The 72,089-nt window shown below is 39.8% G+C and overlaps 1 pseudogene; it reads left to right on the top strand.

Moving 5' to 3' along the window:
* The first annotated feature begins 32,067 nt into the window (after positions 1-32,067).
* LOC109258010 (protein SET-like) lies at positions 32,068-48,583 on the top strand (annotated as a pseudogene).
* Positions 48,584-72,089: the final 23,506 nt, after the last annotated feature.

Genomic DNA, 72,089 nt, shown 5'->3' on the forward strand with positions numbered 1-72,089 from the left:
GGTTAGTGTTTTCTGTGTCCTGTTTGAGAAATCTGGCCTATTTTTAAGGTCATGAAGATACTCTCTTATGTTTTTCCTAAAAGTCATATATATACGTATATATATATACGTATATATATACGTATATATATGTATATATATATACGTATATATATACATGTATATATATATTAATTTTATTTATTTATTTTGAGAAAGAGAGAGAGAGAGCATATACACACAAGTGGGGAGGAGGGGTAGAGAGAGAGGGAGAGAGAATCCCAAGCAGGGCTCAGGGCCCACACTGTAAGCACAGAGCCCAATGAGGGGCTCAAACCCACAAACTGTGAAATCATGACCTGATCTGAAACCAAGAGTCAGATGCTCAACTGACTGAGCCACCCAGGCACCCTTAAAAGTCATATATTTCACCTTTCACATCTAGATCTACAATATAATAAAAGTTGATTTTTACATATTGCTTGTTGTAGATGATCAAAATTTTTTTCATATATCTATCTAATTGACCCACTATCATTTATTAAAAAGACTTCTCCCCATACAATGTGACTTTTACATGAATCTGTGATATTCCATCATATGGATGTGGATGTATCATTTAACTAGTCGAGAAAGCATTTTAATTGAGTATTTTCTTGTATACATTCTTCCTTAATATTAGGCCTGCATGACTTCCAAAAAATAGAAAAATGACCTCAATGAGTGCTAAAGCATTTTCTTCTATAAAGAATGAATGCTGAGATGCTAAAAACAGCCACAGATTTGTTAAAATGTGATAAAAATTCTTCGTTATAATTTTGAATTGATTTTTACAAGGCAAACAAAAGGTAGACTTTAAAAAGTGAATTTTGGGGGTGCCTGGTGGCTCAGTCAGTTAAGTGTGAATTTTGACTAAAGGCTTATATAAAGCAATAATTTGAAGGGCTTAGGTTAATTCTAGTTAACAATGATATTGTTCTCATTTTATTAGCTGTACAAAAATTAACTGAATAATTAAGGTACCATTTTATATTTTGATGACCAGTTTGGAAGTATAACAAATTATTTGATATTTACCAGAGGAAACTTGGTCTGAGAATACATTGTACCACTACCATTTTTTGTTATTACACTATTAGCATTCGTTTCCTCAGTAACTTATTTTGAGATCTTCATTCTATTTGACATGACTCATAATTGTAAACGTATTAGAAAAATGGAAACTTGTGAAGAGTTATTTGACAAAGATGGCTATAAATAAAACTTAGTGGGGCACCTGGGTGGCTCAGTCAGTTGAGCCTCCAACTCTTGATTTTCGCTCAGGCTTCTGACTCCTGATTTCAGCTCAGGTCATAATCCCATGGCCATGAGATCAAGCCCTGCACCAGGCTCCACGCTGAACATGGAACTTGCTTAAGATTCTCTCTCTCTCTCTCTCTCTCTCTCTCTCTGTCTCCCATCTCTACCTCTGCTCCTTTCCCACACATGTGCTCACTCACTCTCTCTCTCTCAATCTCTCTCTCTCTAAAAAATAAGAAAAAATGAAAAAAACTAAGCTAGGAAGTGGGTTCTGTATATTCTGATGATATATATGTGAACTCTGATTGTAATTTAACATTCTCATATGGTTAGAACAACCATTTTGAATAGTTTATTAGAATAGACTTAAGCAGGAAACATAATGTCAATTTTCTAATGGACTTTAAATATATTATAATATAAAATAGTATTGGAGGAACTTGCTATTAGTCTTACTTTTAGTTACTGAGAGAGTGTCAGTGGTATTAATTAGCCTTTGACATGGGTTTTTCTCTATTAAGTGTCTATTTTATGAAGTCTAATGTATTTGATTTTTAAAAATTAATCTTAAAGTGTGCTTAATAGCTCTGCCATTTAAAATGGTTGTAATCAAAATAGGCAAGTTGGATTTGTGATGTTAACTTAATTTTTTTGCACTTGGTTGAGCAAAACTTATTAATTTTAATTTAAAAAATCTGACTACTCTGCAGTGCATAAAAATGCATTTGAATTGAATTTTAACCTTTACTAATAGACTTCTTGTTTTTCATAGAACTTAGTTTATATTCACATATATTTATCATTACATGTATCGACCGTTTTTAATTCTGTCGCAATTATTTTAAGGTGAATAAGTTGGTGAAATTAGATTTATTGAGACTCTTGCACTCTTTACTTTTACACTTGCAAACCAAACTATTGTATCTATTCAAAAAATCCCAACTCCTTATTTATTAAATGCTTCCACTGAACAAAATAGAATTGGCAGCTATAAATTACTGTAGCAAGACTTGTGGGTTGTGGAGACTGATTTTAGACCAGAGCTTCCTGAAGTACTGGTTCTCAGGATTTAGGCCTTGCTGCGTTCAAACAAAACAAAACAAAACAAAACAAAACAAAACACATACAATGGCAATGGTCAAACTAATTTGGGAAATTAACGTTAACCAGGTTTTCAAAATGCTGAGTTATTCAGAGGCTTTAATATGCTAATGTACATTATGAGCACCCAGGTGGTTGTAGGGTGGGAGGTGGGGGAGCAGTGTGAGATTATTTCCCAAACTGAAACTTGAGGGTGACTTCGGGGTCTTGTCTACCATTTCTGGAATATTCTTCAGGAAATGGTTTGTAGAAACCTACTTCACTCACCAGTTCATCTTAGCTCCTGACCACTCCTCCAACCCCCAAAGGCCCCAGTCTAAAGTGAACCTGATCATTTTGGTGCTTTCTCTGCCTTATATTCCTGGCCTGAAAAGTTAGTATAATCCTGGTTCCTATGCAGGAGGAGCTTAAGTCTCCTTTACATCCTTGAACTTGATCCCAACCCATCTTTTCCTTCCTTCAACAAGCACTCTGAGCTCTTACTCTTGTCTCAGCCTGGAACAATCTTGCCCTTGGTATGACTGGCCCCTCATCAGTTTTCAACTCAAATGCCATGATTAGGCCACTTTATTTTGTGTTGTCTTTCTCCTCCCTTGCCACTTTTTAGCATATTATGCTACTTTATGATCTTCATAGCTCTTGTCCCTGTCTAGAAATATTTACTTATATACTTAACTTTATGTTAACTGTCTGATTTACCCCACTGGACCATGAACTCTGAGACATCAGGGACTTTATCTCTCTTGCTTTTTTTTTTTTTTTTAATGTTTGAAATTCAAATACCTTTTAATCAAATTGAAAAAAATTAAAACTGCATTTATAGTCAAACCCTTTTGTTATGAAAATCATGAGTGTTTGTAGATTAAGACAGAGGTATTTCTGGGTTAACAAGACTAGATTTGACTTTGGACTTTATTATTTAAATAAATTGTAAAGAATGGAGGAAAAAATAGGTCATTTACAAGAAAATATGTACGGAGAGATACAAATTTGATGACAGGAGAGACTTAAGTACATGCTGGCATCTCAGAAGTAGTTCCCAAAGAGCTTAATTTTATTTTCTTGGATTTTAAGAATGCCTAAGACCCTTATTCATCCTCGAAGAAGATGGCTCCATGGGAGCCCGATAGTACTTTAAATGTCCTATATCAGCAATTTTATACTCTACAAGGGGGTACATCTGTAGACATACTGAGTGTTACTGTAGGAGAGAGTGGTGTGGCTTTTGTAAAGAAGTTCAGGTATCTCAGTGCAAAAGTTAGCTGAACAGGCTCATTCATCTCTATGGTAACATCTTCCGCCTCTGTATCCACATTACTTGTTTGTGACAACTTAATATTTCCATGTCCTCATTCTCCACTTGCAGAAAACTTTGCTCCATCTTTTGCACAGGAAATTACAACAGCGTCTCCAATATGACTGAGATCTCAGCATATATGTGCAAATTCACCAGAAGGCATCTTTACTGCACAGCTATACTCTTGTTCTGGAATTCCAAGTTGTTCACCAGCTAAATCCATTGAACCTATTAACTTCATTTCATAGATATGGGCCAGTGGTTCAGGGAGGGCAGTTGGCAGAGTGGCGGAATTGAGGTTGGCAAGGCCGGTGGGAAGAGGTGGTGGTAGGACTGAAAGACTGTGCTAAGGAGCTAGGACTTTATTCTGAATCTGATGGGAGCAGGAGAATTGGAAGGATTGTAATCATGTTCAAATTAATATTTTATTTCTGGCAGCGGCAGGGATGATGCATAGGAGGACCTGAGACTATAGGTGGGAAAGCCAGTCTGAAACCTTTGAAACCAAGCAAGTAATTCACGTGTGAGAGACCCGCAACATACTTTGCCCTTTCTCTCCTTTGTTCACAGTAGTTTTGATGGAAAACGACTTTTCTTCCATCTCCACATGCTTTAGTCTTACCTATTGTTTGAGGCCCAGCGTGAATGAATGAATATGTGTAGTGCAGGCCAAAGAGAGCCAAGTACGTAACCCTGAATCTGTTGCTGCGGGTATGCGGCAGGTGATTATGCTGATCCTTCATGAATTCACTCTGGGCATTTGGGACAGAACACTTCGATGTCTTGTTGTTTTCCACATGCCAGACCCTGTGTAAAATGCTATGTTTACAAGGGATTATCTATTTCATCCTCACAAGCACCTGTACGCTAGGTGTTATTATTAGCTTTATATTATGGATTAATCAACTGAAGCACAGTTTTGTAAATAAATTGCTCAAAGTCGCACCATCATCAGTGAAGATTAAAAATAGAATCTTGGAAGATTGGCACGAGAGCCACAATAACAGCATTATCTTGTAAAGAGCATTAGACTAAAAGTCAACAGAGCTGGGTTCTAGTTAATAAATAATAATTATCATACATCCAGCTTCATAACCCAGTAAGATAGGTGTTATCCTCGCCATTTTAATAGTAAGGATACTATGGATTAGAGGGCTTAAATTAATTGTACAAGGCCACATAGCTTTGGATTTGAACCCAGGTATATATGATTCCAAAGTTAATGATTTTAATCACTTGGAAATGCCCTTCCCGGTAGTGATTCTCTGGTACTGATTCATTTGAATTGTCCACGATATTAGACTTTGAGGTCCCAGGACTGTCATCTGTATAATGGCAGAATTGGACTGGATGGCACCAAGGATCCCTCTGCTTTATGATCTATGATCTTAGAGCATCCCAGAGCCCCCATTGATCTCTTCCCATTATTCATCTTCACTGCTTTGGGTTGGGCTTACTCTTTTGAACAATAAGAGAAATGTGAAGAAAAAGATGGCCCGAATAGGTAGCTTGCAAGGTGAGCAAGGGGTAGAAGGCAGAGGGCTGGCTCCCAGCCAACTGGAAATTAAAAAAGGAAGTGAGGTGGTGGTAAACCTGAAGTCAAGCTCCATACAGTTGAAGTATCGGAGGAGAACACTGGGGAAACGCTTATGGAGTTTCAAGGTCGCCCAGAGGCCCTGTGAGAATCATGAGGGAATAAAGGATATGCCAGCAACGAGTGCGTGTGGCAAGTGTGGTATCTGGATAGGGCCGAGAATGGAATTCAGTGAAGAAAAACCAGGACTTAGTGGATAGTCTGTTGAGACAACATTGTGTTGAGAATAAAGGTGGAGAAAAGCAGGTCAGTTGGGTGACACCTGATCAAGGCAGCTTGTCTAAAATGGAAAGATCACATGCCATCTGGGGACATTTCCTAGGAAATGTGTTCGTAGAAAACCCAAGTTTAAGTAGATAAATTGCCAGGAAAGCTTTCAGGAGAAGAGATGCAGGTCATGTTTACGAGGCTAATTATATCATACGTAGTTGGGGCTTTGAGGTATACAATAAGCAATTTGCCTTCTTAGAGGTTTTTATGTCACGGAAACAAAAGCATAAAAGATGAGAAAGGGTGAGGTTTTAAGAGAGTGAAGGAAAAAAAGGCATAATTGGCACATGATAAAGAAAAAAAAAAGTAGGAAAATAGAAACCTTTGTTGTGCAATCGATGTGCAATACAACTGCAATAGATCATTAGGAAGGCAGGCCCCATTCCTGAGTCTCTCAGGCCTCCCTACAATTGCTTAACTCCCTCTGTCTGAAATACGGAGGCAAAGTTATAATGAGAACACGTTGTCATGGACCAGAAACATTCCTGCACTGGAATGTTTTGTTTTTTCTTTTTGTTTTTTTGTTTTTTTTGTTTGTTTGCAATATAAATTTCATGGGATTCGGTTCTTTTTAGAAGGATAGGGGCCCCTGGGTGGCTCAGTCGGGTAAGCATCTGACTTCGGCTCAGGTCATGATCGCATGGCTCGTGCGTTTGAGTCCCACGTCAGGCTCTGTGCTGACAGCTCAGAGCCTGGAGCCTGCTTCAGATTCTATGTCTCCCACTCTCTCTGCCCCTCCCCCACTCGTGCTATCTCTCTGTCTCTCAAAAATAAATATACATCAAAACAAATTAAAAAAAAAAACAAGAAGGATAAACCTAGTCACATTTTCCCAACTGGGGCCTGATAATTAGAGATATCCATTTCATTATCCTTATCTCATTTTCTCCATATCGAGTAAGGGTCATTTAAGTAAAGCATGCTTAACATATGTTAGAGAGACTGATTACAAACCCATTGATATAAAAAAATAAAGACTAGAGACATTTTGACATGTAGATGAAGTGATAGAAAAATGTAATTTTCATTCCTAGGGTCCCAAATGCTATGACATGAAGTTCTGAAAATGTGACCTACGATAATGACATAACCAACTGTACTCCTGTGTCACAACTAGGAATCTGTGAAGATGAAAACAGGAAGAAAGAAATTGTTTTAGGATGCATGCTGATATAATGTGAGATAGTTCTCCAGAGGCAAATGCGTTAATAATAAGGTAGAAACTTGAGACTTCACAGATGTTTAAGTGTTTGGGAAAACACAGAGCCTTCCTTAAGCAAGACAACACACATAACGTAGCAGATCTTCCTTCTCCTTCCGTTTGCTACTCCTAACTAGTGAACATGGGAAGAGAGACTGTGGCTTATTTTTCCAAAACTTTTATTGGACTGAAATCAGGTTTAAGGGAAGACACTGCAGGGAAGAGAAATGGTGTCTGTAGAAACAGGATAAATCCTTTTAGGGATGGGGCAAGTAAATCGGGGTATACTATTTATTGAGCACCTATTTTGTTACAGGAGCTTTATTAATTAAGTATCAGTGGCTTCATTTTATGCTCACAACAATCCAGTCTTGTTCTTGAAAATGAGGATTTGGAGAATCGGGAAGTGTAAAGATATGCCCAAAGTCACATAGCTGCTAATGAGGCCAAGTTGGGAATTGTCTTTAACCCCAATTGCATGCTTTCTCAAACTATCCAAGCTTTGCAATCATCGTGTAAGTCATTAAAGGGCAAGTATAATGCAAGAGGTAGGTGCTGTTCTAGGACGATCACTTGGGTGATGTGCTTTAGGGATGATATAGAGACATCTCTTACTCCTACCCCTACGTGCAGTTAAACAAAACAATAATAATATTATCTTTATAAATAACATTATCTATAAAAGTGATCATAATGTACATACTTGATTTGCAAACTGATTTTTGCTCAAACAGATGGCATATGAAAGAAGTCTTTCTACCTTAAAATTATTAAGACCGGGTATTTGAACAATATTTTGACAGGGGTGCCTGGGTGTCTCAGTCCGTTGAGTGTCTGACTTCAGCTCAGGTCATGATCAAGCCCCGCATCAGGCTCACTGCTGTCAGTGTGGAGCTCGCTTCAGATCCTCTGTTCCCTTCTCTCTCTGCTCCTCCTCTGCTTGTGCATGCTCTCTCTCTCTCTCTCTCAAAAATAAATAAAAAATATTTTAAAAAAGAACAATATTTTGACAAATCCATTTACATTAATGAGTGTTGCAATATTTATTAAATTTATTGAGAGTGCCAGAGGAGAAGTAAAACCACTATGTGTTAATACTACTTATATCTAAAATAACATTTATTGGGGCGCCTGGGTGGCGCAGTCGGTTAAGCGTCCGACTTCAGCCAGGTCACGATCTCGCGGTCCGTGAGTTCAAGCCCCGCGTCAGGCTCTGGGCTGATGGCTCGGAGCCTGGAGCCTGTTTCCAATTCTGTGTCTCCCTCTCTCTCTGCCCCTCCCCCGTTCATGCTCTGTCTCTCTCTGTCCCAAAAATAAATAAAAAACGTTGAAAAAAAAATTAAAAAAAATAATAAATAACAGTTATTATGTGAAGCAGAGTAGCTTAATCTCACACAAATTTGATGTCCATTTAATTAATAATTAATTAATATTAACATCAGAGTACTAAAAGGGCTAGGTACACAAGGTCTAACTGTATTTCTTTTGAAACTGGAATTTCTATATCCTCTTAATCAACAACAAAATTACCAGAGGACCTTCTTTTCTGATGTCATGAGATGTCAAATTATGTTATCACATTAGTGTGGCTGAAAGAAAAACTATTCAGAGACACTATGACATAGTATTTGTCTTTTCCTCTAGGGTACTCAGTTCTATGCTTGGATCAAATAAGGCGTTTAAGCTGTAATGTATTTTTATATCTTGAGACCCTTCACTGACCTTAAGGAGGATCCCTGTAAGAAACACAAACATGCAACACACTCCTACATTTGCTATAGAAATGCTATTGAGGACAGCGTCTATCATACCACTTGATGCCCCCACTGTTAAACTCCTTCAGAAAATTTGTTTTAGATCACAGTGCCAGGAAATGATGCCTTGCAGACAGCCCGATAAATAATTCTTCCTTCATCATAATAACAACAAGTTGAATGACTGTGAGTCCTAACCTTTCCATCCCCAACCAGGAAGCTTAGAGACAAATTTGATGCCAAATCAAATACATTATGTTAATAACTTTAACATGTTGGCATTTTCCTTTTTCATAGTATTGTTTTCTATTTCCACCTTATTACCCTCATTTTATATTTGTATATAAAGAACCGTTCTTCCTTGTTTTCTCGCTTAACTTAGCTAAAGCAAGTAACTTTAAAAAAAATTTTTAACATTTATTTATTTTTGAGAGACAGAGCATAGGCAGGGGAGGGCCAGAGACAGAGGGCGACACAGAATCTGAAGTGGGTTCCAGGCTGTGAGCTGTCAGCACAGAGCCCGACACGGGGCTCAAACTCACAAACCATGAGATCATGGCCTGAGCCAAAGTCGGATGCTTAACCGACTGAGCCACCCAGGCGCCCCACAAATATCTTTTCATTAAAGGAATATAGTATTATAAATGTTGTATTTTACCACCTTAATAATTTATTTTGTTCATTTTGTCGTGTGTGTGTCATCTCATAGTTTTCTCTTGATCCTTGGAATTTAGAGTGCGTCGGGATGTAGCTAGCCGTGACTCTCTTTTCAATAATCTTACCTTGCCATTAATGAACTCTTGGCCTAAAGACTAAAACCTCTCTTCAGCTCAGAGAAATTTTCTTCCTTTTTTCTTGATGATTATTTCCCCTTCATGTGATCTATTCTCTCATGAACTAACTTTTTCTTGCAATTAAGTGTTTCTTGCAATTAAGTGCAAAGTGTTCTTACAATTAAACACTTGTAAAGTGGCCAGCTCATCCTGGTTTGCCTGGGACTTTGCCAATTTTAGTGCAAACCAGGACGGTTGGTTACCCTATACTTAGCTAAGCTATTGTGTCCCTGAGGACAATGGTTTTCAAACTATTTATAGTGACAGAGGAGCTTTTAATTTTTAATTTTGAGTCCACTTTGGACTGATTTTTTTTGGAAAATACAATAAAATAAATATAACAAAAGTGAAATGAAAAAGATACACAAAATACAAGTCTAATTTTAAAAGTTAGTTTTCTTTTCTTTTCTTTTCTATCTTTATTTATTTTTAAGACAGAGAGAGAGACAAGAGTGTGAACAGCGGAGGGGCAGAGAGAGAGACACACACACACAGAATCTGAAAACGGGCTCCAGTCTCTGAGCTGTCAGCACAGAGCCCGACATGGGGCTCGAACTCACGAACTGCGAGTTCATGACCTGAGTCGAAGTGGGAATTTAACAGACTGAGCCACCCAAGAGCCCCTAAAAAGTTAGTTTTAGATTCAAAAGACATACAATCACTCTGTCAAAATGTCCCAAAAGTTTTAAATGCTTTCTCTCTGTTTCTGTAGGTAGCTTGTAAGAGCTGGTGTCACCTTGTGAACCGCACGTTGAGTAGCCCTGCTCCAGGATTTTTCTAATCTGCTCTGATAATCCGTTCCATCTCCTCCACTCCACATTCTGTTCTCTCCAGCTGGTGCTAAATGCCTCTTTTGTGTCCAAATACCCCATTACATTAAGCCGTGTGCTTCTTTATTTTTTTTAATTTTATTTTTTAAAATTTACATCCAAATTAGTTAGCATATAATGCAACAATGATTTCAGGAGCAGATTCCTTAGTGCCCCTTACCCATTTAGCCCGTTCCCCCTCCACAACCCCTCCAGTAACCCTCAGTTTGGTCTCCATATTTATGAGTCTCTTCTGTTTTGTCCCCCTCCCTGTTTTTATATTATTTTTGTTTCCCTTCCCTTATGTTCATCTGTTTGTCTCTTAAAGTCCTCATATGAGTGAAGTCATGTGATTTTTGTCTTTGTCTGACTAATTTCACTTAGCATAATACCCTCCAGTTCCATCCACGTCGTTGCAAATGGCAAGATTTCATTCTTTTTGATTAAGCCGTGCACTTCTTAGGGGAGAGAGTTGGAATCTTATTTATCTTTCTATGCCCAGCAATCCATCACACTGCCAGACAAGAGGTTTGTTAGGTTGCTACATTCATTCTTTATTGAAATCTGGAGAAATTGTACAAAGTTTTAGTTACGATCGTTTTGGGGAAGAATGAGATTGTGGGGGCTTTCCTTCTTTTTTGTACTTTTCAATATTTCCTAATTTTTTTCTAACACACGTGTATTACTTTTTAAATAGGAAAATTTAGGCATTATTTTAATAACTGATACTATGGAGTAAGTGAGATCCACCTCGTGGCTTATGGTCAGTAAAAAGCCCCCTTTCACAGTGTAGTTGAATTGTAGGACAGAGGCCAACTTGTGGAAGAAAGAAAAAACAATGCTAAATAATCCCTGTCTTCACTGAGGAACAGGATCCTATTCTCATGCTATTTGGACTTGGAAAATCATCAAGACATTGGAACGACTAATTTGAGGATACAGTCAAGAAAATATTATACAAATTGCCCCTTAAAAATAGAAGATAGAAAGTGTGTCCTTTTCACACTGTGTCCCTTTTCAAGTGGCTTGTGGTGTTATGAAGTTCAATAACCATTTGCATTATTCAGACACTGGAATAACTGGATGTGATCATTTAAACTATGAGTGATAGGGCCCTGCCTTCCTAACTAGACAATAGTGCTGTTTGAACTGGCAGTTAATCAGTTTAAAAGTGACTTATCGGTAATGTACAATATGACTAATTTAGCAGCTAAGCAGTTTCATTGTGATCTTGGTGTCAGTGGAATTTCTGTCACCTATCCAACAGTTAAGTCATATTGCATAATTGTTGGGTGACATCACCATGCTGCAAGATTATTGGCTGAAGAAATGAAAAAAAAGTTTCCTGGACTGTCAGCCTTTCCGGTATCTGAACGAACGACTTGTGCTGTTCCTGCAGTACAGCTGGAGAGGAAAGTAAAAATGCGAGTTGAAGTGGCTGGCTTTTGGTTTGTCATTGAAAACCACAGTCTGTAGCACATGGTATGATTCTCCAACATGCCTAATTATGAGGTCTCTTCCCTTTATGTGGGACTTCACAGTGCCAGTCATTAAGGTAAAGGGTGGGAGAGTTGAGACAATGGCACTCTCGGGTAATGAGGGCATTTAATTTTTCTGAGAACCTTACGGTCTTCTCTTTGGAGAGAATGGTTTTAAGAATGCAGCTCGCCATCTCCTACACACACAGACCCCGAAAAGATGGTCAGCTGGGACCCTGTTGAAAACCTTTTGTGGTTAATAGCCTGGCTTATTTCCAAGGGAACTGGTAGTTCGGGTTAATCAGCACAGAACACATAAACTTTAAGTTCATTTAATTAAATATCAAGCTTTAAAATGACCCACATAAAACGAGAGCTATGGCTGCTTGGACTTTATAATGCTGACGGCTAGCATTTATTGTATACTATGCATCAGCACTGAACACTTTACATATAAGAATTGATTTCATCTTATGAAGTAGATACTATTATTATCCCCAATTTATAGATGAGGGAATGGAGACTCTGGGATCATACAATTGTTAAAGAGTCGAACAAGGATCTGAACCCCGGGTAGTTCAGCACTAGAGCACACAGTCTTAACTGTTGCCCTCCGCTGCATCTTTTTAACAACAACAATAATTACTGCTCCTTCTACCTGCTGAATGCCTTTTAGGTCCAGGCACTGTGCTATAACTCTGAGATACAGGCTAACCTACTATTATCCCCCATTGACAGACCAGGAAAGTGAATCGCAGAGAAAATAAGTTACACAGAGTAGCTAATACAAAGAGGATTCAAACCCAGACAGCACAGATCCAGACTCCATGCTGTTAGCCACCATGCAAGACTGCTTTCCATAGTTACTATTTATTGAATACCTACTAAGGTGTAATCCTTACAACAATCCTGTGATTCCTGTGATCCACAATAACACCTGCGCTGTAGGTATTATTAACCCCAATTTATGGATGAGAAAACTGAGGCTATAAGACATTGGGTAACTTGCCAGCTTCTACGTAGCAGAGCCAGAATTCTTCCAAGTCCATTGGACTCCACCATCCCACACTACCGTCTTCAATTCTGATGCAGGGAGACAAACATGTCAGGTAAAGGGCTGGAATCTCAGGACTCACTGAGTATGAGGAGTAGTATCTTGGTGTGGGCATCTCCAGAGGATGGGGCCTGCTAAAAAGAAGCCAGAAAGGCCCTGAGAATCAGCAGTGTTCTGATGAAGAGGCATCCTTCCCTACGTGCCCTCTCCCCATTTGTGGATTCTGGGTAATCTGAATGTGGTCAGACTCCCCTCTCTCCCTTAAATTCCTTTTCTCTTTTCGTTCTCCTATTTCCAAAACTGCACTTCTCTGCCCTCCTTTGGTTAGTTCAGAACTTTGCACATGCTCAGTTCTCTTGCCTTGTAAGGGTTTCCTCCCCACCCCCAAGCCTCCTTTCCTTTTGTAGCACATATTCACTTCTGTGGAATGTGGCCACCCATAAGCATGACACACATTTTCAAAAGGCTTTAGAAATGAATGTGATTAGTGAATTTAATTTTGTTAAAGGGGAAGTGTATCAACAAGGGACACATGTAACTTATTATTTATACAGTATTGGTGTCCTACCTTCAAGAGTGTAATAATTTAAAAAACCTAAAATCACAACAAAGGCAAAAAGAAACAGACTAAAGAACAAAAGATTGAAAAAAATGGTGTGAATATTACAGAAGTATTTACCCTCAAGTTTTCAAGGGTAAAGAGTTCTTTTTAAATGTTATTCTACAGAAGAAAATCAAATGTATCCATTCATTTAAAGGATATTTACTTTGAAAAAAGAAGAATATTTATTTTGGGGAAGTAGAGATTAAAATATGTATGATATATCCTGCATGTACCTAAATACTTAAAGAAAAAACTCAGATGCTGTAAGAGTGAAACAATTATAAGATAGGGTTGGTCTAATAAGGAAGTGAACTCTCTGGAAGGAATGATCTAGAGAAACTTCTTGAAGGCGCAGATACTCAGCTGGAACTAGAAGAACTGGTAGAATTAGAATAGGTTGGTTTTAGGAGTTAAGGAAAGGACAGTCCATGTAGGGGAGTAGTGTGAGGCAGAAGGACGACGCGAAGGTATAAGGCTGTAAATCCTTCTCTAAGGTACATGGCTATTAAGTAATATGAGACTTTTCAATAAAAATCTACAGGGATGGCCAGATATTTGTTCTGCTTTTCCACCAGAGAGCAGGATGTAATGGAAAAGCATGTCTCATCCCAAAATTAGAAAAGGGAAAAGCTCAACATTTTGATGTGCTATGAGCTGGCCATCCCCTGAACAAATGAATCTCCTTTTAATGAAGATAGGAAAAGACTCAGTGTTCTGAACAGTTTGACAGCACCCAGAAGGTGTGTTCATCTAAAACTCACCCCGATTAATTCTCAGTGGACAGGGAGGCTACTGCTGGGTCACCTGACCTTATTAGTGACCTCAGGTCAAGTATCCTGTCTTCCCTGATCCAAGTCCATATTCCTGAAAAATTATAAGTTCCTTCAATTAGAGAAGGGCGACTAATGCATCGGAAACCTCTCTCAAGTACTTTCCATGTTCCTAATCAGTGTCTGGAGGTGACTTTATTATAGCAAAGACTGCCTTAAGATAAATAAGTTCATTTTGGTTCTTTAATCACTAAGTGCTTTGGGATATGGTCCAGAAGAGGTAAACTCCTTCCTTCCTTCCTTCCTTCCTTCCTTCCTTCCTTCCTTCCTTTTAGACATTGAATACTTGTGCCTACTGTGTCTATCAGCCTCTAAAATGGCTCCCAATGATCCCTGCCTCCTGGTATTCGTGGTCTGTGTGATGCTGTTCCACATTTATCAGGGTAGCTTTCTGTGTGACCAATAGACCACAGCAAAAGTGTTGGTATGTCACTTCTGAGATAGTTTGTTGAAAAAAAAATTGTGGCTTCTGCCATGCTTTCTCTCTTGGACCACTTGCTCTGGAGAAAGCCAGCTGCCATATCATGAGGAGAGTCTGTGACCTATGACGAGGCCCTTGTGGTGAAGCACTGAGGCCCTCTGCAAACAGCTGGACCAGAACTGAGGCCTTTTGTCAATAGTTATGTGAGCAAGCCCTCTTGGAAACAGATTCACCAGCCCCAATCAAGCCATTGGATGACTGCAGCCCTGCCTGACACCTTGATTTGAATCTTATAAGACCCTGAGACAGAATGCTTCCTTCTAAGCTGCTCTTGGGCTTCTGACCTTCAGAAACTATACTAGATAATACATATTTATTGCTTTAAGTGGCTTTTATTTATTTATTTATTTTATTTATTAAGTTTGTATTTATTTAATTGTGTTTTTTTTCACATTGCGATAAATAACTAATATGTCTACCATTTGTTTGTTACTGTGATAGATGCTGGGAATGAATAGAGGTTGATTTGACCCTCTAGAAGCTAAGGGTACTCAGAGTAGCAAGAACAACAACAGATGTCTCAGCACCTATGTACAACATAGTACAACAGATGCGACATACAAAATGCCATAGGAGGCAGGAGACAACAATGAACTCTATTTGGAGAGAAAAGGGTCCCCCAAAAGACAGAAAAACAGACATTTGGAGATTAATCTACAATAAAACATCAGGATTTTTCCAGCAAAGAAGAGGGAATAGCAAATGCAAAGATCCATTGCATGTCTTAGGGAATGTGTTCTATATAGTTATGGCCAAGGATTCATGTGGGGTTCCTTGCTAGGAAAAATGGATTTCTCCTTAGATGTGAGAAGCCCTTGACAGGGTTTCAGCAGAATGACATGATCAGATATATGTTTTAGACAGACAGCTAGTGTGGGTTTCACCAGAAAGGCCAGGTAGGACTAGGAGAGGGGAGAAATGGAGACCATATAGAAAACAGTTGCAATTCTTCTCAGCAGCTACCTCTGTTAGAGACTAGTGAGCTTCTGATGTGACTATATCACTCATATATTTTTTTATTGATCCTTTAATTAAGATAATTATGTTTTTACAATAATTTTTTAGTTTTTTGTTTTCATTTTGAAATTTTAGATTTACCAAAAGGTTACAAAACTAGGACAAGGAATTCCTATATACTGTTCCCCCACTTCCTCAAATGTTAACAGCTTATGTAAATAACCACAGTACAATTATTAAAACCAGGACATTACTATAACACTTTAAACCAGTCTACTAAACTTACTCAAATTTCACCAGTTGTCTGATTAATGTGCTTTTTTCTGGTCCAAGATCACATTTCGTTTTTATATCTCTCTAGTCTCCTCAATCTCCTTTAATCTGGAACAATTTCTCGACCTGTCTTTCTCTTGCATGACCTTGATATTACTGAAGAGTACTACCCAGTTATTTTGTAGAATGTTCGTAAACTCGGGTTTAGCTTATCTGATATTTCCCCATGATTAAATTTAAGTTATGCATTTTTGGCAAGAATACCACAGAAATGATGTTATGTGTCCTCAGTGCATCATATTGGAAGTCACATGATATGTCTCATTATTGTGATGTTAATTTTGATAACTTGGCCAAGGTCGCGTTGCTAAGTTTTTCCACTGTAAAGTTATGATTCTCTTTGTAATTAGTGAGTATCTTGTGGAGAAGATACTTCGTGGTTATGCACATTTTCTGTTTTGTTTTTTTAAATCAAACTTTTGCCCAGGAATTTTGACATCCATTAATGCCCGTAATAACGATTATATTTGGTGCTTGCCAGATGGTGACACTCAAGAGATTTTGAATTGTGTTGTGCGATCGTTTTAAAACATGTACACAAGTTCTTCGATACTCCATTTTTCAAGAAATGAAGCCTAATTCTTCTCTCCTTTTTTTTCAGGCTATATTTAGTGCCTCTCTCCTAATGAATAGAATATGTCAGAAGTGACTTCAAAGACCAGGTCAGAAAGGGCACTGTGATTTCCTCTTTGCCCCTCTCTAAGATCCCTCACTTTGGGAGGAGTCGGCTGCCATGCGTGAAGACGTGGAAGCAGCCCTGTGGAGGCTAGCATGAACTTGCAAGGCACAGGAGTGAGCCACCCTAGAAGTGAATCCTCTGCCCCGAGGGAAGCTTTCAGACTGCAGCCCTGGTGAACACCTTGACTGTAACTTCATGAGAAACCCTGAGCCACAACCACCCAGCTAAGGCACTCCTAGATTCCTGACCTACACTAATGAGAGTGCAAGATAATAAATATTTATTGTTTTAAGCCAGTAATTTTTGGTATAGTTTGCTCCACTGGAATAAATAATGAATTCATGCTGGCAGGTAGAACAGAACTCGTGAGCAAAATGTTAAGGAAGAGCAAATGCTAGGAAAGAAAGTGTTCCCCAAAGAGGGAGGGGGGTAGGAAGGCATACTAAAATGAGGAGGGGGTGCCTGGTTGGCTCAGTTGGTAGAGCAGGTTGAACATGTGACTCTTGAGCTCTGGGTCATAAGTTCAAGCCCCACATTGGGCATGGAGGTCACTTAAAATAAAAAATTAGGGGCGCCTGGGTTCCTCAGTCGGTTAAGCGTCCAACTTCGGCTCAGGTCATGATCTTGCAGTTTGTGAGTTTGAGCCCCGCGTCGGGCTCTGTGCTGACAGCTCAGAGCCTGGAGCCTGTTTCAGATTCTGTGTCTCCCTCTCTCTCTGCCCATCCCATGCTCATGCTCTGTCTGTCTCTGTCTCAAAAATAAATAAACGTTAAAAAAAAAAATTAAACAGTCTGATAATACAACGTATAGAGAATTCTCAAACACTGCTGGTCAGGTTGTAAATTGGTGGTCATTTCAGAAAATAGTTTGACATTATCTAATGAAGGTGAAGATACGCATGCTTCCAGATAAGTTATCAGAATCCTACTCCTAGATATACACGCAGCAGAAATAGGCACACATGTACATCAAGAGACACGTACATGAATGCTCAGAGCAGTTTTACTCATAATATCCTGAAACTGGAAACAATCCAAGTATCCATCAACAGTAGAATGTGTAAAGAAATTGTGGGACATTCATTCACTAGAATACTGTGTCTAAATAAAAATTAACCAACTGCAGCTACAAGCAATAATGTGGATGAATCTTAAGAACAACGTTGAGTGGATGGGATCCAGCGGAAAGAATTATATACTGCATTTATGGAAAGTTCAAAAGCAGACAAAATCAAACAATTTTTTTAGAGATGCATACTTAGGTGTTAAGTCCATTAAGCAAAGCAAAAAAAGTGAATGTCATGAAAGTCAGAAGAATGGTTCCTTTAGAGAGGAATGTAGGGGTTGTGACTGGAAAGGGACCGTGGGTAGGGTCTTTCGGAAGTGTTTACAATATATCATTTCTTTTTGTTTTTCCTAAAAATTATTCCTATGGTGGCTTCACTTACATGCAATAAAATTATTGTAATATTGGATATATGTATAATGTATTATACAGTCAACCTAGAGGTTGACTGTATAATAACCCGTGAGACTATTCATTTGTATTCTATGCACTATATGTGTCATATTTTACAGTTTAAAAAGTTAAAAATAGAGTTGGAATACAGTCGAGGATCCTGGGAATCAGACTGGATCGAAGGTGATCCAGTTCGTGTGAACTAGCCATTAGGGCTCTGTTAAAAAAAAAAAAAAAAAAAAGAACACTTATTGGGAAATAAGAATGAAGGTAGCACGCGGTAGGCAAGAAGCTATCTTCCCATCTATCTCGTATGTGGAAGCATCACTGTGTGGGCCAGTGGTCAGATCCTGACTGCCGAGGCAGGGCTTCATCCTGGGCAGTGGGACTTAAGAGCTTTTTACCTGGAGAGCAGAAAACAGATGGGCCCAAGAGAAAGCAGGCTTGATGCCGCCAAAGTTATGAAGAAGATGAAGCCTTTGTGTTCCTGCTTGTGCCTCACTTGCCCACACCTTCGTCGGACTCTCAGCTGCCTGCATACTCATGCTCCTTCCTTCCTGTCATATACTCACATCCGAAGCCAAAGCAGGTCTACAGGCCAGCTTTGTTGACTCTTGGTCTCGTCAGGGTATCACACTGGTGGAAGGTATTTGAACCTTAACCTTTATCTCTGATTATGAATGGAAGGTTTTGTGTCCTTTGGTGATATTTCTGTCACCAGTGACTCGTTGTATGAGGTGTATTTTGGGTGAAATAGGCCTTCCTGCCTCAGACGTAGCACGCTCTAAGCTCTGGTCTGATACGCCCTGGGGAGAGGAGGTGTCAGGGAACTTAAAAAAAATCACCGCAGGTGATTCAGGCATGACAACCTGTATCCTGTATGACAACCCGCCTTCTCTCCACACCCCATCCTTCATTGCGAACCACCTGTTTACAGGAAGGCACTGAGCAGATATCATATCTATTCATTCATTCATTCATTAAACAATTATATCTTGAGCTCTCACTATGTGTCTGGCCTTCACTAGCACTGGTGATTCAGGGTTGAACAAAAACAGGCATGGGTCTTGCCTTCTTAAAATGGTTTAGTACACAAATTAACAAAACCAAGCAGATAAATGTAAAATCACCAGTCAGATAAGTGTTATGAATCTGAGTTTATTTATCAAGAAGAGAGCTGACCAGAAGAGTAGATTAATAATTAGGATTTTCAAATATAAGATGAGGAAATTACATGGAGGAGAATGGCTAGTTCTTTTATACCGAGAAAAGACATAAAAAAGACATTAAAAAGGAGGTTTGCTCTGTCACAACTAAAACTGACAAAGATTATTATTACTGATATTTAAGAATCCTGTTTAACTGCTCTAGTAGTTCTCTCAAACTACCTTGAAAAATATTAGGCTGTAAAATAAATATTGTTTAATGTCCAAAAAAACCTACAGGAGGTTTGCTGTAGCATAAAGGATTTAATAGCTCTCATTATCAGAAAGTTTGTTCTGTGCCAGGTGCAATGTTAAGTGATATATTTAAATATATATATAAGTATATACATATATATCTACATATACAATAAAAATATGAAATATATATTTATTATATTGTATTCATGATTATGTACATGTATGTACCTATATATCAGTGATTATATATCTAATAGTGATTACGTTTCTATATTAAACATATGTTAGATATGTATGTTAATAGAACCTCACAGCACCCTATAGAAAAAAGAAATTAAGACTCAGCTTAAATAACCTAAGGTTGCACAGCTAATATATGTATTTTAATAACACTTTATCGATATATAATTCACATAGCATAAAATTCACCCTTTCAAAATGCACAATTCAATGGTTTTTAGTACACAGAGTTTTAAATTGCTGCTAATTTTTAGATTATCATCATCACCCCGAAAAGAAACCCTCTGCACCTAAGTTTCATTCCTCATTCTTCCTCCCCCAGCCCTAATAATCACTAATCTCTGGATGTTCTTTCTCTATAGCTTTGCTTATTCTGGATGTTCTGTAATAATGTAATCACAATATGCAGTCTTTTGTGTCTGGCTTCTTAGGGTGATTTTTTTTTTTTAAGATTTTATTTTTAAGTTATCTCTACACCCAACGTGGGGCTTGAACCCACAACCCTGAGATCAAGAGTTGCATGCTTTTTCAACTGAGGCAGCCAGGTGCCCCTAGCGTGATTTTTTTTTTTAATGTTTATTTATTTTTGAGAGAAAGAGAAAGAGAGAGACAGAGTGTGAGTGGGGGAGGGACAGAGAGAGAGACACACACACAGAATCCGAAGTAGGCTCCAGGCTCTGAGCTGTCAGCACAGAGTCTGATGTGAGGCTTGAGTCCACGAACCACAAGATCGTGACCTGAGCAGAAGTTCAAAGCTTAACCCACTGAGCCACCCAGACGCCTCCCACTAGGGTGATTTTTAAATAGCTATTCATGTTGTAGCATATATCAGTACTTCATCTCTCTCTCTTTTTTTACTTTTATTTATTTTTGAGAGAGAGAGACAGAGTGCTAGGGGGGAGGAGCAGAGAGAGGGAGACACAACCCAAACCAGGCTGCAGGCTCTGAGCTGTCAGCACAGAGCCCCATGCAGGGCCTGAACTCACGAGTTGTGAGATCATGACCTGAGCTGAAGTCGGACGCTTAACCGACTGAGCCACCTGGTGCCCCCCAGTACTTCATCTCTTTATATTACCAAATAATATTCCACTACCTGGTATATCACATTTACTTATCCATTTATCAGCTGACGGACATTTGGTTTGTTTCCACCTTTTGGCTATTATGAATAATGCTGCTATGAACATTTGTATACAAGTTTTGTGTGGACATCTGTTTTTCCTTTTTCCTGGGTATAATTTAGGAATGGAATTTCTGGGTCACATGGCAACTGTATTTCAACCTTTTGAGGAATTGCCAGGCTACCACTTTCCATTCCCACCAGCAATGTGTAAGGGTCCTAACTTCTCCGCACCCTCATTAGTACTTGTTATTATCTGTCTTTCTGATGATAACCATTCTAGTAGGTGTGAAATGATATTTCACCGGGATTTTGGTTTGCATTTCCCTAAGGGCTAATAATGTTGAACATCTTTTTGTGTGTTTATTGGCAGAATACTATGTATGATAAGCTAAAAAAAAATATTGTTTAATTTTAATTTTATTTTTTCTATTTTAGAGACAACGTGAGCAGGGGAGAAGGGGAAGAGGGAGGGAGGGAGGAAGAGAGAGAGAGAGAGAGAGAGAGAGAGAATCTTAAGCGGGCTCCACACTCAGTACCGAGCCCGATGTGGGGTTTGATCCCATGACCCTGGGATCATGACCTGAGCCCAGATCAAGAGTTGGATGCTTACCTTACTGAGCTGAGCCACCGGGCGCCCCTATGACAAATTTTTTTAATTTTTTTTTTACATTTATTTATTTTTGAGAGACAGAGTGAGACAGAGCACGAGGAGAGGAGGGGCAGAGAGAGAAGGAGACACAGAATCTGAAGCAGCCTCCAGGCTCTGAGCAAGCAGTCAGCACAGAGCCTGACACGGGGCTTGAACCCACAAACCGTGAGATCATGACCTGAGCTGAAGTCGGACGCTCAACCGACTGAGCCACCCAGGTGCCCCTATGATAAATTTTTTTTAATTCAAGTTACCAACCCTTATAAAAAGGCATAAAAAGACAATGTACCAAACTGTCGACAGTGGGTATTGCTGAATAATAGAATCATGGGTGATGTTGACTTCTTAAATTTTACCTTCTGCATTGTTAATTTTAATAGCAACAGGCATACATTCCTTTTATAATTAGAAAAACAAAGCACAGTTAATTAAACAAACAAACAAACAAACAAAAACAACCCACAGAGACAGATCATCTCTAACCCTGGAGTGTCAGAGCATTCCCCTAGGCACTGCATTGTCTTCTTCTTGTGTCCAAAAGTGCAGGAAAGTATGGTTAAATGATTTCTGAGCCATGTTTTGGAATGCTTTTCCCCAGGGTGACAATGTTATAAATTGTGGTGAATTTGCAAGGCTAGCCCATTCTGCCACAGATTAGGTATAGGCTTCTGAGGCTATCTTGTCAATTTAACGACCAAATTTAAGATTGATTCCAAAGATGTATGTGTTCTATTGCCAAGATGCTCAGATTTTCAAATGTATCCTTATAATTATTAGGCAATTGACTAGACAAGTGAATACAACGAATAAATACAAGAGTTTGAGTGTGAATGCGGCATGTTACGGCAATGCATTCAATATTTTTAATTGTCTTTCATCATGGAATGTTTCTTTGATTTCTCACTTGCTATTTGTATAGCTTATGAAGGCAATTATATTTCTATTTTAGTATTGTGAGAAACAAAATTGATAATGGAATGCATAAACCTTCAGAATGTATAATACTTTCTTGTTTTCAAACAGATTAATTTTTCAGAATATGGAGAAAATAAGCAGTTCTTTGGGAATGGACTTTTTTCACCCCCAGACACTTATCCTGGAGTGAATATTTATGGTCTAGATAGAATCCCCCCAAAATAGAAATGTTGTCATATTTTTGTTTATATGTAACACTTATTTATTACAAATGGCATGAAATGCTAATTTAAAACTAACTCTTAAAAATGAGTTCAGAGAAGCTTAGTTTAGAATTAATTTATAGCTTGAACACTGAGGGAATATTTGGGTCAGTTTGTTATTCACCGAGATTGTTGAAAACTTATATGATGATTATTCTGATTCCATCTCGAGGCAGAAGGTTACTCTCCGTGGAAAAAAACCCCAACAACATCTAAGGTTATTGAAATGCCATGCATATAAGCATCCAAGCTCCATTTGCAATTTGCATATGTATGTGGGGTATGGTGTGTGTACCCACATCACCCTGCTCCCCCACCCCACACACAGTCCTTAAAATTACCTGGAATGTGAATAAATAATATCCTTCCATTCCATGTTAGTCAGTAACATCAGTCAGAGAGATGGTCATTTGTAAGACTCAGTGAGTATCTTGCTAATGATTAGTTTCATACCCTGACTACACCATTCTGGGCCCACAGTGGCTTGCCCACATTCAGACAGTGAGCTAGTGACAGGCTCTATGGAGAACAGAGCACTTCTCTGTCCACAGAATTCCAGGCATCAGGATGAATACATATGCACTGTATACTTTTGAGTATTTTTATATGACTCAGTATAAATGTATACATTCATAGCCTCATGAGCACATGTCTGTAAATATGGGGGTCTCAATAGCTTCATGCATTTTCCTCACTAGCCAGTGAGTTTTTTGGTATATTTTATAAATCCTCTACTATTCCTGGATAGGAAGTACTAAGTTTCTGAGGTTTTAACAAATATCATGTTTCACTTAGCCATGTAGAAATTATCCTAGTATAAGTACTTTAAAAAATGTTTTTGATTTTAAATTTTATTTCAAAATAACATAAGTGATTAATGTTCATAGTGGAAACATATAAAATACAGGTAAGTAAAAAAAAAAAAAAAATCACACCTGCTCCCACCACCTGGAGATAGTAACAGTCATAATAAATTTGATGTATAATTTTTTACATATAATTTGATGTAGGATTTTTTCTATGCACCTTTATGCATGCATATAATTTTTCATAAGAATAGATTATCATATAGATGTCTTAAAAAGTTCAAAACCTGCTTCTAAAATTTAATATACCATCCATACTTTTTCATTTCCAATATAATATTTAATGGCTGTAAGCCAAAGGGATTCTAGTTACATGGTACTGGGAATTCCTTGCCCCAAAGCACTCAGCCTCCTCCAGGGCCTTGCCTCCTAAGAGAGTGGGCTGCACTATTGTGCAATCAAAAGGCAGCCAAGGGGCAGCTATCTTAGGTGGCTAGATGTCCATGTAAGTGTGAGTGAGTGTGTCTGTTGTGTGCGTGGCATTTCACAGTGTGGAACTAAGCTGGGGTAGAAGGAGGGGTAGGCTATAGGCCAGGGGCCATGGACTAAGGGCCAAGGTCTAGGATTGGATATCCCCATACTACCATTGAAAATTCTAAATTTCATTCTAGTTTCCAGATAATTATGAAGATATTTTTCAAGGTAAAAAGATAGAATATATTTAATTGAATAGTTTCTTAGATTACCTTTGTGACTTCAAAATATTTTGTTTATGGTAGGTATGTGATACTCCATTTGTATTCCTAGGTGGGCCCCCAAAATGTTAGGAGCAGGCCTGAATATATATATTCTATGACTTCTACTTTCTAGAATGCATATTTTGTTTTGTCTGTTTAATTTAATTTAAATTTTCCTTATGGATGAAATGGAGTAGAACATAAAAGTGCTCATTTATTGACAAGTTAAAATTCAGCTTAATATATTTATTGAAACTTTACCATACTTCACACTCCACTTAATATAGGGACAAGAGGTAAAAATACACAGCCAGACTGTTACGGAGCTCACAATATCCTAAAGCCACAGAAGGAAAAGAGGGAAAATCTGTAGGTCAGGATTCTGGGATCGGTTGATTAACCTGGTCAACTTGTAACCTCACAGAACTCTTAAAAAGGCTGTAGAAACCCTCTCATCCAAGATAAGTGTTATACACTTTCTAAGTAGTTTAAAGTTTTTAAAGTTTTGATAAATTGGTCCCTTGACAAAGTAAGCATTCAGGAATTCACGTTCAGCAAACGACTTTTCACTAATTGGCTTGCTTCCTTGAGGGGAGCTCCATTCAAGCTGGGATATAAAGAATTCACAGAAGTTTGAATGGGAAGGAATGTGGTGCCTTACTGAAGAAAAATATTCTGTGAAGAAGGAAGAACACATGTGTCACGTTGGAGGCATGGAAAGGAATGGCGTGTTCTGAGAACAGTATTTAGAAGCACTAGAGTAAAAAGAGTGAGAGGGTAAGTAAAGTATTCAAAACTAGAGAGAAAGGCAGAGCCATGGTCTGGAGGGTTTTGTGGTCTTGGGTCCCATGGAGTTTTACCCTGTAGGAAATGAAGGCTAAAGAATTCAAAGCCAGGAAATGAGAACATCAGACTGCATTTTAGACAGATCATTATGGCGAAAGTAGAGGGAGAATTGGAAGGGAGGAGTCCAGAAGGAGAGACTAGACTGCTGAGAAGGCAGAATACTTCAGGGTCATGATGAAGGCAAGTTCTGGATTCACGCTGCCAGGATTCAGCACCTGTTTCTACCACTTAGCACCTGTGTCTTCGGGCATGTTCCTTAGCCCCTCTGTTGACCTGGTTTTCTCATCTGTAAAATGCAAATTATAATAGCTGTGAAGATTAAAGGGAACGATACCTATAAAGTGCTCAGGGCAGGGACTGCCGTATAGAGAGCTCCCAATACATGCTAACTACTACTCCCCCTAGTAGTTGTAGTTGTTGTAGTAGTAGCAGTAGATGTAAAAAAATTGTTATTATTATCTTTCAGTAGTTCAAAAGAAAGATAATGATGGTCTGAACTGGGGTATATGAAGTGGAAATTGTGAGGAGGGATGGGGATAAGAAAGACAAGGAGTGTATTTGACAGGGCTTTGAGTCCATTAAACTCAGGGGTGAGGAAAGAGGAGATCTGTAGCTTTGAATGACTGAGTGGAAGATGTTGGTACCAAAAAGGTTTGGGAAGGCAGGTGCAAGGACAAGCTGGGTGGTAGAATATCAGAATATCATGAATTCTGTTTTGGAGATGTTGAGTTTTAGATACTTGTGGGTCATAAAGGTGGAGATGTCCAGAAGGCAGATAGATATGCAGGCTGGAGCTCAGGAAGAAGTAAAGGCTACAGGAGCCAAGTGCAACATAATAGACTTATCAAGAAAGAGCTGCACTGACATATAAATGATCGTTCATTGATTTGGTCCTTGATGCATGACTTCTGCTAGTATCCAGAAGGGAGGGCACCTTAATGGCTATCTCAGGTTCAACTTTCATCTTTGCTCATCAACCCAATTGGGTAGGGTGTCTTTACCCTGAGACCCTTTGTTAAGTACTGAATATTTATGCCCCTCTCCCAATTCACATATTGAAGTCCTAACCCCTCAACTACCTAAAATACCCTTGTATGCAGCGTTTGCTGTTTTCTCCTGTGGGTTGGCCCTTCTTTCACATTAATAATGTACATCTTCCAGATAGAGGCAGCTGGAGGGCAGGCCCTTCATCGTACTTATGGTAGCATTTCCTGCAGGGCAGTGTTTCACCCAGGTAGATGTTTGGTAAACATTTGATGACCCTGAGGTCAGCTTGGAAAGACTCAAGATCATGCCACACTTTATGTGAAGAGGGTCACAGAGAAGGTGCTTAGTGCAGGGTATGAGGCAGAAACCTGGGGTAAATCAAGACTGGAGTTTAGGTGGAAACAGGATGGTCTCAGCATGAAATTAAGAGATTACCAAGAAAAGACAGTTTCCCAAAGATCAATGGGAAGAATGAAATGGCCAATGTGTCCAACATGAGGCATATTTTTCATGAGCATTTTGCACTATGCAAACCATTGTATAAGATTACACTGTAGCTTATCTATTTCAAACTGATTTGAAAAATCATTATAGTTTTTGAGTTAGGATTTTTCTAAAGCAAATGAATTTAAGGGTTAAGATCAACAATGGCTCACGCCCCTAATAGTTTCATGTTTTTCTGTTTAAAGAACCAACCAACCGAACAAACAATCCAACAATGACAGTTTCCCTCCAAAGAAATGAAAAAAACAAAACAAAACAAAATAGATTTTGTTTACTGCATTTCAAACTCTCATCAACTTTACTGGGAATCATTTAAAGTTGACTGAATGGGGGCGCCTGGGTGGCGCAGTCGGTTAAGCCTCCGACTTCAGCCAGGTTACGATCTCGCGGTCCGTGAGTTCGAGCTCCGCGTCAGGCTCTGGGCTGATGGCTCGGAGCCTGGAGCCTGTTTCCGATTCTGTGTCTCCCTCTCTCTCTGCCCCTCCCCCGTTCATGCTCTGTCTCTCTCTCTGTCCCAAAAATAAATAAAAAACGTTGAAAAAAAAAATTTAAAGTTGACTGAATGTTCTTAAGCCAAGTCTTGGGGGTGATGCTGTGATTCTGTGTATTCTGTGTGGGATGCCAAATGTGTGCTGGCAATCATGATAGGAAATACAGGGAACTTGCCCCAAATGTGTCAAGACACTCCTCTGCTCCTCTGTGAGGAAGAGAGAAGTGGGAATATATATATATATATATATATATATATATATATATATATATATATATATATATACACATATATATATATGTATATATATATATATTTTTAAAATTTATTTATTTATTTTTTTTCCTGGAGCATCTTCCATTACCATCTTGCTAATCTCTTAAGTGCTCCTGGAAGCAGGGACTTTCTAGCAGTGTCCTCTCTGAAGCCAAACAGTATAGAAGATGAGAGTAGAGTATATTTGTGCCGACCTATCCACCTATGAGAAACCAGAGGCACATAGATCATTGGATGACATTTGTAGCCTGGAGTTGAGGGAATTCTTAGCCTTGAACTCTTGATACAGGCACCACTAGCCTTTTTGTGGGTAAGGAGCACTGGACACCTGGCTAGTCCAAATCGGAATATTCTGTGAGTGTAAAACATATACCAGATTTTAATATCTTACTTGTAAAAAAAAGAACATAAGAGAACTCATTAATACTTGCTTATTACAGGTTAAAATGATATTTGGGGTGTACTGGGCTAAATCAAGTATATTATTAAAATTATTTTTACCTGTTTCTTTTTACTTTTTATAATTTGCTTATTTATTTTGAGAGAAAGAGAGAAAGTGGAGGAAGGGCAGAGACAGGGAGAGAAAGAATCTCAAGCAGGTTCATGCTGTCAGGATAAAGCCCAAGCCCAACACAGAGCTCAATCTCACAAACCATGAGATCATGACCTGAGCTGAAATCAAGAGTCAGATGTTTAACCAACTGAGCCACACAGGCACCCCTATTTTTTTTTTAATTTGGCAACTAGAAAACTTAAAATTATATATGTGGCTAATATTATATTTCTGTTGGACACAGTCTAAGACTTATACCATTAAAGGGCAGATATATATTCTGGTCTTGACAGGATGTAGATCTTACAAGAATTTGTCTCTTCTCATGTGAGTCATGCCCAGCTGTGTATAAAAGCAGTTTTATTGTTTGTGTAATAGCCCAGAGAGTCTTTCATCTGAGGATCTCAAACATTAATTAATTCTCACTGAATAGCTGAGGAAGATGGGTATTCTTAGTTCTATTTTACCGATGAGAAAACTGAGGGATGGGGAAATTTAAACAATTTGCCTGGGGCTACCCAGGGTAGAATGGCAGGGCTCAGAATAGAAACTGTGAATCATTATAATTAATCACACATTTAGCCAGCAAACAAAATTTTTTCTTCCTGATGAGGTGAACTCCATCAAGTTAGGGACCATGATTTTAAATTTTTTCTTAATGTTTATTTTTGAGAGAGAGAGACAGAGCGTGAGCAGGGGAGGGGCAGAGAGAGAGGGAGACACAGAATCTGAAACAGGTTCCAGGATCCAAGCTGTCAGCACAGAGCCCAACGTGGGGTTCAAACCCATGAACCACAAGATCATGACCTAAGCCAAAGTTGGACACTCAACTGACTGAGCCACCCAGGCGCTCCTAGGGACCATGATTTTAAAATGCTGTTGCCAACTGGTAAGATACTGAATGCTCAGTGAAAATTACACGACCGTAAGTGTCATTGCTTTCAGATTAACACATTTTGACATTAACAACTAGGTAACATACAAGAAGTAAATAAATGGTCTATTTCCTTCCAGGGAAGGAATTGTTATTATGCCTTACTTTGGAAGCATATAAGCAAATCTTAGCTTTGATTAAGTTCACTTGTTTTTAAAACTAGATTTCTTGGAATTATTTTTGATATTTTGAAAAGACTTTCCAAACCAAAATCATGTTGGTCTCGATTTGGATTGTAGTTTGGCAGAAGAAGGAAATGCCTTTGGATCTGTGTTGTGCCTCTACCAACATTGTTCCATCACTTCTACCTGTGATATAGCTTCCTTTTACAAGCTCAGGCATCACAGCTTATTTTGGAGGGAAGGCCATGAAGAACAGACATCAGGCTTCCTAAGCAAAAGCTACATGAAGCAAATAGTTTTCCCCAGTCTTCATGTTAAATTTCCTTATATTGAATAATAGGGAAAAAAAGAAAAATTTACTACAGACTTGTGATTACATTCCCTTTGATTGAGACTTTCAGTGTTACTCTAAAATATTCGGCCACTAAAGTACATACACATGAGTTTTGTTTCTTTTTTTAAATACAGTACATGACTTTAGGAGTAGATTTAGAGGGGCACCTGGCTGGCTCAGTCAGTAGAGCACACAACACTTGATCTTGGGGGGCGTGAGTTCAAGTCACCTATTGGGTGTAGAGCTTATTTAAAAAAATAAAAATAAATAAAATGTGGGAGTGCCTGGGTAGCTCAGTCTATCGAACTTCTGACTCTTGATGTCGGCTCACGTCACAATCCCAGAGTCATGGAACTGAGTCCCACGTTGGGTTCCATGCTGAGCATGGAGACCGCTTGAGATTCTCTCTCTCCTCCTTCTGTCCCTCTCCCACCCTCATGCTCTCTAAGAAAAATAAATAAATAAATAAATAAATAAATAAATAAATAAATAAAGTTTAAAAATGTGTATAGAAGTAGATTTAAGGAGTTCTAGAAACTATCCACCCACTCATCCATTCTTTTGACAATGCATATCTGCTTTTCTGTATTCCAAAAATATTTATTGTGAATGCATGAGTGAAAGGTTTACTACATGCCTGGATTTTGCTTCTTCTAAAAATTATATGAATAAAATGTACTCTCTTTCAAGATAGTTGAAGATGGTTGAGGGATAGGGCATCTGGATAGCTCAGTTGGTTGAGCTCAGTCAGTTGACTCGTGATTTTGGCTCAGGTCATGATCTCATGGTTCATGAGACTGAGCCCCACGTCAGGTCCTGCACTGAGAATGTGGAGACTGCTTGGGATTCTCTCTCTCCCCCTCTCTTCCTGTCCTCCCCACTCCCTCTTTCTCTCTCTCTCAAAATAAATAAATAAATAAACATTTAAAAAAATGGCTGAAGGATGTTCATTTTTGCCAATGTATACCTACACATACAAGGAAGTATGTTCACATGGTGCCCTCTTTACCTTCACTGCCAACAGTGGTAAGCCTGATCAGTTCTCAGTCCTTGTGACAGGAAATATGCCTAGAGTGCTGAAAGGTTTTTAATTATACGCACACTCAAATAATGATAGCCTACTTGTGGGCACATGTCTTAGAAGAGAATCAGAGTCTGCTTCATGCATCAGACAGATTCCTTCATTTCCTCTGCCTTTTGCTTGAACCAGAAAAATGGCTTAGAGAAATTCATGCACACTTCCCTGCCATCCCCACCCATAGTGGTGAGGCTGAGTCAGTGGGGGAAGAGTTTCAATATCTTTGGTGCCTTTGATATTCCAGGCTCAGAATGGTAGCGGGGTGAGGGGGAGGAGAAGGGGAATGGAAAACACAGCAGACTCCACCCTAGACAATCCTTCTGCATTTGACATTTCTCATTCTTTCAAAGCTGATGAATTCTACTTCTGGAAGGTGAGGGTTGGGGGGAGGAGGAAGGGTGAGGCAGAAGAGATGATATGTGTTTATTGGGTCCTTTACAAAATTTTCCCCAGATGATCTCTGCATATCTTTGGTCACCACTTCCTGCATTCAATTTGCCCGGATGTAGTCATACCGTGCTGTCTCTGCTGCAAAACATCCCACCGCCAGAATCGTAAGACACTAATTCTAGCACATCTCTTTGGCTGATGAATCTGGGAAACTTTTTAGCAGTGGTCCTTTATGAGTTCACGCCAATGAGTAAGCGCAGAGAGCTGAGTCTTCAATACCTGGAGCAAAGAGGGAGTCATTTCATAGATCGATGCCTCAGAACCCTCTAGACCAGAAAAATCTTTGTAGAAACAGACTCCTCATTCTTTTGGTAACTGGGCTAAATCGACAGCAGCTAACCTCCCAGGGGGTGTTACTTCAATGACAATGAAGCAGAAGACGAGGAGAATTATTTCCAACTTGGCTCTTTATGTGATAAAGCTTTATGCAAAGTATACGTGTTCAAGTGACGATACCCTGAAGTAGTGAGAATATAATCGTAATTGAGTGGGGTTAACAGAATGATGTCATTTTGCAGCAGAGGAGGTGGGAAAGGTGGAGGGAAATAATAAACTCATGGAATGGAAGAGAGTTATGAATTCAGGAAACAAATGTTTTCCCCTTGTGATGGGCTCTCTAGGGACAATTTTTGGAACGTGGCCCACAGAAGTTCTGCACAACACAGCCCCCTCTCCTTCCCAGCAGCAGCAAGACACCACCGGGGCAAGAGCATGGCGCCTTCTGCCCAGGCTCTAACGCATGCCTGCAGAATAACAATCTGCTCTCGGTGCGCCAGGCACAATGAAGGCTCTCTCAGCTGCCACTCAAGCGGGGCCTGCTAACACTCCCGCCCCTTGTTTCTGGCTCTTGGCATTGTTGGGGCAGGGAGTGCGGGGAGAGCTGCACACTTCCATGCTGGGAAAGGCAGCCCCCCCCCCCCCCCCCCCCCCCCCCCCCCGCACCGGCGACCCCAGCCAGTCATCGAAGGCCCAGACAACAGCAATAGCCAGACGAGTTAGCAGGGCCCTTAAACCTCGTGGCGAACTCGCTGAACATTCAGGAATTTGAGCATTGTGGTTTCAGAAAATTCTGGCCTCTGCCTCCCTCATCCCCCAACTCCAAACAACAACAACAACCACAACAACAACGACAAAAACCCAAACTCATCTCAAATTCTTTTGGCATGGCAAGACTGTCAACAATGTTTGATTGCAGCTCCGATGTCCTTCCAACACCCTTTAAAGGACAGGGCTGAAAGATCTCCAACAGCACCGGGGCGGCCCTCAAACTATATAATCTGGACCCGGTTGGATAAAAAGTGATGCTATCGAAGAAGACTGATCAGGGATTATGATAAGCAGAGGACATGGTGAATGTTGGAAGTAGCAAGCTTATTGCTGATCTTTACACTGGAGGCAAAAGAAGTGACACGCCAAAAAGAGCACACCCAGAATATATTCATTACAGGAGGGAGCAACACATTCGTAAACTCAAAGTGTGGTTGCACATCAGAGGTAAGCCTCAAAGCTTGTCTTAAAGCAAAGACTGGTGCCGATCCCCAGCCAACTTAAAGGATGAACGGGGCCATGAGACTATTTTAGGATAAAAATAATAACTACTATTTTTTGAGCCCTATGTTTCAGGGATTTTAAATACATTAGCTAATGTAGGCCTAATGGCAGCCTTGTGAGATAGATACCATTGTTCCCAATTTATATACAACCGAGCATTGTGAGGCCTGGGGCAGTTAGGAAAGTTCTGCCTGACCCCAAAGCCACTGTTCTCAGATTCACAGTATTAATATGCCTCTCTGGGGCTCAAAGGAGACACAAAGCTGAGGACATGAACCAAATGTGGTTTGTTTGTTTGTTTGTTTTTTTCCTAAAGAATTCCAGTTTTCCTTGAGCTTGGATTAGAGCTTTATCTTAAAGAAGTAATCATAGTCGCTCTTTCCAGATAAGACGCAACGTCTAATCTTGAGAAAAGCAGTGAGCATTTCCATTTCTGCTGAATGCATCAAAACCAAACCAATAAAGTCTAGCCTTTGTGACAGTTCTTTGTCTCTTCCGAGGCTAAAAATGTCTGGACACACTGAGTCAGTTGGAGTGTCAGCACTCTCTTGACCTGGCACACAACTGAATATGAGTCACTAAAAGGATTCGAAACTCAGGGTCAGGAAAACACTGCCATTAAGTCAGTATAGCCAAAAATATTCGGGCGTCAACCTTGTGCTCCTGGATGTAGCTTGTTCATTCATCTATTTGTTTATTCAGCCAGTAAATATCTATCCTAACACACTCACATATAAAACACAGAGTAAAAAGTCTAATGAATACAAAATAATATAGTGAAAAGCAAGTTCACACCATCGTCCTCCAGATTTTCTGTTTAAGGACAACTCCCGACACCAGTTTCCTGGGGATCCTTCTAGAGATATTCAAGGCATAAATGTAACTTTCCCTTGCTTTTCTTTCTTTCTTTTTTTAAAAATTTTTTTAAAGATTTATTCATTTTTGAGGGACAGAGAGACAGAGCGTGAGCACGGGAGGGGCAGAGAGAGGGGGAGACACAGAATCTGAAGCAGGCTCCAGACTCTAAGCTGTATGCACAGAGCCCAACGTGGGGCTCGAGTTCACGAACCGTAAGATCCTGACCTGAGCCAAAGTCGGACACTTAATTGACTGAGCCACCCAGGCGCCCCTCCCTTGCTTTTCCAAACTGTTATTGAATCCTTGCGATAGCCTGAGCACTGGTTTATATAAAGTGATGGCCAAGACTCGGCCCTGCCCCCCGAGGAAGAGGTGGATACATAAATCAATTGCCACCATATGATTGAGAAGTGCTCTGATGTTTATGGGAATGGTAGTGATCTGAGTAGACTAGGGCTGAAATGCTAATGGATCCGATCAGCTGTTGCAATAAATTGTTGTCACCAGTGTTTGCAAATTATTTTTTTAAAAGGTTATGGCTTATTCCTGTGATAATCATTTATTCAAACTAATATTAATATCAAATTAATATTCTAACTTTCTTTTGTGAGTGATACGGAAAGATGTGGAGGTCAAGCTGGTTCCCTGAGAACTGTGTGTGACCCTGGGCATGCCCATGGTATGTCCTCCCACAAATGTGATCTGATCCACATGTTGGGAGGTTGAAAATTTCAGACATCCAGTGGTTAATGGGGGCCATAATATCCTCATTTTCTGGGATACCACCAGAAAGCTTTCCCCAAATATTATATGCTTCGCATTCAGTTGGGATATCAGTCTCTTGGTTGCCTGGTTTCAAAACATTCATACTTGTAATAGGATGGAAGTCAGGAAGTGGCAAAGCCGCCCATCTGGATTGAATACAGTTCGGGACAGTAGTCTGTGCACCGTGAGGCAGATAACGTTTTGCAGATTTAAGAGACAGTCGAATCTGATGCATGTGGATGCAAGCTACTGGTGGAAAGCCAGGAGCAGACCCTTTGAATGGACCTGGATTTATGGGAACTACTCAGGAGCTTGTAGGCTTTGAGGAGGGACACAGAGTGGTTATTTTGTTCACAAAGAGTTGACTTCAGTGAGCCTGGATTCTCACCCCATATTGAGTTTTATTTCCAGTATGAATGTAAACCAGCTCCAGACACAGATTCTCGGCTCAGATGCTCAGACTCTGCTCAATGACGGATAGAGAGTTAAAGAGAGAAAATAAAAAAGGGCATAAATAAGTTTCACATGATTTCCAATCCAAACTAAGAGTTGGCTCTGTTTCACTCAATCAGCCAGGGGCAGAGAGCATTTTGCAAACTTCAGTGGCTCTTTCAGAAAGCCTGGTCTATATCCTGTTTTCAAAAGGAAACCCAGAACCTGTCAGATGTGCCCTGTTTCTGTTTCTGTGGCAGCTCACCTCGTAGCTGTTCTAAGATAGAAAGTGGCCCAAGTACATTCGTTCTCCTCTAGTTCTTCCAAATGTGCCCACCTGAGGGACAAGACATTTTGCTGGTTGTTTTAACACATGAGGCAGAAATGCATCTAGGAATGAAGCACAGCTGAATTGTCAAAGGTAGGTCCATAAAATACAGTCCTTCCCAAGGATTTCCTTCCTGGGGAGCCCAGGTGGCCCCAGCTTGACAGCAGGGTCTCTGTGCTAACAGAGGTTTTCATATCATGTCAGAAAAATAGAAATATAATTCTCTTCCCTTGCTAGAAAACTCAAATTTGTATACTTTTTTTTAAAAATTTTTTTTAATGTTTATTTATTTTTGAGACAGAGAGAGACAGAGCATGAATGGGGGAGGGGCAGAGAGAGAGGGAGACACAGAATCGGAAGCAGGGTCCAGGCTCTGAGCCATCAGCCCAGAGCCCGACGTGGGGCTCGAACTCACGGACCGCGAGATCGTGACCTGAGCTGAAGTCCGACGCTTAACCGACTGAGCCACCCAGGCGCCCCTCAAATTTGTATAGTTAAAGAACAAATTTTAAAGTCTCTTTTTAATAAATGCTATGATGCAGGGTATGGAGTATGAGAGGGTTTCCCCCCGCCCCCACCTCTATTCCTTCCTTCTTCCTTCCTTCCACATGAGGCCGAAGTAGACCTGAGTGAAATCTTGCTTTTTGCTCAGTTTCTTTTCCCTAGTTGAGTTAAAGCACAAAAAGAGTGTATTTTCCAAGTACCTTATGGGATCCTGACAATTTATTTCTTCCCTTTGCTTTGAAAATGACCCCTAAAGAGATAAAATTGTTTGCATTAGTTCTTAGAGAAAAGCAGCCAAGGTTTTATTAAAAACACTGCCCTTTGTATTCTTGCATATTTTCTTTCCCTGTCTAATATGGGAAGATATCAAATGTAAAAGAAACACAAACATAAGACACTGCTCCTTTCATCTTCACTCAATTTCCAAAATCCTCCAACACATTACCTTATTCTTCTTATTAAACTTTAAAAAGGAGCAAGTGGAATGCTGCATTTAAATTTTGAGGACTGAGGACTTGGGATAGGCAATCTGCATTGTGTCATTTGTTAGATTCTCCTAAGATCTTCTCACTCTGTATTGGGACTGGCAAAACATTTTTATACCTCGGGGAACACATTCATATCAACTGGTTTCGTATGGAACTCAATTCTGGAAATTCCTCTTCTTTGATGTGACTGGATTCTTTAATTTTTAAGAAACAGAGATGAAAAGTGTCACTGATCCCTGGTAGAGTAAATAAACTTTAAAACAGGTTCAAGGTTTCCCTTAAACATATATAATGTATTATTGATAATGCTTGGAACGGCAAAACTCTAAAATACATATAAGAAATAATTCAAAGATGAAATATAATGATGAAAAATAATATAATGAAAAATATATGATGACCTCTGTTTTCCTTTTTTTTTTTTTTAATTCCCAGCCTAATTTTGTTCACTAAAACCTGTCTCTGTCAAAGCCATCTTAACAAAAAAATTTTTTTAATGTTTATTTACTTTTGAAGGAGAGAGAGAGAGTGTGTGAGCAGGGGAGGTACAGAGACAGTGGAAGACACAGAATCTGAAGTAGGCTCCACGCTCTGAGCCATCAGCACAGAGCCCAACGCGGGGCTCGGACCCACGAGCTGTGAGATCATGACCCCAGTTGAAGTCAGACACTTAACTGATTGAGCCACCCAGGCGCCCCCAAAGCCATCTCTAAAAGCCATAGTTATGAAGCAGCAGACTCTGTAGCATAATGGGGACAAAATCTTGTGATAAAATTCTTAATTCTTTTCACTTAACCTGTTATGTTTTTAAAAAAAGACTAAAAGGAAACATACCAAAAGACTATCCTACAATTATTCCTTATATTCTTCTTCTTTCTTTTTTTCTCCTTTTTGTAATTTGGGACAATTACTTTTCGAACAACAATTACAAAAAGACCAGCCATAGTCCTTATATTTTTCATGGGTCCGATTTATCTTGGACCACCCTGTACTTGGAGATGCAGGCCTCTGACTTAAAAAAAAATATGTACTTTAAACTTCGAATAGGTTATCAGAAACCATAATGGTGCCTGATAAAATCTCAGCCCTCAAAGAAAAAATATTTGAGGGGTACAGTGCGTGCTGGGATAAACAGTTTGAAACCAAGTGAATAATGAGGTTACTGAGTCAGTGATGAGCACACCTGAGTTTTGATAAGCATGACCCAATAGCATGTGGTGAAATCCTCCATCCACGGAGAGTGTCTCATCTGTACTGAACTCACCAGAAGGAGCCTTTAGTTCCTATAAAGCAAGGTACAATAAATCAGGGGAAAGCTGCAGATCCTGTCAGACCTGCCTGCATTCCTTTCCCCTCAGTGATTCCTTAGTTCAAGAGGGTTCATCCTTCGGGAATATTTCAACACCCTTTTGGAAGCTATGCCAAAATCCAGGGTTTTGACAGCTTGATAAAGCCTTATATTATCCTGAGATAGAGAAAAACCTGACTCTGGGAAGGGCTAAATTATCAAAGGCAGTACCGAGTAGCAACAGTGAGTTAACTGGCAGATCTTGAGGGGATGAGAGTGCTTTTGAACTTGCTGGGAATTTTAACAGCAAGAGTGCAGATTCCTAGGAGAAAAGCTGTTACTAAAAGAAGACAAAGAACTAGTAAGTAGCTTTCCAGCTGGATAAAAAGACAGGAGTTAGAATCCACCGGCTATAGAGTCCTATGTTCCATTTCCATCATTATACTGGGGGAGAGAGTAGATTCAGAGAAATTTGTGGGATGGTGTTGAAAATAGATGCCCAAAACAAGAAGTTGGGGGGGGGGGCGGTGTTCATTTCTTTTAGTATTATGGACTAGAATTTAAAATATCAGTGTGAAGAGGGAATTAACTGGACTTGGTAGAATGACAAATCAGGAGCCATTGGGGATCTGGTGATTTTATGGATGCTGAGGCTGAGTTCAGCTCTCTTCCTGGGAACTACTCTCTTTGAAGTCAGGGCAAGTTGGGAACAGAGCGGGCAAAGGGAAGAGTGGAAATTAGGATGAGAATGACTTTTGTAGTGTATCATTTCCCTCAAACATTTATTGGTTTTCCCTTCCTTCTTCATTCAGCAAATACTTCCTGACCTTCTCCTTATGCCTAGCATTCTACTGGGCACTGGGGATTTGAAGACAGGAGAATTCCTGGTCTTGAAGAGTCTGCAGTAATGGCAAATACTAACTCCTATTCTCTTTCTGGTTAGGAATAGCTCTGAGGACGTGACGCACTGTCCCATATTTCTATTATCTTACATCGCAAATTTGAAGACATTTCTCATTTCACCTAAGTTTACTCTTATTATTAAAGCCATTGGTTAAATGTATTAAAGTAGGTTGACTTCTGATGTTATTAATTATGCTTTTTCGCCTTAATAAATTAACTCATTTGAAAACAAAATCCCAAGTCAGAGAGACCTTCCATTCTGGCTACTGTTTCTAACAATATGATATGGCTTCTAAGTTGATTTCATGAACCACTTTTTCCTTATGTTGGAATCTGGGGAGAGTATTACAGATTTTACCTGCAGGGGGGAGATGAATTGATTTTTATCAGTTAGACATCTAGCTGGTCTGAAAACAACCACTGAAGGGTATTTGTTTGTTTTTGCCTACAAAAATATTGACAGCCATGCAACCAAAATGTAAAGTTTCTAAAAGAAAAGAAAAATCCCTACTTTGTCCTACCCAATCTTCTCTGAAGACAGGAGGAAGAAACTTCTGTAACTTTCCAAGAAGTGAAACCAATTGACGTTTTAAAAAGCCACATTATACTCATAACCAGTAATATAGTAAGTTTTCAGAAGAGCCATATCTGATCAGTCAGAATATAAAATAGAATTCAAATACCTATTTCCTTTATAGGCTTAAATTATTTTGACTAACAAGCTCAATATTGCTCTAGAAAAATTTCTCTATTTTGCCACTCTTTTGTGTGGCAAATTTTAGTTTCTCAAGGATGCCACGGGGATGGAACATTGAAGGCCCCTCCTGATCCCTGCCTCCAGAAGTTTATGCCCCGCTGTAGTCACTTCCTACAATCCACGGCATCACGACTGGTCCGTGCAACAAAGGATTATGGCAGAAGTGATGGTATGTCCTTTCCTGGGCTAAATCGTGGAAGACATTCTAGCTCCTGCCTCCCAATCTTTCTCTTTGTCTCTTTGATCATTCCCTCTGGGAGGCACCAGCTGTTGGGTTGTGAGGACAGTCAGGCAGCCCTGTGAATCATCATGTGGCAAGGTACTGAGGCCTCCTGCCAGCAGCCATATGAATGAGCCATCTTGGAAGCAGATCCTCCAGTGCTGCATAAGCCTTCAGATGACTGCAGCCCCTGCCAGACAGCTTGACTGCAACTTCGACAGGGACCCTGAGCCAGAACCATTCGGTTAAGTCATACCCAGATTCCTAACCCATAGGAACTGTGTGAAATAATGAATGTTTCCTGGGTTAAGCTGCTAAGTTTTGGAGTAATTTGTTATGCAGCCAGAGATAATGAATACAAGGGTCATTTCAACCCGGGGATTCGTTGCTTTTCTGATCCTCCGATCACGCTCGGAATATCTACCACGTGAAATGTTCTTACCAGGAGTCCTCGGAAGCTTTAAATCTCCTCAGTTCCCGGGGTTCCTGGCTCATTGGGTTAAGCTTTTGACTGGTTCAGGTCATGATCTTGGGGTTCGTGAGTCTGAGCCCTGCGTCGGGCTCTGTGCTGACAATTCAGAGCCTGGAGCCTGCTTCGGATTCTGTGTCTCCCTCTTTCTCTGTCTCTCCCCCACTCATGCTCTGTCTCTTTCTCTCTCAAAAATAGATCAACATAAAATAAAGGTTTTATCTTTTAAAATAAATAAATCTCCTTAGTTCCTTGCATATCTCATGTATTAATACACATATTGTATATGCATACATGTCTAAAGTTAATACCTTTTTTTGTAAATGCTTTTTAAAGTTTATTTTTCCTAAATAATACATGCTTATTAAAGAAAATGTGGAGGGAAAGCTAATAAAAGTTACCCATACTTTTGACACCCAAAGAGAACTATTATTAATATTTGTGTGTACTTCCTTTCATTTTCTTTCTCGTTTACAAAGAAGTTGTGACCATACGCTGTATACCATGCTTTCAACAAGCCAAGTTCATTTTCTTTAATAACAAAACCCAATAATGTGCCTTGCTCATTCTTGTCATTCAGCTCCCTGCTCTGAGTGACAGGTTCCCAGGGAAATCAGATGTGACTGTGCCCTAAGTGTGCAGAAGGCCCCGTGAGGGTGTCGTGGGTTTGGAGCCAGGGCCTGGCAGGGAGTGATCAGTGTCTGGGGGTGCCAGACACATGGGAAATGATTTATACCAACGGCCAGTCGCCTCTGCACACATTCTTTTTATTTTCAGTACTAACATGTGTGTAAAGGGCCACTCCCTGCCCAACAACCCGTATTTATATCCACAAACTTGTTAAGAGAATCTACACTCTTTATTTTTCTGTTCCTCTTCAAATAGGGCTGTGTAGAAATGTGAATTTACTAAATGCTGATGAAAGCATCAGCAGCAGGGCCCTTTCCAAGGCCCTGGGAGGGGTGCTAGCAATGTGTTCACATGGTCGTGTATTATAAAAAAAATTTTTTTTATTGTTTATTATTTTTGAGAGAGAGAGAGAGAGACTGAGAGCAAGCAGCGAAGGGGCAGAGAGAGAAGGAGACACAGAATCGGAAGCAGGCTCCAGGCTCTGAGCGCTCAGGACAGAGCCCGACGCGGGGCTCGAAATCACAAACTTCGAGATCATGACCTGAGCTCTAATCGGCCGCCCAACCAACTGAGCCACCCAGGTGCCCCTCACGTGGTCATGTATTTATATAAAGTTAACAAAAGTGAGAAACTTCAGTCACAATTGTGAAGACGGCCGTCTCTTTCCTCTCTGCCCCTGCCCTGCAGAACGTATACACTTGCCTTTATGCAGGGTGGGATTAAGTGTTTGGGAGCATTTTGTTTTTATAAATTTTTGTCTTCTTCTTCTTCTTCTCCTTTTTTTTTTTTTGACTAGGCATGGAAAAATCATGATTCAGGACCTAGAATGTTAGAGATACGACTTGGTCTCTAAGTGGCAGTTTTGTTTTGTTTTTTCCAATTACTTGTACTGTAAGCAGAATTCATTATTTGTTAGTCTTATTTGTGAAGTCATTGGGAATTTTTGAGCTTTGAGAGTTACAGAATTAGAGGGCTTCTAATGAGCCCAGTCTGTTCTAAATGGCTGTATGTAATTCCAAGATTGTTTCATCAGAATCTATAGGGCCTCAAGCAACCCTCCTCTTTGTTGACTCCATTCTTTGACTCTCTTCCTTTGTTGACTCCTATTCCTTGACTCTATGCATATTTTTTGAAGAAAATGGCTGCCTCTCCAGTTTTTCACTGTAACCCTTCAATTAAGAAAAAAACAAATAAATTTAACCTACTCCATGCAATACCTTTAAACAAAAAAGGAATGCAAAATACACAGTACCAACCAGGTGGGTGATGCACTTTATAAAAGACTGTGCAACAAACAAACAAAGAAACAAACAACACAAAGAAAAAAGGGACAAACAAAAACCCAAACTCTTAACTATAGAGAATAGATGGGTGGTTACCAGAAGGGGTGGTGTAGGAGGCTAAGTGAAATAGGTGATGGACAGTAAGAGTACCCGGGTGGCTCAGTTGGTTAAGGGTACAACTCTTGATTTCCACTCAGATCTTGATCTCATGGTTTGTGAGTTGGAGTCCCGCCTCGAGCTTTGTGCTACAGAGCCCGCTTAGAATTCTCTCTCTGCTCTTCTCTCTCTCTCAAAATAAATTAAAAAAAAAAAAAAAAAAAAAAAAAAAAAGAGTACCCTTATTACGATGAGCACTGAATAATGTATAGAATTGCTGGAAAAAAAAAAAAAAGAAAAAGACTGTGCTACTTGGATGTTTATTCATTTCACCTGTTGATTAGAGGAATTTATTCCTTTTTTTAAAAAAATTTTAATCTTTACCTATTTTTGAGAGACAGAGAACAAGCAGGGGCGAACAGAGAGAGAAGGAGACAGAATCCAAAGCAGGCTCCAGGCTCTGAGTTGTCAGCACAGAGCCTATGCGGGGCTCGGACTCAAGAACTGTGAGATCATGACCTGAGCCGAAGTCAGAGGCCCAACCGACTGAGCCACCAGGGCGCCCCAATTTATTCTTCTCTTAAAACAACTTTTTGAACAACATAAAAATCAATTCAATGCCTGCTGTGGCAGCCACAGAGATACATTGTTCAGATGTCCCCTTTAGAGAAACTGCTGTGGGTGTCTGGCAGAATGGCAAGCCCAGGTGCCACATCTTTGGAGCCTATAGCACTCCCGCGGAGCCCCACCCTTCTGGGCCATTGAGGGAACACTGCTGAGGCACCTGGGTACCAGTGCCGGTCCATCCTGCCTGATACAGGATTCCTCTCATGGGCAACTTTTGTGCAGACCCTCCCCCATCAGCCTGTCGAGGCTTTCTCAGAACTGTGCCAGGTTCTGAGGCTCTTCCTATCCGATCTTTACTTCCCCCTCTCCCTTCACAGGCAGCGGACCTGATCATGGTCTGACCCTCTCTTTGTCTATTCCTACTCTATCTCCCTCTGTCCTTCATAGGCTTCCCCTCAGTAAATCTCTGGCATGTCACATCCCGTCCTAGCATCTGCTTCTCTGTGCATCTGAAATGACACATATGTACATTGTTAAAAATGAACTAATCCGGAAGGGCTTATCCTAAGAAGCAACAGTTCCCCATCCTCCTCTTGAATAACGCCTTTCCCCAATCGCTCACACGGGGAACCACTTTTAACAGTTTTTCTTTTTAGCTCTTTTGGTAGTTACCATATCTGTAAAAAAATATATTTATGACAGGAGCACCTGGGTGGCTCAGTCAGTTAAGCATCTGACTCGATTTTGGCTCACAGTTCATGAGATCAAGCCCCATGTTGGGCTCGGCACTGACAGCGTGGAGTCTGCTTGGGATCTCTCTCTCCCTCTCTCTCAAAATAACTAAATATTTAAAAAGAGCATGTTTATGACATACTGTATATTATTTATTTTGCTATTATTTGTTATATATTTTTATGTACTTGTTAGGTGTTATATGTATAAATATATATTTGTCACGTATTATTGTTTATTGCTGTAATATGTTTATGCAATATCTTTCTTTTCTTTTTTAACCATGGAGGTATAATTTTTTTTTAATTTTTTTTTTAGCATTGATTTATTTTTGAGACAGAGAGAGAGCATGAACAGGGGAGGGTCAGAGAAAGAGGGAGACACAGAATCCGAAACAGGCTCCAGGCTCTGAGCTGTCAGCACAGAGCCCAACGTGGGGCTCGAACCCACAGATTGCGAGATCATGACCTGAGCCGAAGTCGGACGCTTAACGACTGAGCCACCCAGGCGCCCCCTTTTTTTTTTTAAATTTTTTTTAACATTTATTTTTTTTTGAGACAGAGAGAGAGCATGAACAGGGGAGGGTCAGAGAAAGAGGGAGACACAGAATCCGAAACAGGCTCCAGGCTCTGAGCTGTCAGCACAGAGCCCGACCATGGAGGTATAATTGACATAAAATAAACCACTTATATTCAAAGTGAACAATTTGAAAATTTTTGACATTTGTGTACACCATGAAACTATCACCACAATCAAGAGAGTGAACATACCTATCACCCCTGAAACTTGCTTCATGCCTCTTTAAAATCATCCCTCCTATCTCTCTCTACAGTCCTTGATCTGCTTTCTGACACATGGATTAGTTTCCTCTTTCTATAATCTTATATAAATGCGATCTTACGGTAAGTACAACTGGAGGGGCGGCTTCCTTTACTCGGCATAATTAATTTGAGACTCGTCCGTGTAGTTATGTGTATCTGTCGTTTATTCTTTTTTACTGCTATGTGGCACATCCCATTGTATGAATGTAACACAATTTCTTTTTCCATTCATCTTTTGGTGGACAGTGGGGTTGTTTCCACTTTGGGGCTATTACCAATAGAGTTGCTATGAATATTTGTGCACAAGTGTTTGCGTAGACATACATTATATTCTCTCTTTTCTCTTTCAATGATCGTTGTCCTTTATTGCCTAAAGTCCAGTACATTGGGTGCCATTTTTTCATATATTTTGTCTGATGTTTTAGTTGTTTCAGGCAGGATGGTAAATCTCGCCCCTCTTACTCCATTTGACTGGAAGCAGAAATATTTTGTACCTCTTTCATTTATCATAATCTTCCTTTAGGTGATGATATGCCACTACACGTGTGGTATAAGAATCTTCACCACAGCTCTGTTTCTCCTGTCCTGGCCTTTGTGCTATGGTTGTCAGACTATTACACACTCTTCAGCGGATTGTTTTTCTTTTCCTCTTTAACAATTTTAGACAATCTCTGTTGATTTCTTTGATGATAGACATGGACTGAGTTCACGTATCTTCCATCTTCCAAACTCTGCCTTCCTCTCCTCCACTTCAATACGATTACGTCACCATTTTTAGATCCTTTGTTAGTTGCCTTTGTAACTGTATAAAAATATAGTTTTATATAGTGACATCCTTACTTTTAATTCCATCAACTACTGACAATATTTCTTGACGCTTCACTTTGTGAGGTGAACATATGAATGTCTTTATCCTTTCCTTCATCTCTGTATTCCTTTCTACCACATTTAAATGCTTAATTCTTTTGGAAACATTTTAAAAATATTTATTTATTTATTTAGAGAGAGCACAAGTGGAGGAGGGGGGGCAGAAGGAGAGAATCCCAAGCAGGCTCTGCGCTGTCAGTGCAGAGCCCAATGTGGAGCTTGAACTCACAAACTGTGAGATCATGACCTGAGCCAAAACCAACAGTCAGACACTTCACCCACTGAGCCGCCCAGGTGCCCTCCAAATACTTAGTTTTAACTTCTATTGTCAAGAAAGGGAACATGCATCTTGTTCTACCACCAGACCTGAGTGTTCCTTTTTCCTGGTGTGTGCGTTGATTCCAAGAGCTGCAAGTTGGTCAACAGTGTTTACAACCTTTTTCTATATGAAGATTGTTAACAGATCAGCCACGTACTGTACTATAGTTATATATTTTTTTTACATAGTCTTGTGTGTTTCTTGGGATTTCTAATTGTCTCTTTTGCCCCACCCCATATCCTGCATTGCTGCATTTTTTACAACTTGATATTCCAACTTCTTCACGATACTATCAAATCTGAATTCTTTCTCATATACATTTTCTTTCCAGACACCTACCTTTTGGAGACCTTGTTCTACCAGCTCTAAGCTGGATTTTTGGGTTCTACATTTGGAGAAAAGTTGTCACCCTAGGTCTTCCTTCCATTTTCTCCTGACTGGCTTAATTGTTTCTTGAGCTCCACAAATTTTTAGTTTACTCCCCTATTTTTCTGGAACACATCCTTGAGTCATTTCCATAGAATGGGAATATTGGAGGTAAACTTACTGAGTTCTTCCTTGACTTACAATGTCTTTATTCTACTCTCAAATTTAATTAATAATTTGAGTATTGAATAAAATAAAATAATTTTCTCTCAGAACTTTGAAGGCAGAGTTCCATTGTCTTGTAGCATTTGGTATTGCTAAAGAGAAGTTTAATGCCAATCTGATTTTTTAGAAAGGAAGACAATTTACTTTTCCTCTCTGAAAATTTTTGGATTTTAAGAGACCTTTGATATTATGACAGGGATTGCATTACATGTGTACATTGCTTTGGGTAGTAGAGCTGTTTTAACAGTATTTGTTCTTCTGATTCATGAGCATGGACTGTCTTGGTGAAAATGCAAATTGGTGCAGCCACTCTGGAAGGCAGTATGGAGGTTCCTCAAAAAGTTAAAAATAGAACTACCCTATGACCCAGCAATTACACTAGGAGGTATTTACCCAAAGGATACAAAAATACTAATTCAAAGGGATACATGCACCCCTATGTTTATAGCAGCATTATCTACAATAACCAAACTATGGAAACAACCCAAGTGTCCACACACACACACACACACACACACACACACACACACAGAGTAATATTACTCAGCCATAGAAAAAAGTGAACTCTTGCCATTTGCAATGATGCGGATGGAGCTACAGAGTATTATGCTAAATGAAATAAGTCAGAGAAAAACAAATACCATATGATTTCACTCATATGTGGAATTTAAGAAACAAAACAAACCAGCATAGGGAAAGAGAGAGAGGGAGAATGGCAATCCCAAGAAGCAGACTCTTAACTACAGAGAACAAAATGGTGGTTACCAGAGGGGAGTTGGGTGGGGGGTGGTTAAATAGGTAATGGGGATTAAGGAGTGAACTTGCTGCAGTGAGCACTAATTATTGCATGTAAGTGTGGAGTCACTATTGCACACCTGAAACTAATGTTACACTGTATGTTATGTTAACTAACTGGAATTTATTATTTTTTTAATTTTTATTTATTTTTTAATTCTTTTTTAGTGTTTATTTATTTTTGACAGAGAGAGAGACAGAGGATGAGCAGGGGAGGGGCAGAGAGAGAGGGAGACACAGAATCCGAAGCAGGCTCCAGGCTCTGAGCTGTCAGCCCAGAGCCCGACGCGGGCCTCAAACTCACGGACCGCGAGATCGTGACCTGAGCTGAAGTCGGATGCTCAACCGACTGAGCCACCCAGGCGCCCCTAACTAACTGGAATTTAAATAAAACCTTTAAAAAAAATCTTTTCATATTCTGAAATTTCACCATTTTGTGACTGAGTGGGGTTCATTTTTCATTCACTGTGTCTGGCATTATAGCATTTTTTTTCCTTCTCTCTTCAGTCTAGAGACTCGTGTCTTTCAGCTGAGAAATTCTTTTTTATTATTTTTTTGTTTATAGTTTCCTGTCATCTCATCTGTTCTCTCTGGAGCTTCTAGTCATTGAACATTCACCGCTTGGATTTATACTTTACAATTTAGCCTTTCTTTCACATTTTCAATCTACCTGTATTTTCTACTTTCTTTGAGATTTCTTTGATTTTTATTTTTCAATCTGTTTTTAAAATTTCTGCTTAACCTACCATATTTTTAATTTCTAAGAACTCTTTTTTATTCTTGGACCCTACCTTTTTTATTGTATTTATTTCTTGAACTACAACCTTAATTATTTTTTTTTAATATTCTCTTGAGGATACTACTTATAGTTAAAATGTTCTTTTCTAGCAAATGTTCTTAAGATGTGCAAGTTTGTATATATTTTATATGTAAAATGAGTCTGGACATGTCCATGGACATACATTTTCAACTGCAGGCATTTGTAAAATCTACCAAGAGACATTATTTTTCCTCCTGGTAGATATAAATTTCTTCAGCATGAGCTGAGTTTTCAAAATATGGAGTCCACATGTTCAGTGTATGTGCTTCCTCACTGAACTAGCCCAGCCAGTTAGCCTTAGTGAACGTTGTTTTTCTCCTTCAAAAATTTGGGAGGTCTTTTCCTTTTTACTGTATATTTATATTCTACCTGTCAGTTGATGATCTGAGGCCAAGTGGTCAACATTGGAATAATGTTTGACTGGAGACAAATGGGGAGACTTAGCAACCAGGACAGAAACTTTTGCAAGAGTTTGAAAACTGATTGATATGGTCCCTCAGAGTGCTCCTAGACATGGAGTGGGGTGTGTGTGTGTGTGTGTGTGTGTGTGTGTGTGTGTGTGTGGGAGGATGGGGGAGGTCATCAACCTGGTATTTATTCCTCTCAGAATCTGCCTTTCTTCTAGGCAGACTAGTTGGGTGATCTGACTACAGTAATTCAGAGATTTAAAAGTATGTGCAAGTTGACAAACTGCATCAAAATGTTAGTCAGCTATGCTTATTTCTGGGCTTCAGAATGTGGGATGTTATCTTTCCTTGCTAAAAAAAATACGTATCTGGGGCACCTAGCTGGGTCAGTTAGAAGAGCATGCAACTCTTGATCTTGGGGTCATGAGTTTGAGCCCCATGTTAGGTGTAGAGATTACTTAAGTAGATAAAACTTAAAAAATACAATACAATACAATACAATACAATACAATACAATACAATACAATACAATACAATACAATAAATTTGTATCTGGAGTAATCAAAGCTTCTTCCAGACACGCGTCTGCTCTTGTTTCCTGGACTTTTGTCACAGTAGGCCCCCCGACACCAGTCTTCGCTCCCACCTCAAAGAAAAAAAACCTTTTTTGAGGCGTCAACTCCTCAGCACTTTCTGAAGGGAGAAAAAGAACAGCAAGAAACAACTGAACATATTGATGAAGCACAAAATGAAATAGACTTAACGAACAAGCCAGTGAGGAGATTTTGAAAGTAGGACAGAAATATAACAAACTCCATCAACCGTCCTTTAAGCAGAGGTCCAGTTGATGCCCCAAATCCCAAAGTTTTAGTTAAAATATTTGTCAACCACACACAAGTGTCTGCACTGTTTGGGGAGGAGGATGAAGAGGTGCTGCATTTTTCGACAAGAGTTGAAGTGACAGAATTTGAGGGTATTAAATCAGGTTACAAAATAGATTTTTATTTTGATGAAAACCCTTACTTTGAAAAGAAAGTTCCATCCAAAGAATTTTGTCTGAATGAGAGTGGTAATTCATCTTCAAAGTCCACTGAAATCAAATGGAAATCTGGAAAGGATGTGACCACACGTTCAAGTCAAGTGCAAAATGAAGCCAGCAGGAAGAGACATCATGAGGAACCAGAGAGTTTCTTCACCTGGTTTCCTGACCATTCTGATGCAGGTGAAGATGAGTTAGGAGAGGTCATCAAAGATGATATTTGGCCAAATCCATCACAGTACTACTTGGTTCCCAACATGGATGATGAAGAAGGGGAAGGAGAAGAAGAAGATGATGATGATGATGATGAGGGGGAAGAAGAACATGACTAATGCAACACTGATAGATTCGAACCTTTCTTTTTTTATTTTCTCCAGTCCCTGGGAGCAAGTTGCAGTCTTTTTTCCCTTCTCTTGTGCTCATTCACCCTGTTTGTTGAAGTCTCTTGTCTTTCCCTTTATACATGGTGCTCAACTTACTTGGTGACGGGGTGGAGCAGCGAAATACCTAGCACAGAATACAGTGGGAAAAAAAATCTCTACCCATTTCTGTTCCAAATTCATTTTTATCCCTTCCTGTCTTAGCAAAAACTTTATGAGCTCAATACTGCTGTGCTCTTTGGGGAAAAAAGAAAAACTCTTTGCTCCCTCAGCTCTGCTGGAAGCTGGAGAGTGATACACTCTTGTGTAGTAGTGCATAGAATTCTAGTTTTTTCCCTCCTTTCTCTATACTGGCTCAGAGATTACACTGTGTCTTTGTGGAAATATGGACAGTTAGCATTTACCAACATGTATCTGTCTACTTTCTCTTGTTTAAAAAAAAAAAAACAACTTTAGAAACTGAGGTTATAGAAGGTCAGCCAAGGGTGGGTTTCAGATGTTTGGATGGATTAAGTGGGCACTTTGACAACAAGGCTTCTTCTTTGACGTATTTAATTGTGATGTTTAATGGCGATCCTTGCAGTTCAAGATGACACTTTTAAAATAAAATTCTCTCCTTATGAGGACTTGAGCCCTGCCAGTCAATGGGAGAATCAGCAGAACCTGTAGGATCTTATTTGGAATTGAGATTTTCTATCATAATTTTGTTTCTGCTTACTTTAAAGTTTTCTTTTTGTTTCACAGGCAAGGAAAGACGATGCTCAGTTTTAAATGTTAAATGTTTACAAGTTGCTTCCTTGAAATAAAACTAAATGTGTACACACACACAAAATTAAAAAAATACATATCAATATTTCTAAAGTTTTTACAACAAACACGATTACTTCCATAATAAGAAAATAATTTATTTTTAAAGTATGCATAAGGCTTTCTTCTGAATCTTCATTTACCCGCTTAAAAGTAGCAGAAAAAAATCCAAATAAAACAAAATAAAATAAAAAAGCTATTTTTACCCCAGGGCTGATGGCTATACTTCAGGTGAAAAGGCTGAATCTTGCAACTGACTTAGTTCAATGTACCTTAACCAAATAGGTGCTAAAGAAGAGAGAGATGGGGTGTGTGTGGGGGGGGGGAGTGGGGGAGGGTGGGGGGAGGACAATGTTGGGAATATATAGAGAAGGAGATGGGAGCAGAGAAAAGATGCCTCAGGTATACCCTCCTGCCCTTCTCAAAGCTCACAAATGATGGAAGCATGACTTTGGGGAAATAGTCTGGATTTGCAGATTAATATAATCGAAATGGTATACCTGAACTTTGAGGGTTGCCATGGTACATACTTATGAGCTAGGTTTCCTGACCTGGTGTAATAATTCAGAAATCAGCTACACACGTGATTGGGTGGTCCTTGCATCACTGACTGCCATGTAAGCAGGTAATATTCAGATCACACATGCTACCCAAGCAGCCTCTGCTTTGAAGGGGCCTTTTGAGAGGACACTGACTGCTTCCTACTGATGAGCCATTCATTTGTGACACCAACAAATGCAATGGGACCTGTGCTGAAGCTTTTACTGAGAGGCCAGAATTTAAAATGCTGTCAGGACTGAAAGGAATGCATAAACCATATCACCACAGAATTGCATTCATGAATGATTCAGGAGTTGGACTAAAAATTTTGAAATATTCTCAAGAGAATGAGAGCAAAACATTGAGAACTGGCGTTTTGTATTCCCCTTTTGTTAAGCAAGGATAAATAATATCCACTAGAGAGAATCTTCGCTTTTTGTAGGAATTCTCACAAATCAGGGATTTGCATCCCTGGGCATTATTAGGAAATACTTATGTTTGTAAATTTTTGTGGCTCGAATGGATCGTTGGGGTCTATTTTAGGGTTTGAGTCACACAACCATCAACTGGCCTCAGCGACTTAAACATCTTAACTCTAAAATATCTAAGACTTTGAAGCCAATCTCTGTATTTAAAAGAGGTCAAATTCCAGAATTGCAAAATTCAAGCTGTAATCTTTTGTTGTGCTCTTGATTTAGTGATTATTGTTAACCATGAATTAACAATTCCTAATAATAAATCAGAGGACAAATTCTCATTGTGGTGTGCCTCTCCAGTGTATGACATACCCCTCAAACTGAGTCATTTTCAAGCTTGTGGTGAGTGCAAAAACTTGCTGTTTCTTGCCAGACCTTCTACTGTGTTATCAGTGTCAGGAACTGACACTTCCTTTATTTTGCTGTATGCTGAGAGCAAGGACTGAAACCGCCATCACTTTTCTCCAACCATTGCCCCAAACAACTCTACCAAAACAGTATAATTTCCAATGACTTATGTTTAAGGGTCACCTTGGTATAACAAGATTTTAACAAGTATAATAATACCATCCAATATTTTTAAAAGCTTGCAGTGTAACAGACACTGTTCTTCAATGTTTTACACATACTAATTCATTTCATGTTCACAACAGCCTGATTGTGTAATACAGTTACGGGTTGAATTGTGTTCTCTCCCAAAAAGACATGTGGGAGTCCTGAGCCCCAATCTTGCAAATGTGACCTTATTTGGAGATAGAGTCTTTACAAAGGTAATCAAGTTAAAGTAAAGTCATCAGGGTGAGTCCTAATCTCAAATGACTGATGTCCTTTGAAAAAGGGGAAATTTGGACCCAGAGACATACATGTATAGAGAGAAGACACAGGGAGAAGACAGTCATCACCTAAGGAGAGATGCTTAGAATAGACCTCTCCCTCGCAACCCTTAGGAGAAACCCACCCTGCTCACACCTTGATCTGAGACTTCCAGTCTCCAGAGCTGTGAGATCACATAAGCCACCCAATTTGTGGTACTTTACTATAGCAGCCCTAGCAAACCAATACAATAGTACTATTGTTATTACCCCCATTTTACAGTTGAGGAAACCAAGAAGCAGAGAAGTTAAGTAAGTTGCCCAGGGTTGTATGGGTAGTAAATGGGATAGGAACCCAGTCTCCAGAGTCTGGCTCCAGAGTCTACTCCTCTAAATAGCTAAGATACTTGACATTTCTGCATTCAATTATTGCAGACAATGCCCTCAGTTCCACTGCTTCCTGACAACGTCTTGCCACAGAATGGAAGGCACAATTATGATGAACCATGGATTTAGGCACACACCAAGTGAAACAAAACAATAATAATATATGCAACAACAATCACAAAACACCAATACATACAACGAGTCCTTGTATTGAGCACACATTATGAGCTAGAAGTCATCCCAGGAACGGATCCTATGAAGAGGAAAATTTTCTGGTCTCCTTAGGAGATCACTAGTTAGAAGGGGAACATCCTCCTCCAGCTGGATGGAAAAGACCCCATACAGGATATAATCTTTGAGTTGGGCCTTGAGTTGGGAAGAATTTTGGCAGGTGGCCAGAAAGAGAAAAGTTTGTAAATTCAGTAAAACCTTGGATTGTGAGTAGCTTGTTCTGCGAGTGTGCCGCAAGATGAGCAAAAATTTCTAATAAATTTTAGCTCGATAAACAAGCGATGTCTTGCTATACGAGTAGTCTGTGACGCTGAACATCACATGATTGATCACAACTGGGCCAATGGTTCTTGAAATTCGCTTTGATGGGGCACCTGGGGGACTCAGTCTGTTAAGCATCCTACTTTGGCTCAGGTCATGATCTCGCAGTTTGTGGGTTCGAGCCCCACGTCGGGGTCTGTGCCGACAGCTCAAAGCCTGGAGCCTGCTTGGGATTCTGTGTCTCCTTCTCACTCTGCCCCTCCCCTGATCATGCTCTGTCTCTCTCTGTCTCTCAAAAATTAATAAATGTTAAAAAAAAAAAAAAGAAAAGAAAGGAATTCACTTTGATATACAAGTGTTTTAGATTACAAGCATGTTTCCAGAATGAATTATGCTTGCAAACCAAGGTTTGACTGCAGTTTCATTTTGATGAATGTAGTTAGACATGTAGCCATTATTAGGTCCAACTTTAAGAATATATGAATGAAAGAGAAACACTGGAGCTCCAGACAAATGCTTGGAAATATTACTTGTATCAAATGAGAGAATAGGTAATTTCCTGCTTTTCCAGCTATACTCCAAAAACCATTGGCTTAAAGTTTAATAAGGCTGCATAACAAATTGGGGCAAGTCTTGGAACATTAACTGGATTTTGCTGGGCCATTGAATCTGTACCTCAGGAGCCTGGGACTGACAGAGGAAGCTGACTGAAGTCTCAGGGTCAGGGTACATTATATCACAGAGGCAGAGGTGGGAAACATGTAGTCCTTGGGATCTATCTGGATCTTGGTCATGTCTGACCTTTACAGTATTGGTTAACACCGAAAACGAGATGTTTTAACTTTCTGTCTTCTTTAAAAAAGAAAAACAAAACAAAAATACTTCCGTGTTTTTTTTTTTTTTTAACATTCTGTCTTCTTAAAAAAATAAATAAATAAAGGATCTGACAATACTGGGCCTGCCTTCCTACTGGGGCTGCCTTTGTGTATTAGTGAGGATAAGCTATTCTATGCGGTGCTAACAGTAGCCCCAAGCATGTAATGAATCAACTTGGGAAAACTTTGTTTCTTACTCATGTCAAATTTTACATGTTAATGTAATTTAAGCTGCTCTTCTCCAAGTGGTAGCCCAGAAATCCAGTCTTTTTCTATCCTGTGGCCTTGCCATATTCACTGCTTGGCTCCTAAGACTTTCCAGGGCATCTTTTCCACTTCAAGTGAGGGAAAAGAAAGAGTACATTGTTGAGTGAGAAATTTTTTCGCGGGCCAGGCCTGGATGCAGCATTCATTCCTGCTGTCCACATTACGCTGGCCAGACCTCAGTTGCCTGGCCCTAAATAATTATAAGAAAAGCTGAGAAATATAGTCTAGCAGGGAAAAAAGGACCTAGAACTTGGTAACCACATATATGCTCTCCAGTTCACCCTAGTTTCTGCCTAGCCTTCTTCATTAATTTGCTATCCACCCGGCATCTGTAGGCATTTGAGTTCACAAACTCTGATTTAGATATTTGGAGTTGTAGGGGAAATTACCCAAATCTGGAATTGGATCGATATTTGCAAATTGGTTGGCCACGATATTGCTTAATAATGGTGCTTTAAGAGACACCAAAGCACAATGGCTTAAATGAGATAGAAATGTATTACTCTCTCACTTAAAAGCCCAAGTTGATAAGTAATCCCAGGGTATAGGGCAACTTTAATCCATGAGGTCATTCAGGAACCTAGGCTCCTTCTATCTTTTTCTTCTGCCATCTCTTGAGGTGTTAACCTGGACCATGTGATTGCAGATGGTTCACCATCACCACCAATGGGAAGAAGCAAAGAAGAATTGGAGGGCACGACCAGGAAGTTAATCATATTCCTACCTTCCACTCACATTCCATTAACCAAAACATAGTCATATGGCCCACAAGGCCATAAGGAAGTCTGGGAAATGACCATTTTCTGGACCATCTGGACATCCATGTGCCCAGCTATAACCAGGGAAATTAAGTTATTAAGAGAAGCATAGGGGAGAAAATGATCAGTAGGCCACAGTCATTTACTATTTGTGAGCTTTGGAAAAATACTTCATCTCTGTGCCCCTTCATCAGCTTCTTTATCTGTAAGAAGGTAGTAATAGGACCTTCCTGTATAAGTTAGAAATGTGCTTAGCTATAAGTAACAGAAAATCTACCTACAGTGGATTACACAAATAGGATTTCAATATTCTTATGTAATAAGAGATTTGAAGGTAGTTTATTATTTGTCAGGTTGATGACGTCTGGGAAGATATTTCTGATTTCTCCTTTTTTGCCTTTCATTTATGGTCTCATAACAGTTGCTCAAAGGCAAGAGGAAGGAGAAAGAGGACAGCTCTATTTGCATCTTTCACTTTTCGCAGAGAAAGCAAAAATCTTCCTAATCTCCCAGGCATTCAGTGAGTGACAAATACATATTATCTAAAAAAGAATTAATCTCTGAACCTCAGTTTCTCCATCCATTATACGGGATGCTAGTACCTATTTTGTGGGGTTGTGAGATTCAATGAAATAATACTGTTAATATGTTTAGAACACCATTTGACATATGATAGAGGCTCAACAAAGGGAGGGAACTTTTATCTGAGACAGTAGAAAGAGTGCTGGCTTCGACAGTTCAGGTTTGAATCTAACTCCAACCTACAAGACTTTGATTGGGTCGTTTACCTACTTTGAATCTGTTTATTCTTCTTGAAAAATGGAGCTAATAATTACTTCTTTATAGGGTTGTTGTGAAGATTAAGTGGAATTATGGATACTAAGCACTTGGTTTTGGGGAGGAATTCTTTCAAAGTTTAAGCAGGAGCCACTCTGAATTTCCCCAGGCTGAGGAGGACATAGCTGGAGATGTTGGGTGCACATTGCTGAGCTAGCTTCTCCCAGCACACTCGCAGAGGGTTTGGGCTGTGTAACCATGACGAGCAGAGGAGCAAAACCACCAATACAGAGGCATCTTGACAGAATCTTGCAAGCAAAGGGCCCAAGGCAGGGAGGCCAAGCATTCTTGTTAGGACAGGAGGATGTGCCAAGCGGATGTGGCTGAGGTCAGCTTCATGAATTACAAGGAGGCTGGAGGTCATGACTGGCTGTAAAACCTTCATTTTCTGGGGGCAAATTTGACAAAGTAGGAAGAGGAAGAAGATTCCTGGGAGGGGCTTGTTGAGGCAAGAGATATTGAGAGGGTAAGATTAAACTTAGTTCAGTATTTACCCAAACCAGTCTGCTACCCTTCCTTTCTTCTTCCCTAGCCTATTCTTTCCTTTTTCCTTTCCTTCTTCCTTTTCTTTCCTTTCTTCCTTTGTTCTTTATTGACCTATGATCTCTGTACCATAAGATTCACCCATAGAAGTGGGTGAATTCAATAGTTTTTAATATATTTGCAGAGTTGTGCGTGTAATCATTACTATCTAATTCCAGAACATTCTCGTCACTACAAAAAGAAAACCTGTCAGCAGTACCTGTCAGCAGTCATTCTCCAATTCCCCTCCCTTCGGCCTCTAGAAACCATTAATCTACTTTCTATCTCAATGGATTTGCTTACTCTGGACATCTTACATAAATGGAATTATACAATATGTAGACTTTTGTGACTGGCTTCTTTCACTTAGCATGTTTTCAAGTTTCACTTGTGTTGTACATGTATCAGTATCTCATTCCCTCTTTATGGTTGAATAATTTCCCTGTGAATAGATATACCACATTTTACTTATCCATTCGTCAGTTGATGGACAGTTAGGCTTTTTCCACCTTTTTGCTATTATGAAACAGCATTGCTGTGAACATTTGCCCCTCTCTACCTTTTCTGAGTCCACTGACCATTTGCTTCTGGTTTCCTAGATTGGGTTATAGAGATTGTTGTTGTCTCTTGCAGGGATGAAGAATGGTGGGGCACCTGGGTAGCTCAGTCGGTTAAGCGTCTGACTCTTGATTTCAGCTCAGGTCATGATCTTGTGGTTCATGAATTCCAGCCCCGTGTGGGGATCTGTGCTGACAGCACAGAGCCTGTTTGGGATTTTCTATCCCTCTCTCTTTCTGCCCCTCCCCCACTCACCCTCTACCTCTCTCTCAAAATAAGTAAAAAAACTTAAAAAAAAAGAATGGAGGCTCCTGCTCTAAGTGGAAAGTTGCTTTAAAAGGCAAGGTAGTTAATATAGTCAAATATTCAATAGTATTAAGTCTGCTCCATTTGACTTTGATAAAAACAAGGTTTATGAACAAGGTCAAGAATTCATCAGGTACCCTAGCAAGCCTTAGGCAGAAAGAATTTAGCATTTAGAGCTCTGGTTCCCAGCCTCTTGCTGAGTTCTATTCTAGGAGCATGGACTGGTAATTAAAGACCCCAAACTGCTGGAAGTAAGTGAGCAACATTTCATGGCTATCTCCATGGAACTAGATGGAACCGCTCCCTCCTCCAGTACCCAGGCACCAAGGTCCTGAAGAGGCTGCCTCAGGCCCCTGGGGGGAGAAAGAAAATGAGCTATTTTACTACCTGTGCTGTGTGTTTTTTAAGCACTACATTCACTGCTGTCTCCTCCCCCAGAGTTCCCACTTTTCCTCCTTTACAAACATAAAATGAGGTAGGAGATCTTCTGACATTTTGCCTTAAGTGCTCCTCACAAGGAATTATCTTCAGGCTAGTTCAGAGAACTAGGAAGGAGAAAAAATCCTCCCCTCTCTGCCTGGACAGAGTAGGGGAAAATGAAGCCACCTCCTTAGACTTCTGTCCAGGAGAACTCCTCAGGAAGAAACAATAACTCATGGCTCTGCTGTTTGTTCTTTGAAGTGGGAGAAGCTGGTATTTTTTGAAAAACCACCACCATTTCAAACAGCATTCTAATGACCCTCTGATGGGGAGATTTTAGAAAGAGTGGGTGGGGAGGATGGAAGCTGGTTTGCAAAGGGAGCACCAGTTGTCTGAATGATCTGCTCCTTTGAAATGTCTGGAATTTTCTTCTTCAATGAACTACTAAGTGGAATCTTGCTTTCAGGTATTCTGAAAACTCCAGACTCTGAGCAACTTTCATAGCTTATGTGGAGGCCACTCATGTACTTATAAAAATAAAAATCTGTAAGATTTATCACATTCTATGTCTGCTCTGGGTAAATTCCCAGCCATGAAGGGCATGAGTCATGCTCTGTGGTAAAGGGAGTTGGCCGTATTTCTCACTTGTTGGTCAAAGATGAGGAATAAAGGTGGCAGGGATTACCTTAAAAGTCAGGGTAGGAAGTGGACACATGTATAGTTGCAGTTCAGGACCAAGAGATTTCTTGATGTGCTCTTGTATGATTTGGGATGAAAAATGTTTGTGGCAGAAAAAAAAAAGAGAGAGAACAGGAAAAAATTGTTTCTTCTGGAGTGCTCTTGGATTAATGGGAGGTGGAGTGAAGAAAAAGGACAAATGGTATCAGAACATATCGTTATTCTAATGACTGATATTTTCTCTTTTTTTGATGTTTATTTATTTTTGAGAGAGAGACAGACCATGAGTGGGGGAGGACCAGAGAGAGAGGGAGACACAGAACCCGAAGAAGGCTCCAGGCTCTGAGCTGTTAGCACAGAGCCCAATGCGGGGCTGGAACCCATGAACTGTGAGATCATGACCTGAGCCAAAGTCAGACACTCAACCGACTGAGCCACCCAGGTGACCCTTTAATGACTGATAATCTGATGGAGACACAAATGGTTCAATCCCAAAACTAGCTCTAAAGTTATACATTTTCTTAGAACCAAGAATTTATTTTCAATCTACAATTTTTAAACTTCCTGTCATTTTACACTCATATGTGTCCTTCAAATACCAACAGTTGACAATTAACTTCTCTTGTGGGGATAAAGGGATAGAAGGGGAGGGGAAAGAGGCCGTGGAGAAGCTGCAACCAATTTGTAATACTGGTGTGGTCCAGGAATCCAGAAATAAAAGGCATTCCTGGTCATCATTCAATTATAATTAATCCTTTTGAATTCTTAGAAGGATTAAGATAACTTACATGAAAATTTTTCTTCATCAAACTCACCTTGTTAATCTATTTGCTGGAGGGCCTCCACAGTCTCACTGAAAGTTAATGAGTTCTTAGACTAAAAATTGGAGTGTGTGTAACATATTTGTAGCATTTAGCAGGACTATGTGGGAGGTTAGAATGCTGTAAGTATACTGATTTTTTAAAAATAAAACCATTTACATGCCAAAATTGATATAAAAGCATTCCTCCACATTAATAAGAAAATAAACACAATATTCTGCAAGAGGTTGTGTAATTATTTGGTAAAGATTCACTGAGGAGAGACAGTAATGTATACATTGTTTCTTCCATTCAAATACAAGCCATCTTATTTTGCAAGTGAAATTTGGAATTAAAAAAAATTTTTTTTTCATGTTTATTTATTATTGAGAGACAGAGAGACACAGAGCGTGAGCAGGGGAGGGGCAGAGAGACAGGGAGACACAGAATCCAAAGCAAGCTCCAGGCTCTGAGCTGTCAGCACAGACCCCGATGCAGGACTTGAACCCACAAACTGCGAGATCATGACCTGAGCCGAAGTCAGTCGCCTAACCAACTGAGCCACCCAGGTGGCCCTGAAATTTGGAATATTAAATAAACTTATGGAACTGCCAATGTATACTTGAAAATAGTAAAAAAAAAAAAAAAAAAAAAAAAAAAAAAAAAAAAGTTAAATTGTTTGTATATGTTCATTATAGTCAGTAACCATAATTTTAAAACCAAAGCAGGGCACATAGCCTATGAAACAGTATTATACAATCATTCATTTCTCATGCATTGCCTGAATACCTACTGTGTGCCAGGTACTATACCAGTTTCTGGGTATAAAATGACAAACTAGAGAGTCATACAGGGTGATCATAGAGCAAAACATTTAAAATTGAAACTGCCTCAGAAAATATAGATGACTGGTTGTAATTAGACATCATGACTCATTTGATATTACAAATTTTGCTACATGTTTTTGATGGACTTTACTGGTTAATTTTTTTCATGTGACAAAATGTCTGTATTTATACATGGGTTTCCACACATATAAAATAGTGCACGTATGTCGTAGTTTATGGCCTTTTGTTAATGTTAAGTCCCTAAAGCCTACAATTTAGCAATGGCTTACATTCCAGAAGTTTGTTTACAAGTCACTTGTTCAGTGGTTGGTTTCCAAAGCCAATCAGCAAAAACCTATTTAACCTAAAAAAGAGCTGAAACAAAACACCAGTCTTATAATTAAAACTAACCACTAAGTTTAACAATGTGTCTAAGGTTGAGGGCATTCAAAGTTCATTTTGTGGTTCGAGAAGCACATATTTCCTAGAAGCAGCATGGAGATGGGAGGGGGAACATTCCCCTGATTCCAAGATAATAAGGGGGTTATCACCTAAGTAGGAGCAGATCCAGGTTTTGTGGCCTGAACTTCAGACTTTAACACGTGTGGGGCCTTCTTCAGGAAGAATGCACCATTATGAATGCAAAATTAAACATGGGACCTTTGAAGGGACCTGTGAGAGAACCTCTGAAGTTTAAGCTTTATTAACATTCTAGTAAGTCTGTGTCTACACCTATGACAGGGTAGGTTAGGAGTCACAATTGATGGACGGGAGACTTGACAAAAGAAGTGAAGATTAGTGAGGAGTAGTTAAAGGGCAAGAGGGACAGACGCCAGGACCTTCACAAGGTCAATGTATGGGGGTGGGATTTTAATAGTTGGGATTGCTTGTTCCTGTGTCAGGGATGGTTCCTGTGTCAGGGACTATCCTGTGGATAGTCAGGGCGAAGGGCACATTGTTGGAGGGGCAGGGCCTTTGGGATAGCAGGATGGGGCCAGGGAAAGGTTGAGTGGGTGCGGTCCAAAGACCAAAGTGGAAGGATGGGGACAGAATCTACAGTTGAAGTGGGATGGGGTGCAGGGGTTCAGGCTAGCTCCATATTGCTGTGGTTAGGGGGTAGAAGGACTGGGTCAGCTTCAGGGAAGGGGAGTGTGAGGGAGGAAGGGAGGTACATTCCCACCACTAGCAGATGGAGGAAAGAAGTGACAGGTGCAGGGGTGGTGAGGAAGGGTGGGGTCACACCAAGTCCAGAGGAGCAGTGATGTAAGGACCATGCATAAGTCAGAAGCCTCAAGTCAGGCACTGCCTGTAATTATGAAGGATTATAGTGCTCATACCAGGCCAGAATATGTTTGGAAAACTTATGCATTGAGAAAACCCAACCATTTCAGATGAATTAAAACTTAAATTAAAATCTGTTGTCAAACCTTCATGAACCTATAATTCATCTGTATCGGTTAGGCTTAAACTTTTCAGCAAGTACCCTTTGGTTATAAGAGGCCTATGACCTTTAGATAAAGGTCACGGGCTTGGTCAAGAACAATTATCGTTCTGGAGGAACATGTGAAATGGGATTTTGATTTCTAGCACTAGAACAGCTTGAACCAAAGCCAGTTGAGAAACGTAAAGTCTCTATTTGAGCCTCACACAGTCATTTCCCCTTAAAATCTATCAGAGAAAGGCCATGTGGTCTGACTTTTTCACAGCTTAGCCAGAGCCTCACGTGGCCCCAGGCCACTATCCTGAAGAGTCTGACCAGAGGGGTTTCCACATTTAATGTCCTAAGTGCTCTGTCTGGTTCTGAAAAGAATGCAAAGGCAATTATTCCTAAGTATGTATCTACAAATAGCATCCTTCAAAAAGCCATCTGCATCATTGGGCAATGATAAAGAGTGGTAGTTATGAAATATTAGGGGTGGAGCACAAAAAAACCAACCAAATGCTCAGTGTGTTTGGAACTCTGCGATCTGAAACTAAGATCGTACATTATATGAAAGAGTCCTGAGGTGTCTTTCTTATTCATGGGCAAGGATATTTCAAAGCAAGAAATAGAAAATGTATACTTGTGAAGTGTATGGGTCAGGCTCTCTGACCAGAAAAGCAGAGTCATTCCAGCCTTTTCCAACAGAGGAAATTTGATACAAAGAATTGGTTACCTAGGAAATGGAAGACCAGAGAAGGCAAACATGGAATCCAGAAAGAAATTCCAGAGATTAGCAACAATAGGAAGCTCCTCCCACCCTAGAACTGGGTGGAACAGAGAGGAAGTGGCATCATCAGAGCCCAGAAACCAGAGTCACCCAGAGGGAATTAGAATCTTAGTGCAGGCTTCCCAGTTGGAGCTGAGACCACATAACTGGTGCTGGAATACCACAGAAAATAGAGAAAAAAAAAAAAAAAAAAAAAAGAAACCCACAAAAAACAAACAAAAAACCCTGGTAGCTTTTTTTTGTTTGTTTTTTTTTGTTTTTTTTCTCCCTACCCTTCTTTTAAGTGCCCATGCCTGCCATTGGCTAAATCTAGGTGGAAACCAGAGATCAAAGGAGTCTGGGAAATGTAGTTCCCTGTAACCAAAGCAGAGTACTAGATTCAGGTGAGAGCAAAGATGTGGACTGCCCATCACAAAACATTAAATTTTGAATAATGCAGAATGTTACCAAACCACCTTGGAATTAGTCACCCCTTATATGATCAACCCCGCATTATTTCCATAAGGTGACTAGAAAATGTTACGGTATCACCACTGAAATTCCTGAATTTTAATTATTTTTAATATAAAAATTATTTGTGAATAGGTAATAGAGGCACACAAAACAAAATTCAGAAAGTCACGTAAAGATAAGTAGTGAAAATGCCCCCACTCCTCACCACCCCTGGCCCCCTGGGTCTGACCAGTGTTTTTGTGTATCCTTCTATATATCTATATCCATATTGATATCTTTACATCCATCTTTTTCTATAAATGAAAGATATATATTCCCACCCCCTTTTCTTCCTAAATGGGAGCATATTATATGCACTGTTCTACTGACCTACACTTTAGAACCAACTGGGACTTACCAATTTAATACCTAAGATGTTTCTTCTCTTTGGAAATGCAATGGGTGTGCCCATTTGGTCAGACATATGCCTAGATGATGAAGGACTATAAATCATAAGGCTTGCAGACATTCAACATTCAACTAGTCATGCAAAGAATTCTCCAAGGCAGTAATTCAGCAGAAGTTTTTTCAAGTCTGTCAGAGTGATTCAAGGGTTTGGAATGACTCATGGGAGCTTGGGTTAAATAATCTTGGCTTAATCATATCACTTGGAGCAAAGGTAAGTCAAAGATTTAAATCCTGGTGGCTGAGTATCTCATCTGGACACCGGCAGAGTGATTCTTTGCTTAGCCACAGTGTCAGGGTCAGAAAAAAAAAAGTCCCAAATGCCTCATATTGTGCACCTTGATAATGTCCATGTGGGTTCAACAGTCTGTATATACATATATATTTATGTACATGTATATACATACATACAAATGCATACATATATTTATATTACACATACACACTGAAAGGAAGCAAATTTAAAAATTTCCCACATCTCTGGAGCACGGATACCTTTATAAGTTTAGAAATGATAGAAGTGACAAAGAGAAAAACAAATTGAGGGGTGCCTGTGTGGCTCAGTTGGTTGAGCTCTTGATTTCGGCTCAGATCATGATCTCACAGGTTTGTGAATTTGAGCCCGAAGTCGGGGTCTGCACACTGACAGTGTGGAGCCTGCTTAAGATTCTCACTCTCTCCCTCTTTGTACCTCTCCCCAGCTCTCTCTCTTTCTCTAAAATTAAAAACAAACAAACACAAATTGAATTCATTATAAGAAGATGAATATGTTCTGCACATAAAAATGCAAGAACACAAAAAATACAATACACTTAGAAAATACTTTTAAAAAAGTATGACAGACGACGAGATGATATCTTAAGTATTAGGCACATTCACATGAGGCCATATAGTGTGATGAGAGCAAAAGCCTCAGCTCTGAAGTTAGACTTCCTATTATGTGAACACATCTGGATCTCAGTTTCTTTATCTGTAAAATGGTGGCAACAGTAATACTTAAGGAGTTTTGTAAAGTTAATATGTTATATGTCTGTATCATACTTAGAACAATGCTGCTTGATAAACACTCAGTAAGAGTTAGCTATTACTAATAATAAAAATATTGCTAGACAAATTTATGGAAAAAGGACCTTAATAGTCAATTTACCAACTGCAAGTAATAAATTAATAAAAGAGAAATTTTCAGGGGTGCCTGGGTGGCTCAGTTGGTTAAGCATCCGACTCTTGATTTCAGCTCAGGTCATGATTTCATGGGTTTGTGAGTTTGAGCCCCATATCAGGGTCCACACACAGACAGTCCAGAGTCTGTTGGGGATTCTCTTTCTCTCCTTCTGTCCCTCCTGTGCATGGTCTCTCTCTCTCTCTCTCCCTCTCTCTCAAAATAAATAAATAAACTTAAAAGAGAAAATTTCAAATTTGTAACTCATTGGAGAAGTACATTGTTCTCCTTTTCGTAAAATAGTTTTAAAAACTAATATTCAGTGCTAACGAGGATGGAGTAAAACCACTTTTTATGGCAACAACATTAGAACTATTCTTTTTTTTTAAACTATTTTTCTGAAAAGAAATTGCAATGCATATTAAGAACCATAAAATGTTTACATTCTTGATAATTTTAACTTTGATAATTGATAATTGATCATTGATAATCTTGATAATTGATAATTTTACTACTTAGAATTTTCCTTAAAAACATCATCCAAAGAGATAACGTTTTATAAGCTTATTTTTTCTGCATTATTTATGAGAACTGTAAGGTGGTTTCAATTTTTTGCTATTGGACACATTGCTGCTGTCCTTGTACTCTTCATGGTTATGTGTGAGTATATCCTTAGGATTGATTCCTAGAATGAAATTTCTGGCTCAAAGATTTGCACATTCAAATTCCTGATAGTCACTTCCCAACCATAGTTCGAGAAGACTTTATCAATTTACAGTTTTATGGAAAACATTTTAAAGGAAGTAGTCAAAAACAGAAGTTCCAGGAAACCAACAATACAATCAGATGCACCTATACCCAATTGATCTTCACCTTAATCATCTTCATTGATCAGAGGTAGGTTATTTAATTTTGGTTTTACTCTTTCAGATATTCTCACGAATTTGGCTAACTCATGATTCCACCTTATTCCCACCCTCTCTTTATTTTGCGAATACTTGTGATTATTATCTGGTCAGGATCCCCATTTCTGGGCTTGGTCCTAGAAATGTGTATGAACTGGCCAGAGCACACTACAGATCAATAGCTTTAGAAGTTAAGCTAATTTTTATACCCCGTTCCTGGGCATGGTTGTGCAGCTTCCCTGGGCAGATAGGCACTGACATCTAGCGCGCTCCAGTCACCAAAGAACCTGTGCCCTCAGTGCAAGCAGGGGAGGGCAGAATTCTCCCAGAGGAAATGCCTCCTTTTCAAGTTCCTGCAAAGAGGGCTTATGGGGTCTCAGCTGCCCTGATTATTCACAATTAAACATTTCTCTATTTAACTGATTCTTCAGCTCTTTGTTTAACTGACTATATTGATAGAGCTCATCATATGAAAGGGATAATGAAAAAATTACATTAACAATTGGCCTTAGAATTTAAAATATAAGTAAAGTTCAAATATAGTTGAAAATATGGCTCTGATGAGAAAAAGTTTGGTGAGCTAAGGAACCCAGTGAGAGTACAAGCCATTAGGGAAGGAACCATGGTTGAAAATACAGACAGGGAGTGGGGTGGGGAGGATGGATTAAATAAGTGATAGGGGGGTGCCTGGGTGGCTCAGTTGGTTAAGGATCCGACTTTGGCTCAGGTCATGATCTCACAGTTCGTGGGTTTGGGCCCTGTGCCGGTCTCTGTGCTGACAGTTCGGAGCCTGGAGCCTGCTTCAGATTTTGTGTCTCCCTCTCTCTCTCTCTCTGCCCCTCCTCCGCCTACACTCTGTCTCTGGCTCTCTCTCAAAAATAAACATTAAAATTTTTTTATTTAAATAGGTTATAGGGATTAAGGAGGACACTTATGATGAGCACTGGGTGATGTACAGAATTGTTGAATCACTATATTGTACACCTGAAACTAACATACCACTATATGTTAACTAATTGGAATTCAAAAAGAAAAACAAAACTTAAAAAGAAGAAAATACAGACAGTCAGAAAATTTCCTTATCATTGATAGATTTTGGAAAATTATAAAAATTAACTGTTTTATATACTTTCAAGTAATGAAATAAAACAGAGCTAAGATAGAGCTAGCGTATAATTATCATAGCTGTTGAATATGGTTCCACTATTTTTCCTCAAGTCCCAACTGAAATATTGTTAAGCAGATACAATTATTTTTTTTTAATTTTTGAACATTTATTTTTGAGAGCCAGAGAGAGAGCATGAGCAGGGGAGGGGCAGAGAGAGAGAAGGAGACACAGAATCGGAAGCAGGCTGCAGGCTCTGAGCAAGCTGTCAGCGCAGAGCCTGATGTGGGGCTCGAACCCACAAACTGTGAGATCATGACCTGAGCCGAAATTGGATGCTCAACCGACTGAGCCACCCAGGCGCCCCAAGCAGATATAATTATTACTGTGCAATTGAATTGGGCACAAGTGATGATTTCAATGGTTAGCTATCTGATAAGTTGTGATTCATCCTCTAAAATAAGGAGACATCTACATTACACTTTACATTGTTTAAACTAGAACACACACAGCATGTCTACAAACAGTCAATAATGAATGATTAAGAGAAAATACGGAGCACAGAGATAGGAACTGGTGTTTATAGATTGGGTAAGGATCTCACAAAACTCTTAGCATGGGTTAATCCTACAGACCTAAATAACATCAAGAAAGGTTTAGGTTAGACCTAAGGGAAAGAAGGAAAATGGAAAGGAAGGAGGGAGGGAGGGATGGAAGGAGAGAGGGAGGGAAGGAGGGAAGGAAGGAAGGTCTTTGTGACCCACTAAGAGGGAAAATGAGAACTGAATGCATATGAACCACAGCTCTCAGCCTCCTTCTGGGAACTCCAAAATCTTCAGAGTCTGTGAAACCCCTAGTCCTTGGCTGTATGAGGAGTTTGGATATACCAATGGGAAGTGGGCAAGTCACAAAACTGAGCCCAGCTGTTGAGTTCATGAAGGTCCCAGGCAAAACAAGAACGTATAGTGCTGACAGGACCAGAGTGTCAGATGGGCAGGCAACATTAGACATGTGTGCTAGAAAGTAGCTGGAAAAGGAGGTACATGTCAGCAATGACTATTTGCCGGATTCTGTGGTGATGGCAGCACCTTTGGAGCAAAACATTTTGAGTTACCTGAATGGTAAAGGACGGGGCTGGTAAAGCCACAGGTAGTTCTTATATTTTGTGGAAGCCTCAGAACCAAGCATCTCGCTTGTCAAACTACTAAACTGGGTCAGTTTACAAACAACATTGGACTGATCTCAATTACCTCATCAATCCTTTCCTTCTCTTTTTAGCATAAGTACTTACTGTCATAGAAACTAGTCTCTCTGTCTCCCGCTCCATTTCCTAAAAATGGAGGTGCTGTGAGGGCAATAGATCTTTGGGATGATTCTCTGGTTAACTGAGTGTTGTCTACATGTTTTTATCTAGAGCATAGAGATAGACCCTCAGGTTAAGTCCCAGATCATAAGACGCTCATCATTTACCTTTACACAAGACAAGAAGCTCAATCGCAATGACAATAAAAACAGTTAACATTCACGGAGTGATTATGGTGAACTGGGCACTGGGCTAAATGCTTGTACACATTGCATAATGCAATCTGGATGACATCCCCTTTGATATCTTTATTGTACTGTATTTGTTATCCTTATTATACTGATGAGAACCTGAGGAATAGGAAAGTTAAGGAACTTGCACACAGCCATTTAACTAGTAAATGGCGATGACTAAGACATTTTTACTCCCCTGAGGGATAACTATAGTGCATTCCCAAACTTAAGGAAATCCTAACCCTTAATACACTCAAGGAGCAGCCTGGATCCATCTACCTATTGTAGTTTCCTTCTGGCATCTTTATCCAGGAATATAAACTATTTTTGAACATCACCCTGGAACACTAGCTTTGAGCTGCACCACTCCTATGCATACAGCACGCGCGTTAATCCACAGACCTAAAAATGTGATAACATGAAAGACTGAACCCAGCCGGCTGCTTAGCATACAGCAGTCTCTGAGCCCCTTGCAGGACCCCCAAAGCAGATTTAATGCTGCTGGGAAAGAACTGTCCTCCCTCAATCACAGAGGCGAGTGGAAACACTGTGACTCTGTGATCTATGACACATAACGAAGGAGGAAACCACTTTATCTGTAGAGCTTAGGCCCAGTGATAAGGGACAGTTTGAGTGGGTTTTTTTTTTTTCCCTCTCCTCGTGGTTGGCAGAAGCCCAATCAAGCTGCCATCAGCTCCTCTTATGCTAGAGGCTGAAAGGGACTTCTGGGTGCTGGAATAAAGGAGAAGAACAAAAAAAAAAAAAAGGCTGTGTCGCCCAGCAGGTAGAGTGTGACAGGTGACGGACTACACACCCTGCTTCCAGGTACTGTATTCACAGCCTGGATCCAGCAGTTCCTTTTGCTGGGGCTTTGTATTTCCTTCTCTCAGCTTAGTACTTTTGGATGGGACAGACATGTGTTAATGTAGTGCAATGGCAACTCCACAGAGAGGGGCTTAATTCAGCACGGTCTCTTCCCCCTTTCCCTAGGCTAGGACGTCTGTGGGTCAGCATTTGAGATACAGTTAGATCTGACCTAGCTGAACAAGGGAGCACCTTGCAACTAGCTAGTGATCTGGAAAATGTTTGCGACGCCTTGTTAAGTGAAAACAGCAGCTCATAAAACAGGAGTGTGCTCAAAATATGCACAGAAAAAGACTAGAAAGAGAGATACCACAAAGTTAACAGTGGATACCTCTAGCTGGTGGGAATATGAGTGATTTCTTTTTCATTTTATTTTTTTTTATTCAAACATTATTTTATTGAGTGAATGAGGCATAAGTTCTCGTAAACATTTTCTTTTAGATTTTAAAACAACATGTGCTATATGAACATCTGTTTCTTCTGTAATAAGAAAGAAGCTATTTTTCAAAGACCACCTCATCTCTATTAAGACAAGTTTTACCACCTTGGAAGAAAATCCAATGCTCAGAAAACCCCGAACTTAAGTACACATAAACTAGCAAGTGACCATTCATTTTACAGGTGGATTCACCAAACAAGTCTTTTCAATAGAATGTTCTGTAGCACTCGATATCTGATTCTGTTTCCAACAATTTGCCTCAGTAATGAGGGAAATATAAATTCAAACTTTACAAATTGTGCTAAAATTATTTATGGGCCTTCTGGTTTAGCCTTTTGATCCAAGTTAGAACCAATAAATGAGAAAAGTAAACTATGCTAGCGGAATGTTTTTGCCCACGGAATACCGATACACAGATAGTGTGCTTGCACTAGGGGTGCCTTCCTGTCTGTGAACATCTCGAACAGGCTTGGCAAGCTGAGCTGGCTGGAGGCACTTGGCAGTTTCTTCCCCAAGCCTACCCCTTCCCCCACTTCTGTAGCCCTGCAGTTTTCCCTCACTTTTAAGTGCATCAGCTACAGTGGAAGCCAGTAGACTGTGAGGTATGTGAAGAAAGAGGAATCACGCTATGCAGCTTGATGTCGTGGCCTCATGTTAGTTCTCAAATAACAGAATGAAATAGACATCGCCATTTCCAGAGTTCACGGTAGGATCTGTCAAAGAAGGGTTTGTATGGTCCAAGAGGCTCAAGGAGGCCTGAGTGACAGGTATGTTGGATGCTGAGACCCCTCACCCTGCTCCCTTGGGAATGGAAATCATAAGGGGTTAAAGGAAGAAACAAGAATCCCCCTACAACCAGGGATGGTAGAAAGGGGAGTTAGAAGAGTGCCTTGGTAGGCCTATTTGAGCCCATTTCTTTTCAGTTCCTATCACGTGCCAGGCACTGGGCTAGCAGGGAAGTAGAAGTGGTTTATAGGCAAGAAAAGCTTACATAAGCACACAAACCCATAACATTGAAGGGAGTAAGCTGAGGGGGCCGAGAGAGAGAGAATGTCAAAAAGTTTGAGCATAGAGAGGGTCCTTCTTACAGGATGAAAATGTTTTTCTGGAGTGGATGGTATTCAGAGGGGTCAAATATTTTGACAGGCAGAGAAGGGGAGAGGAAAATCAGTGGATGTAGCAGCCTGAGCAAAGGCATGGAGCTCTTCCATTTTTGAAAAGAGTGCAAGGGGCGCCTGGGTGGCTCAGTTGGTTGGTCATCCGACTTTGGCTCAGGCCATGATCCTGTGGTTTGTGGGTTTGAGCCCTGCGTCAGGCTCTGTGCTGACAGCTCAGAGCCTGGAGCCTGCTTTGGATTCTGTGTCTCCCTCTCTCTCAAGCATAAACAAATATTCACTGGGTGTTGTATGTAAGCCAGTTTGACAATAAATTATATTTAAAAAATAAATAAATAACAATAAAAAGGAACTAATGGGGAGAAATGAATAAATAAACATAAAAAAAGAAGAGTGTAATTCAGTGGGTTTTATTATACTCTCTAAGTTGTACAGCCAACACCACTAATTCCAGAAAATTTTCATCACCCCAAAAAGAAACTCATTGCTCCCTAGAAGTCTCTCCTCTTTTCCCAGTTGCTGACAACTACTAATTTACTTTCTGTCTCTATGGATTGGTCTATTCTGGACATTTCATATAAATGGAATCACACACTATGCGGCTTTTGTGTCTGGGGCCTTTCATTTAGCACAATATTTTCAAGATTCATTCATGTTTGTTGCATGTATTAGAATTTAATTTCTTTTTATGGTCAAATAATATCCCACTATATGGTTATGACACATTTCATTGATCCATTTATTAATTGATGGACATTTGGGTTGTTTCCACATTTTGGCTATTATGAAGAAAGCTGCTATGAACGTTTATTCATCCATAGGCATCTGTCTTAGCCAGTTTGGAATGTTATTAAAAAAAGAAAAAAAAGAACCATAGACTGGGTAGCTTATAAACAAACAGAAACTTCTCACAGTCCTGGAGACTAGAGGTCTGAGATCAGGGTGCCAGCACGGTGGGTTCCAGTGACAGCTGTCTTTCAGGTTTTAGATTGCGGTCTTTTCATTGTGTCCTCAGATGGAAGAAAGACAACTAGAGAGCACCGTGGGGACTCTTTGGGCACTAACCCCATTCATGAGAGCCCCACCTTCATGACCTAATCACACCCAAAGGCCCCACCTCCTAATACCATTGCACTGGGGATTAGGATTTCACCATATGAATTTTATGGGGACATAAACATTCAGTCCATAACAACATCTTAAATAAATCAGTGGAACATCCACTTGAGTGACTCAAGTTCCAAGTATTTTCTTCTCTACCAAAGAATCTGGAGGTCTTCCTAGGGCTTCCCTTTGGCTCCGTCCTCACGAATCTAGATAAACTTTTTAAAGACCAACTTGGCTGGTTTGTTCTTTTTGCAGGCTCTGGAGTAAAACCATTTCTGAGTTTCTAATTGGTAGTTTCTTAACCTAAGATCAAGTATTTCTTCCGCATTCTATGTATTAACGAGACATAGGCTGCCACCTGCCTGTGCCAAGCTAGGATGTTGTTCTCCAACATTCTCATTCTCCTCCCCATGCATACTGCTTTGCCCTTCATGGTTATCTTCAAAAGGCAGTTGGAAGAAAAAAAACCCTCAAAACCGTTTGCATTCTTAAACCATCATCAATGCAAAAGAATGTCACCCAAACACTTAATTTAAAGAAGGAAATAGTCTACGTTATTGTTTGAAAAAACCCTGCCAGCATAATCCTTAAAATTGCACTTTTGTTGTTTTAGGTACAATTTTGAAATGTATCTAATATGTGAACTTGAGTCTAAGATAAGTAAATCTTGGCCTGAATCCATACGTCACTTTTTAAAACTACTCTTCTTTCTCCTAACTTTTCTTTTAACCACTTGTCCCAAACCACAGCCTTCTCCCCCTATTCCCCTCTCAATAACCATAGACCTTTCTCTCAAAAGTCCCTAAATCATAGTTTCCCTTCTAAAACTCTCTTTTCCAAACCACAGCTCCTGGCCTTTTCTTTCTAGTTACCTCATCTCCCAAGGCACAGCCCTCCTTCTCAAAACTTCTCTTTAAACTCATTTCCCAAACACAGTCTTTTTCCCAAAACCCACGTCCCTGAGCTACAGTCCACTCCTGGAAACCAAAAGACACACATGTCCTATCGTTCACCAACGGTGCCGGGACCGAATCCAGGAGAGCAGTATCGGGGTGTTGAGACCCGTGGAGGATGTGCAGCAACACGAGGAGGTTTCGGTGCATGGTGATGTAAGAAGCATGATTTAGTGCCCCCTGGACAAGCCTCTGGCCGTGGGCAGCTCTCTGTACTCGGTTGGGCTTTGATTTTTCTCATCTGGCATGTACGGGGCCTCTGGCTCGTATGAGGCTCTCAGCGATATTGGCTTGATTAAGTGGTTGGGTGAAGCACTGGGATGAAGTGACCTCCAAGGTCCTTTCAGCTCTATGTAAAATGCATTAATTTCCATGTAGTCAAGAGGAAGATGATTACAGAACTTCGGAAGTTTGAATTATCCCACCAATTACCTCCATTTTTTCTTCACTTTGTGCATTTGGATGCTTTTTTTTTGTCAAGGAGAACAGCAAGTGGAATTTTACTGGAGACAAATAGAAGACAGTTACTTGTGCTTTTGCACTCCAAAATCCTTGAATATATATCTGTCAATGGGCTGCTAATGAAAATAGCTTTGGTTCCATGGGAATAACTGTGAGGACAATGAAATCCAGAGATGTGAACTAGGAGTACAGGATGTCCACCCCAGGATTGTTCTAAATTGCTCAGAAGGCACGAATGAAAGGGAAATGCCATGGCTAATAAATATTTGTTGATTGATTAAAGAATATGAATACTGAAAATGCCTCTGATAAAGATATCTTGTAGCTCTAAGCTTATATACCTA

The sequence above is a fragment of the Panthera pardus genome, unplaced genomic scaffold (genome assembly GCF_024362965.1).
Source record: "Panthera pardus isolate Hobbes unplaced genomic scaffold, ASM2436296v1 HiC_scaffold_16, whole genome shotgun sequence".
Classification (NCBI taxonomy): domain Eukaryota; kingdom Metazoa; phylum Chordata; class Mammalia; order Carnivora; family Felidae; genus Panthera; species Panthera pardus.